General features: G+C 37.9%; 1 protein-coding gene across 3 annotated transcripts; it reads left to right on the top strand.

Moving 5' to 3' along the window:
- The first annotated feature begins 15,389 nt into the window (after positions 1 to 15,389).
- On the top strand, positions 15,390 to 31,424 carry ISL1 (ISL LIM homeobox 1). 3 transcript variants are annotated; one of them, XR_006365567.1, is made up of 7 exons: positions 15,390 to 15,694; positions 16,441 to 16,630; positions 19,539 to 19,798; positions 22,164 to 22,450; positions 28,264 to 28,431; positions 29,231 to 29,371; positions 30,276 to 30,364. XR_006365567.1 is itself a non-coding variant. In XM_044077645.1 (6 exons), exons 1-6 carry the CDS (start codon positions 15,667 to 15,669, stop codon positions 30,390 to 30,392), a joined length of 1,047 nt encoding a protein of 348 aa, XP_043933580.1. In that variant the 5' UTR covers positions 15,390 to 15,666; the 3' UTR covers positions 30,393 to 31,424. The 3 variants fall into 3 exon arrangements, 2 of the variants coding, with proteins under 2 accessions (XP_043933580.1, XP_043933573.1); XM_044077645.1 differs by lacking the exon at positions 29,231 to 29,371 and having other exon boundaries at positions 22,167 to 22,450; positions 30,276 to 31,424; XM_044077638.1 differs by lacking the exon at positions 29,231 to 29,371 and having other exon boundaries at positions 15,391 to 15,694; positions 30,276 to 31,424.
- Positions 31,425 to 52,500: the final 21,076 nt, after the last annotated feature.

Below are 52,500 nucleotides of genomic sequence, written 5' to 3'. Positions count from 1 at the left end.
ATAAACATGACAACTTTCTCTTTGCAGCCAGCTTGTGTACTTTTTTAAAATTAATTATGATAAAATACGTTATATAAATCAGCGTACCATGGTTAGAATCCTTAAGACTGTACTAATTATTGATATTTGAAATATAAATAATGGAACATGAATACTGAATGAATCTGGATGGAAGGTGCTTGAAGGAAGAACCATAATTAAAATATGCAATTAATCCTGATTCTTGCTCAAATACTGCAAAGCTAACAGATCAAGACAGGCAAAAATGAAAACAATTAAAATAATTTTTAAAAATGTCGCCATCCAGAGACTAAAAAACATACAGTCGCTTGATGGCCTTTGTTCCTAACAATGACGATCACACAAGGCATAATTAACTTCGGGAAACGTAATAGCTATTGTCACTTTGTACTAAGGAAAAAAAAATGCAGCCCTACTAAAAGATGTGAGTCCCTTGAAAAAACCTGCAATTAAACAATTGAAACAGCAATTGAATAATTATATTTTGTGGTTATATACGTTTAAATTGTAGCATTAATTACAACATGGATATAGGAGTCTTGTGCCAGACTTCGTAACAAATGAAAATATTAATGTGTGTGTGTGTGTGTGTGTGTGTGTGTGTGTGTGTGTGTGTGTGTGTGTGTGTAAAATGTTTTAAAAAGAAAGCGATAGAAAAAGGAATAGTAAAAGAAAAGACACTGTACCTATACTACGATATTATACACTAATGTACCTGACTATGTTTTGAGATGTGTTTACAAATCCACGCAGTTTCTTACACATGAGGATGATTATATGATGATAATGTCATTACAACATGAACTAGAGTCATACTCAGAAATTCTCCAGGATTTTTCCTATTGTCCCTCTTTATATTTGGCTTTGCAACTAGTTGAGAGCAATGCCGATCTAAGTCCATCATACTTTATTGTCGGGCATTTGCGTCTTTTTTCCTGCAAAATACAATATCTTATTTTTATCTATACAATATTTTCCTACCCGACTTTTGTTAGCTTATTATTATAGTTTGATCATAAGTTTTTTTTACATATGTCCCTTCTCAAACGACAAAAAAGTCTGCAGTATTAGAGGCGACAGCAACTTTAATATTGAACATTTCTTTCAATAGCCCTCTCAATGAATACTACAGGCCAAGTGAGGCGCACTAAAATTTTGCAAGTGGACAGATCACATTGTTTTGTCAAAAGGCACTGGGAATTTACAATGTATGAAGGCGAAGCAACAATACAGAAATACACAACTGAGGCTGTTATTCTTTCCTAAATGCATTTACAGTGGATTGCACACCACATCTCACAGGTGGCCCCAGATAATGCACCAAAAACACAATGCATAATTATACATTTCGTAGCAATGTGAAGGCAGGGCTAAATCTGCTGGACCTCTTCAGTAAGTTCACAAATATATGTATATAAAGGCGTTTGGGGCACAATGCACTCAGCAATCGATAGTTTATATTTTAATGTGTTTACTGTGCAAGTACACCAATCATAACAAACCATTTCCATGTACAGCACCGGTGAAGAAAAACTCACAAAAATAGAACTAATTCACAAACATGAAGTAATGTCAACAATTAAGCCATCCATCTAAAATATCCCCGCCATGCCTCTCAAGTGTGCCTCATTATAAGGAACGTGCCTCATTTAGGGTTTTGAAAAGTTCATGTTCCTCGAAGTTCCACATTGAAAGGGTCTGTCACACATTCAATTTAGGAAATATTTCTAACTGATATCCATGGAAATAGAAGTGAATCATATTAATTAATTAAAGCATCTTTGTATAAGTAAAAAACAGCATATTTTAACAATCCTATGAGCTTCCTATTTGAAGTTGTTAGTAAGCCGTTAGTGTGTGTTCCACATTTTGCCCATTTGTTCCACATTATGAGAGGTAGCGTTCCTCATTTTGGAGAGGAAAGGTTGAGAGTTATGATCCTAGCAAATGGAGTTCAAAATATCATCTAAATATAAATAAAATATGTATTAACGCGATTCAGAAATTAAATGCGCGCGCGTGTGCGTATTATGCTTTTCTAGACCGAATTAGTCGCACTAGGCCAAAGCCATATTTTCTCTGCGGACCCTAGGTAATATTCATATTGCTATAATATTAATTCTGATATAATTTGAAGCCATGCAATATAATAATATACTCTCTCTGGCGACTGCATTCAGATCTGCAGAACTTCCATGTTGCAGAGATTGACTAAATGAAACAGACTGTGTAATACTTTTTAAAGTTTGGGACTCCAAACTGTGGGTCACTATACCAAGCAAAAATAAAGCGATCCGTGAGAAATAGTAAAAAGAGAAACTGGTTGTTACCTTTTTTGTGGGGGGAGGGGGCAAGCATCCCCTCATGCACCGCATAAATGAGACGACACTCCCATACCCTACCCTACATACTATCCACGAGATGGCTGCACTGCACATCTGAATTAGTGTGGATTATTTCTCCCTGCTCCCACCCAATTGTTAGCAGTCCTTCAAAGGGCAACTACGGTTCTCGAACATATAACGAGAACCCCGTCAAAGGGTCACCAATTACGTTGTTTCTTCAGAAAAAAAATGCAACAAGGTATCATTGATGTCACCGCTTTGGAAAATACTAGCAATATCAGTATGCCTTCATATATATATGTCACGTATTCACATTTTAACTGGAAAGTGTTTCCAGGACATCGGAGGTTAGTTAAAATACTGAAATTAAGACCGATTGATTTCATTTAAAATTAACTACTCCGTCCGTGTAGATCTTTGATCAATATCAGTGACTATCTTTCCATCTCTGGTGGGATGTCTAAAGTTCCATTTTTTGTTGCGCATAGTGTATAATCCATTACTTTAGACAAAGGACGCAGCTAGGCTTGTTCACTGAACCCAAACGAGCATTTTTTTCTAAGCATCTCTTGGAAACATACATCTCAATCTATTAGACTAAAAAATCTGGACAAAGCCGTAAATGGTGGGGGGGGGGCAAAGGCCCAGAAATACAGACAATACTTAGAAAGTTAATAGACTAACAGGTTTTTCTTTAGTATTATTTTTTTAGAGTATGAAGTCTGAACATTAAATGTCTGAAATTATTTTTTTTACTTTAGTCCTCAATGATTTGCCAGAAAATCAAGATTTTATAGGAACAGACACAAAAATATGAGACACAAATCTGGATATTCTGCAAAAAATCTGGACATTTTAGAGCTATGCTTGGAAACGTTATGATTCAGACAGCATGGAACATTGAGAACTGCCTAAACTAACGTTTACAGTACAGTGCTGCACAGCTATGCCTTCCTAAAATTATTGCATCTCTAAACGTGATCATTTAATGGTTAAGTGTCAATAAATTAAAATAATATATGTGCTTCTTATGTATAAGATCAACGCTGTGAGGTCTGACTTCTGACTATTGTTAGTGACAAACCAGATAGTACATTGTTATTTGCTCTGCAAGGCAATACGGCCGTGGGTTCTATTCCCACTCTAGGTGACTGGGTCGCTAATACTGCAGCGTATTATAACAAGACATTAAGTCATGATCCCTTCTACTTCAGTTAGAAACGAAAAACCGAAGTCATCTCTTTTTGAGGCGACAGCATTTCCAGTCGATGTGAAAGATCCCACAGCAATTATCAAAAGGACTATGGGAAGTTCTGTAATGCCGTAGGCAAATTTCCCCTAGTAGTACAAATATCAACTCGGGTCTCCCATGAAAAGATGCCACTAGCCTAGGGAACTAATCTGATAATCAAGTGATAGAAAAAGCATTGGTGAAGAGCAACAACATTGGGTTTGAGTATATATATATATATATATATATATATATATATATATATATATATATATATATATATATATATATATTGGCCAAAACCCTGCTTTCATTCAAATTTACAGTATCACAATAGTTAATATTGTTGCCATTAAAAAGAACGTCGATTTAAATATTGCTTGGCTCCAGGTAGGCTTCCGTATTATACTTTAAGAATGACCCCTTCTGAGAAAACAAGACTTCATCTTCAAGGCGCGCGACCATTCTGGGGTGCGCGCATTTTTGTGAAAAGTCTCGGGCTTTTGTTTGGAACCTACGTTTCAAGGTATAGCAATTGGATAGTTACTGTCAGGTTTTGTCTTGCACTTCTTAGAATTACTACCGACTTTCCTTATAAATGCTATCTTTCAAAGGGTGTTTAGCATACCTCACATCTGTCCCTGATTTTTAGTTCAAAATGTTGCTCTGTCCCTTCTAATTTCTCCTAAAACTTAAGATTTTGGGAGAAAGAGTAGTGGATTGCACTTAATAATAACAATTATATAATAATGATAATAAATTATAAAAATGAGTGCTATGTATATGTTTTGTTTCAGAAAATGCATGTCAATTGATATACTTTATTCTGTTAAGTTAATCCATAGCTCTCAACCTTCCATCTCGAAAATGAGGAACACTTCTTCTCATAATGTGGAGCATAATGGAGCATGTCAGCATGATGGTTAAAATAAGTTACTTTAGACCCCTAAAATGTTCTTTGATAAATTAATACGAATCAGTATTATTTACCATGGATATCAATTAAGCAATTCTTAACAGTGAATGTGTAACAGACTCTGTCAATGTGGAACTGTGAAGAAGATGAGCTTTTAAGACTCAAAATTTGGAGGTATAAATAACAGTAATATTTTTAAGTCTCCCGATTGTGCCTGATTATTTCTGGATTTGTCCTTGACTGGCGTTTATGGTTGCACCGTGGGTCTCAACTTCTTTGATCAATAATCGGGAACAATGCCAGTGAGGGTACAAAGGCCCAAAAATTCTGGATATTTTTAGTCTTACTCAAATTCACTTATAAAGTTAATAGAACAAAGGGTTCTGCATCATCGTTTGTTTTCTGCAGAGTAAGACGGACGAAACTCTGGTGTCTGACTGTAATCATTAGTGACTTACCAGAAAAATCAGTATTTTTACAAAGGAACAACGAAAATAGGAGGCCAAATCAGGGAGAGTTGAGAGTTATGGCAGGCATGCGTTATAAAAACATAAACAAATAAAATAAAAACGTGCAAAGTTTTTTTTCTTAATCTGTGGCATATTATCTAAACAGTTTCTGTTCTGGAGAAATAATAACTTGATTCTCCTTCTGTCTTCTGCTGTAATTTTAAAATCCAGTACTATGATTTAAAGTTCAAAGATTGAGATGGATGGTCACTGTGCTACCATGATGACCTACAAAGTAACTCGGACTATATTTAAGGAAGTAATGCTACTTATACAGACAAACTACAGTATATGACCTCGTGCATTCTAGATGCTGTTTTAGGTTCCGGTCCTATTAGTGCCTTGGGTACCTGCTTTAAAATATTTATTTCTTGACTTTCAATATTTCTGTCAAAATTGCAGTTAATGTGCAGAATGTTCAGCCTCCGCACACACACGAGCTGATTTAGCATTGCTGACTGCATTTGGTTTACATGTTTGTTTCTTTGTGTATTTTTCTTTTGCAAGAACATTCGGCTGACAGTTATTCTACTTCATCGCAAGACTAACCGCATCCAAAAGATAACGAAACAATCGTTAGCTTAACAAGGGACTCAACATAAAATACCCACAGATATGCACGCACACACACACTATAGCTGTTGCGACCTTGTCACCTTCGTTTTTTTTTTTTTTTTACTCCTCAGATAAGGGAAACACTCTTGCTGTGTTGCTCATACCGCACCCCTCCCCCCAACACACACACTGGCACCGAAAGCTATGTGGAAATGCACAAATTGGATATGGAGATGAAGCTTGTTGGGATCGGCAAGGATGCAACTAGGCAGGTATCGTGCAAACCATGCTGTAGAAATTCGTTTTAACACCGGAGTATTTTGCTCAGTACAAGGCATGAAGTACCCAACCTCCAGAGGGACGGTACAAAAGAGAATGGCGGTCCAGAGTGATGTGAGCTTGGCATTTACTATACATTTGAAATAACTGCGGTCCAGGTCCACGCACGCTGAATCTTTGATCACACCTAGGAATATACAAGAAAAATGGCAATTACGCTAGGAAACCACAACAGAAGAGTTCGGTGTACAACCACGTGTGACGTTTCTGGATGCTGTCCGGATTGTCATCCTTAACAGAAAAGTAATGCAAACTAGTGCTAGAAATGCGCAGAGAAATGTGTTCTATGCTCTGCTAGATACAAATTTTCCACTGCTGCAGTTCCTTTTGCTAACGATAGTGGGTGACTTTGGTTTAAATTTGTAAACTGGGCGTGGTCAGACAGAAGGAGGGCAGGGAGAGGGGCACAATAAGTGACAGCTTAATCTGCCCACTGCACCAGTGGGCACAGCGTTACAGAATGTGTGCGGCCTAATTTGCAAGGAATCTGATAAGCATAGCTGACAAAAGGTTAATGTGATGAGCATATTTCTCGGTTGTCCTACTTTTATAAAAGTCTCAACTTTATTTCAGAAGTATGCTCTATGTTAAGCAAAATGCACGATTTTGCAGTAAACACCAAGGAAGAAGTTTAACGCAAAACACAAGACGATATACCTACTGGCAATTGTTCTTCAGAAAATGGTCAGAATACTGAACCTGTAATTTATATACCAACAGAACCGAAAAGGAGAAGATTTAGAGCTGGTACTTTTGTCCGTAATTCTGGTTGCTAGACTAGGGTTACCACCTGTCCCACTTTGCGAGGGACAGTCCTTCTTTGGGCAGTTGTGTCCTGCATAAAAAAATGAAAAAAATGGCAAATGTCCTGAGATATTAGGACAAACATATTTCCTATATGTAATGTAATAGTTGCATAAAACAGTTATTCTGTTTCTGAAACACTTAAACGTTATAAGAAAGAGACTAATGCTACAAGAATAAGCGTTTATTTAGACAAAAAAGTGAAGTTCTGTCCTTTGTACTGGCCGTGGGTATTATTTGTCTTGCAAAATCTGACATTTGTACAAAAAATGTCGCACTTTGGGCATTTGAAAAGGTTGCAACCCTATGCTAGACCAATGACTCTTGGTGTAAGAGGCTGATGGTTGTTGAGCTCTGATGACGAGACCTAATGCGCAGAAACAGGCTGACTCTGGTAATATACTAGTTTGGATGGGTAATTCAAGCATTACATTCTTAGTATAAAAAAACACAGGAAATTAGTTTTTTTTTTTTTTTGTATGTGTGTGTCTGAGTGTGTGCGTGTGTGTGTAAGACAGAGAGAGAGAGAGAGAGAGTGAACCAGAGAGTTTCGGCAGAAGGTCTGCATGACCAAGCAAGTACATGCTGGCATTTCTATATTCAGCCCAAGCTTGCATCTTTTGGATGTCGTTCATATTATCCTGCGGATTTATTGCCATGTGACTCCCTTTCATAAATGCTAAGCTGCATGCATCCTCTACTATTCATTATGACTGTCCAGTTATATAAATTACGTGGGAGTGTATAGATTAAACCCTGGGACGGTTTGTCTGTTGGTGTTAGTGATGTCTGACAATTATTTATTACGTTTATAGACCTACAGGAACAGAGTGTTGCATCTTTAAGCACGAATATGATTTAATAAACTGCCGTGTATATCATTAGCTTGCACACCTCTAAGGGCTTCATAGCTTTCGCTGATACATTTCCTTTGACTTTGATAGATTTAGTGCTTATGTCTTTCATTTATTCTACATGTTCAGCACAGCAATCAGATCGCAAATATTAACAATCAAGTCTCTGGAGAATTATAACGTAGATCTTAGCTTGTTAACATTGTTAACATTTGCTGAGCTTTCTGATTTTCGGATCTGTCCCTGCCTCTGTCTCTTTCCATATATATATATATATATATATATATATATATATATATATATATATATATACATACATACACACACACACACACACACACAGATGTGTGTGTGTGTGTGTGTGTGTGTGTGTGTGTGTGTGTGTGTGTGTGTGCAGGTTCATCACATATACACAAGACAGTTTATTTAATTTTTTTCTTGTGTGAAATTTCTCAAAATATGGTAAGCCAGTTACAAAGAATTTTGAAACCTGCAGAATGACGGTTACATTAACAAATTAATTGCATGGTATTATTACATCACTACCACCTACCAAGAAATTAAAAAGAGCATAAGATATAGAATGCTATCCAAAATCACCTTTGTTAAACAGTCATGTTTCAATTATAGACAAGAAAGTTTTTTTTTAGAAAACATTGTAGAATGTGATAACTCTGTGCCTGTAAGAAAGAAGAAGAATATTTAACTATAAGCTGATTAGGCGACTAATAAATAAGTAAAGGAACAACATATTTGACTGGTTTTGTTTGTCAGACTTAAAAGCAATTAGGTTAAAAAATGTACAAACATTAAGTTCTAAGGTCCTTACACAGTGTATGACATTGTTTTTCTCACTTGGTATTCAGTATTTTTTTTATTTTCTACTGCCGCAAAGACTACAAAAGGTTCTCAGATTTTTCCAATAATACTTCAATTTTTAACAAACAATAAAGAAATAGTTTGTTAAAAAAGTAACTTTATGAAACCTTGAAAATGTAATTAAACGGTAAAGAAATAGTTTAATTACATTTTCAAGGTTTCATAGGGTTACTTTTTCAGAATTTAGAAGTTTGAAGATATGAGGTGAAAATGAAGATATTGCAATAATACATCAAACAAACTAAAAGACGTGGTATTTCAGGTGACTCGGTCTGCACTAACAATGCAAACTGCAAGTTTGCTAGGCTGCTCATTAAACGATTCAGTAAATCACCTAATACACCAAAATCCCATCTATATTAACATTGTATATATTGTTAACTGAGATGTAAACAACTGTCAATTTGAGCATGCTGTTAATGAATTTGTAATCTACATGTTATTATTATTATTGTTATTATTATTATTGTTATTATTATTGTTATTATTATTATTACTGTTTTGTTATTATTATTATTATTATTATTATTATTATGTACCTTAAAAGCTTTGGTCCGTTCACTGTCCATTGGTGTACCCCAAATAAGAATCCTACTCAATTTAAAGATTTTCTTCTTCAGAAACCAAAAGCGAACAGATGCTCGGTCAGCAGCTGAGCGGTTCAAGGAAGGATCACGACCCTCCTTTCTCCTTTCCAATCTTAGATGGCTGGGGCGGAGACAGCTTGTTAAAGTCCAAGAGGAGCACATCATTTACCAGAGTTCAGCCTTTATGTGGAGATGCTTCAATTGTCCTCTACGCTGTTTAACAGTTCCTCAAATTATTCAGTGAATCAGCACCGTTTTTGTAACTGAAGAAATTAGAATAAGAAACGGCAGATAGTTGCACCTTGCCCGTTTTCTACCTTTAAATTAAAAACCTCCAATTTTAAGCAGTACAAAAGTCAGTCTGTAAACAGAAAGAAATAGTAACACAACACGTAGGAAAACTTGTTTGCTTGTTCTGTTTGTTTCTGCCTGATATCATTTTTAAGCCTGTGTTTCAGTGGTCTGTTAGGGAAAATGTATATTTTTCAAACCATAAACATAATGGTATCAAACTGAATATAAGAAGAAAAGGCTATGATTATTTAATAGTAGCAATAATAATATCCATTTCTTAACTAGGCAGGCCCACTGAGCCAACAACCCCTTTTCACTGGTGACCCGGGAGCGATGTCTACTTAAATAAGGTGCTCAAAAATAACAGAGCAAGCAAATGGAGGCTAGGGGAATCAAACCCCGAAGGGCACAAACTACAGCTTACTCCCGTAATCCTCTACAAATTAATAGCTTCCCCGTTAAAAGTTTACAGATTTAATAAGATTGTTATCTAAACAACATAAACAATTACATTGATTTTAATGACTTTATACAATATATGCAGTTTTCCTTATCTGGTGAACGCTGCATTTCAAAATGTGATTAACCGCGTTAAATGTGAAACAGTTTTCAACAACTTTAATTAGAATGCTCCCACCATGGCTCTCAACCGGTCGGAGACAGATCTTAACAGAATCAGGGACATTTTCTAAATGTTTGTGATATTAACCTGAAACATTTGCAGAATGTGGATTAATATAGGTTTTCTGACGTGAAACGTCTATAACTGACTTACTATCATTATTTATTAAGGGCAATTCAGTACATTTTCTTCAGCACTCACCAGTTTTCAGGGGCATTAAGAGGGACAGACCTAAAATCGGAGTCTATATCAGGGGCGTCTCTGAAGATCAGGGCAGTTGAGAGGTCTGACCCTTCCACTGTGGTTATGTGTTTTGTTTAGTTTGGCACTTACATTATTGCCTTTTGACAAAATAGTGTTATTCAGCATTAATTACCATGTTTTTTAGAAATCATAACAGTGAATGTGTGGCAAAGAAAAGTGCAGAAGCAATTTGTTATGAATAGAGAGGTAGATATAAAGTAGAACTGTGTACTGCTCCTCAAATCAGATACAGTTGAAAGTGTGGTTAGCTATTCGTGTGTGTGTTTATTAGGGGGGGGGGGGAGAAACAGCTTCACGCGCGCGCACACAAATACGCAAAAACGGGCAGGCAGTGCGGTGTGCATGGTACTCAAGGATGTAGTAAATCTACAGCCTACGGCTTGTTTCATTACAGACAGTTACCGCTAGAGGACGCCGTTACAATTAAGTAAGACAAGTTCCGCGTGCATATATTTGTATATTCCGTCCACAGAGTCGTCATTATTTCATGAAAGGATAACTCACACCTCGTTCGGAACACTAAAGGTAAAGCGGCAAAAATATGTGATGTGGATGCACCGTAGTTGAGCACATGAGATATTTTATTGGTGTTATATCTTCTTAAGTAAAATCAATACATTTGAGTAGGTATGGTGTGGATTTTGAATAGTGTTTGTTAATATTATGCCAGAACAGGTGTTTGTCTTTGTGTGAGTTTTTTGGGAGGAGTGGGGAGGCAATGCCACCACATACAGTCTGGGTGGGGTAATACCACCATATGCAGTCTGATGCAAGTAAACTAGTGTAGGCTGGGGTTGCCACCTTTTCAAATGCCCAAAGTGGGACATTTTTGGTACAAACTTCAGATTTTTTAGGCCGAAACATACCCACGCCCAGTACAAAGGACAGAACTTCACTTTTTTTGACTAAATATAAGCTATTCTTGTATAATTTTAGTTACTTATTCTGTTTCTTATAACATTTAGGTGTTACAGATACATAATAACTGTTTTATGCGACTATTACATAAAATATAGGAAATAATTTTGTTCTAAAATATCAGGACATTTGCCATTTTATCGCAAAGTGGGACAGGTGGCAACCCTAGGCAGAAATTTTCGTTTTGTAGTCACAACATCATAGCGTTGTCTTTACCCCCACTTCACATTAAGAATTGCATACGTCTCTCCACATACTCCCCTGTACTAACCCAAGGTATGCTGTAATGATTTTCAGAGATTTTTTCTGACCATCCGTTTGAAATATCAACACTCAAAAAGCACAGAGTGTTTAGAACTGTGTAAATGAATATTTGCAGAATATAGTTAATCAAATAATTCCTGTGCAAAGTACAGCTCTAAAACGTTTTATATGGGCATAAATGGTAGTTGAAAATAACGCGCATCTTCATATATATAACAGGTAGCATTTTGAGGGTTTAGTACGTTTTTAAAGTGGTAGTTGGATAGTGGGGACACATTAGGTTTGAGTAAAATGTAAATATCTAGCTACATCCCTGGGTTGTGTATCGTATTGATATATTTCATATACAAAATATCTGTTTATGACAGCATGGGGACAACTGGAAAATATCGCTTGTCTTTAAATCTCAGAGTATTTGCCATTTTTCATGTTTTTTCAAAGGACACAACTGCTCGGATAGGTACTGTCCTGCATAAAGAGAGCTAGGTAATAGTCATAGTCTTACTCTATAAGAGAGGAACGGAAAGATTATGACTGCTGCTGGCTGCATCACTAATTAACACTGAGACAATTGCGTGCCGCAGACTACAGGCAAAATTAATTTAGAGCACCAAATGGTGTTCTTTGTTTTAACGTGGAATACTGCCTGATGTATCGAATGAGTTTTAAGTCTTTAGTAGCTCACGACTGCTGATTTTTTTTTCTAAAAGAGCATATTCTGAGATAATGCATGACAACACTGTTAGCGGTATACAGGTATGTCTAATAAGAAAACTATTTTTATTTGCATGCAGCATGATAGCTTATCCTAATACCAGCATGCACACTTTTTAACGACTTGTACATCTCCACCTTTCTTTTTCTCTATCTATGTATGCACTCACTGCACCCAAAAGCGCCCCCACCCAGCCTTCTCGGTTCATTGCTATATATATATATATATATATATATATATATATATATATATATATATATACACACACACACACATATACATATATATATATATATATATATATATATATATATATATATATATATATATATATATATTAACGCTACAAACATTTTAAAAAGCATGTAGTACTACTTGAGAATAATAACAATGAATGTCTGTTAAGCTATTCTGTATTTGGTAGGCAACGTGTAAGGCAAGATAGGATTTTAAATTATGCTTTGAAAGTGTATCCCATTAAAGCTGAAATCAAAAGTAATAATTTATTAAAACCTCACAAAAGTCCAAGTGAAACCTGTCTCGAAAAGCTATAGTAATTTGCATAATTTACGAGCCAACATACTGAGTAGTAACAGATTTTACTCGGTTTCAACATGAAACGTAAATAATAAACAGCCAATACACACTACACACGGGAATATGGCTAGAATCTGAATCAGTGAAACGGCTTAACATAAAATTGCAGTTCAGCCAAATGATTTATTACATTTGTGATACATTAGTAACATTTCATATCCTGTTAGGTATTCTGCAAATTTCTGTACTAGAGAAGAAGAATAAAAAACTAAGAAAAGAAACGGCATATAATGAAGAGTGAAAGAAAAGAAATAAGAAGGAAAGAAATGAAGAAAAAAGACAGAAGGAAATAGCGACAGTCAGAAAGCAGGCAAGCAAGCATTCCTTGACCCTCGAAGGCATAAACCTGCTGATTTCCAGCATTAATAAATGGAAAAGTTAGAACTGGATCAGTCATTTTGTCCCAAACGATTATGAGCTAATAAGCTTCTCCTGCTCCTTACATATTTACGAGTTGCATCCAACTTCTTACTGGCACTCGGTATAGCACAAACAGATTCTGCACTGCTTTGACCTCAGCTGATTTGATTTCCTACCGTAACACGAAGCTGAGGTGCATGGCGAGATCCCCTCTCCCATCCTCACGACTCCGGCATTGAAAGAGGTACTGCTTTCAATGAGCACCATCCATCAGTAGTCCTCTAAACGAGCGCGCCTGCGCGCACACGTAGTTTAACCTCTCCCAAGCATTTGACAACTGTTAACAAGGACTCCCTCGTCTTCTTCAGCGGTAAATAACACAGTTAAAACATCGGAGTAAACAACTGGAAGAAGTTATTCTATAATCGGTGGTAGAAAGCCTCACGTACTGCACGACATGAACATTCAAAATTGGATTTTGCGGTGTGCAACACATGCATATTTTTCTGCTAAACAGCTATAGGGCTTGGTACAAAAATCCATTGCAAAGATACAAAAACGTCTCACATTATACACACTCATAGGTGAATCACTCGTTTCCTTTTTCTATTGAATTGCAATGCAGCTCATTGGTCATTTTATACCGTATCCTTTAAGTATATTCTTAATGACATTTTACATGCATTAGGTCTACATATAGTGTCTGACATATATTGTTAGTAGTTGGTTTAGAATCGAAAGACACCTTAAATACTGACTTCAATCAATTGAGTGAGTTTTAGGTGCTGGTTAACTGAGCGTCTCAGGTTCCATCGATTATGTATCCTTGTTTAATGAACCTTTCATGTGTATTTGTGTGTGGATGGTGTGGTTTATAACTTGCACATCAAATGACAACTGGGGGTTGATGTTAAGTATAGAAAACTGTTACGCTGCAAACAATGGACAAAGTACGGAGGAAAATATGACCTTGGATTGTTTGCTATCCTTTTTCAACACATCTGCCATGACAAATGGTTCACATGTGGGAATAAATATTTATTTACTGTATCATTTGAAGCTGAAAGCTTCCCAAAGGAAGTCTGTCCATTCAGTGAATAATGCTATCTGTAAAAGAACAGCACGCGTAAGGACATAACTCATCAATAACAAATAGTTCAAACATTTAGCAATAAGAATGAAGTAGCCTGCCAAACTTTCTTTTCTTGAACTAGTCTACCAAAGACTTAAGAATAATCCTGTTTAAAATTATAGGATGCAAAAAAGTACAAATCCGAAGTAATCTAAAAGAGCTATACTCTATCTCTGAGCAGTATGCCGACAACACGGTCTTTGAAAAGGAAACACTCGTAGCTATTAAAAATGAAAACTACATCTCCGTTTTATCTACTTCTTAGTACAATATCTTCAGTATGTATGGCCTTTTTATCAAATAGGTGAACTCGGTGTGTGAGTGTGTGTGAAGTAGTGATACAGTGCAATAAAGTACAAAAACTAACAGGCAAAATGCAAACATTTGACGCATCTTATGAGAATGCTTTATACTTAGCCGTTCGAGCCGATCATAATGGTTTTCGATATGCAGTTTACAAACTACAGCAGTGGACAAAGCCGGCTCTGGAGGAAATAAACGCGTGTTATCGACATCATCCTTGTGACAAGACCATGTTCTGAAATATGCTGTCCTGTAAGTAAACACGGATAAACGGAAGCAATTTTAGGGAGAGTCTGAAGGCTCGGGACAGGCAAGCATTTAGTCATGTTTTTCGCCACGTGCTTGTATTGCTTGCTAACAAGTCAAAAATTCACCCCATTGAGGAACCAAGCTTTTCCCCATATAGATTTGCAACAGAAAACTCAATTACTTAGGAACACGTCTTTTTTATTTAGTTCTTTGTACTGTGCATCAAGCATGGCTGCTTATATCACAAAAGCACATCAGAAACTAAAACTTAATTCCAATCGAAACATGAATGAATAAAAATACCCGATATTAAACATAAGTACGCAAGTGCATTGTTGCATAGCGAGTCCAGCAATTTTCTAAGAAGCGTTCACTACAGGTGAACTAAATAAAACGTGTTTTGATACAAATCAAAACGAAGCAAAATTAATAAATAAACAAGGAAATGTAAATAAACTGCAATGTAGTGCACAGTCAAAGTGATGAACAAGAAAGCAAGATCTACCGAGTCTGAAACATAATAATAATAACAGCTGCTCCCAAGACAATAGCCAATCACGGGGGTTCCTGCAGCATGACGTTCTCGGCGACCTTACGTCACGGCGATGGAGATAGGGCTGAGTTGGAGCAGCAGCAGAGAAGTTTGAGTGAGAGATAAGAAGACTGGTGCTTGCTCAACGCTGACTCCGGTTCTGCAGCGCTTTGGTCACTCGAAAGAATTAGCGGCCCCCGGCTCCTGAGCAATACTAGCTAGCTGGGTGAAAAAGGAGAGCGGCACGACGGCACAACCAGCGCCTCATCATTCATTACAGTGTGACGTCCTCAGAGCTGTTCACAGCTCACTAAACTCTGGGCCAAGCTGTTGTTCCCTGCCACATTCACAGTGGACAGTACACTCGTTTATTGTAATGGGAGACATGGGAGATCCTCCAAAAAGTAAGAGGTGCATTTTCAACTGCATTTGGAAGAAATACAGCACTGACACCCATGCAGCGATTTTTAACCGTGCTTTTGCACAAGAGTACGATTTGACTGCATGTTTAGGATATCCTTTCGGGACTTGGAAGTTGTAGATTTTTAAGTTCACTAAGGAAAGGAAAACTTGCTGCAATATGTTGGTATTTGTAGATTCATTTATCCATTTACGTGCCTGTCAATAAAGTGTCCACCAAGGTAACCGTTTTTTTACACGAAGTTCTCGAAAGGCACAGGTACACCTTAAACTTCTGAAAACATTAGTTGTGAACATTTTATGATGATGACTTAGATGTAATTGGCACGATAAGTGTGTGCATGTATGTATGCTACACTGAATCAAATACAAGCAGTCCGAAGTTTTAGCTACCACGGCAGCTCGTTTCCTTTACTTGCCGTTTTTCTCTCTCTTTTTTTTCGGTTTGGATTCACTTATGTTTTGGTTATGCAGCAGGGTCCCATATTATTTTGTAGTGCATGCATTATTTATATAAGACAGTAAAAAAACTAAATCTTAGATAAACTTTATTATGGCATTTTTAGTTTGTACCAGATATTTTTGTACCTGACTTTTTTTCTGCAAGAAAAATAATTTAGTATGCTTCCAAAAAGGGTATCGAGACGTGTCAAGGTGAATACTGTACTGTATGTACTACTCTGACGTTATATTGAACATTGTGTAAATATTATGTTCGTTTGAATTCCAGAGAAACGTCTGATTTCGCTTTGTGTAGGCTGTGGCAATCAAATTCACGATCAGTACATTCTGAGGGTATCTCCGGATTTAGAGTGGCATGCAGCTTGTCTCAAGTGCGCTGAGTGTAATCAGTATTTGGATGAAACATGTACCTGCTTCGTTAGGGATGGCAAAACCTACTGTAAAAGAGATTACATCAGGTATGTTAATAGTCAGTACTACAGGCTTTTGTTTCACCAAAGTGAAATGGAAACTTTATTTAAAAAGAGACACGCCAAGTTTTTTTACAAGATTTATTCCAGTTTTGTATACTTAGTGTTAAATGGGACATCCGTTTGTGAATTATTCATTCATGATTTTATAGTTGATGAAAGTATTTCCTTCTGTCGATATATGCGTACCTTATTCCAGGGCTTGAGATGTACTTAAATATGTCTTAATAGGCTAAACATAAATAAATAGTAGTAAAAATTAAACAAATTCTGGATCCAGCCTTCTGTAAGCACAACTATTTTAAAGCGTTTTACAACAAGTCCTTATATTGCTCTTTTTCAGTTCACGCGTATGATATTTTAAAACAATCTCGCCTACCATGATGCTTTGGTGTTTTAATCAATGAACGTGAGAAAAAAAAGCTGTAAGGTATATCACTTTTGCCCGAATAAACAGAGTGAGCTGTGTGCTGCGAAAACTAGCACATTTATGCAATGAGACTTTCATATTCCTCATATTAAAACGAGTTGTGGATACGCGTGAAAATTGCTAACTGTGCTGTTTACAGGGGTACCCAACCAAACTTTTTGGAGTTTACATTTCTTGATGGTATTGCCATCTTTTTAGCAAAAGGGTTGTGGAGCTTAACTGGGTTTTGTGTTGCCAATGTAAGAAAGCAGGAGTACTTAGCAGCATGTACACTAAAGCTATTGAAGTAATTTTAAGGTAGCATGTGGCCTCCATTTTCATAAAGTAATGGATCATTCAAACGTGTTTTCCTGCAGTAATGCACATAGACATTGTTTACTATGTAACAGGCATATTTGATCTAAATTGCATAGTGATGTAACCATTGTTTTTGCAAAAGAAGTAAAGGCAAAGATAATGTATTTGCTGTAGCTGGTTACTTTGTAATAACCAGCAAACCTGTAAGGGTTTAGTAGTGGCAAGATAAAACGTCATCTGGATGTAGTCATTTTGTAGTATGATTTAAAGTAAAGCTCGATCTTCATTTAGAAAGGCATGAATTAGTTTAGAAATTTCATTTTTACCAGTGGTTACATTTTTTTTAGATATGATAAAATGTTACATTTCATTTGGTTATGTTAAAATGAGAGTCGCGGCTCTACATACTGGACCCCTTTGTCATTGCATTTTCCCCATCAAGTCTTATTCCAGTTTTCAGATGGAGTTTCACCAAAAGATACAGCAGATGTTTAATAGTTACAGATACATAAACATCACATGCAAAACATTTATTTGGAATATACTTAAAATAGTCTATGTAGTCTCAATGCCAATTAATTGTATCATATCCCTCTGGTTTAACAAAGGCACACACATGCACTCAAATGTTTATTGTACATGCATGTGTTTGCGGACACGCATACACACATTTACCTTTCATTCACACACATATTAAGATAGATATATGTTTATGGATGATGTTATGTGTGTTGATATTTGTCTCACACATGTGTACATCTGCATGTATGGGTGAGGCATGACCATTGTGTTGTTGCTTGATACACCAAGCCTATGTATTATCCACTCCCTGCATTGTTACAATATTCAAGGTTGTTTTTGCCTGTGCTGTGACTTCCTGACTAATTTCCTTGAAGGCGAATCCCGTAATCTGGAACTTTCAAATCAGCGGCCATTCAACAATCTGTAAAACTGGAACAAATAATTTAATATTTGTGCGAAGGAAAGGCATTTTCAAACTGCCATTCTACTTCATGCACTTTCTTTATTACACAATATAGAGGGTTTTTTTTAATTATTTTTTGTCAAATGCAGGTACACACTTTCATTAGCTCAGTGAAACAATGCCATTATTTCACCCCTGCTTCTTGATCGAGAGACTTGTGCTTTGAGATTAGAACGTGAGATATAAATTTGGGAAAACATGAGCCCAGAAACTGTAATAGTGGCAAACGGCAGCGATTTTTATATCTGACGAATCACTGGACAGAGTAGATCTTGTAGTTAGCTAGTTACTTTTGCCATTGCTGTCATTGAATATTGAAACAAACTAAAAATATATTAAACTTCTTTTGCTACTGCCACTGTGTGTCTTTAGAAAATAATTGTATTCCCCCTTTCCTGAACTTGTGCTTCGATTTCAGTTTTAAATTAATTGTGTGTACGTTTTTTTTTTAAGTTTAGCAGCATAATCCTTTCATCTTTGTTACGAAGTATACATACGACGTATTTATTAGTATTATTATTAATTAATTACTTAAACAGCGATATACACTATTAAAAAGTAACTTACCGATGAGGTACTGCCCAATGAATGTACAGTAGTTTAAATAGTTACAACAGTTTAGTGCACCATGAGAACACAGTCATGTTTGTCAATTCTGCTGTTTCTCTTCTAATGTTGCATTGTGTTTCCAGTGCAGACTGCCAGTTCATCGGTTTTTATATGTTTATTTTTTGTTTTGCATACCTCTCACCTGCTCAGATTTTTGCCTCATATTTTTGGTCTGTTCCTCATAACAGTTGCTATTTTCTTGATTTTTGTGGCGAAATAAGTGAGGATTTAATTCATTATATAATAAAAGTCATTTGATTTTTATAGGTCATATACTTCAGAAAGTGCATGGCGACACGCGACTTCTTATTCTTGCAACTTTCTAAGTTTTATAACATCAGTTATTTAAAATGTGTCCCTATTCGGGGTGGGGGGCTTCTCCCATTATGTTTGGCCTTGACCACATTTTTTGTGTTAAGAGGTTGAGAGCTATGCTTTGAGGTAGGAAGTATGTTAGATATAGTCTCTTCTGGGCGAAAGGTGTGTACATCGTTAGTGTTGTAGATATGTTTCACATTTTCCATCAGGGTCTCAGCTTACCGATTTGACTGTACCTCTTGATATTTCCCTGTTAGGTTATACGGGATAAAGTGTGCCAAATGTAACATTGGATTCAGCAAGAACGACTTTGTGATGAGAGCTCGCTCCAAGGTGTACCACATCGAATGTTTTCGCTGTGTGGCCTGTAGCCGGCAGCTAATCCCCGGTGACGAGTTTGCTTTGCGGGAGGATGGACTCTTCTGCCGAGCCGACCACGACGTAGTGGAGCGGGCAAGCATAGGAGCAGGAGACCCGCTGAGCCCGTTGCATCCTTCCAGACCTCTTCAGATGGCAGGTATGACCATTTCCCTCTCATCTCCATCATTCGTTTTCTCAGTGTATCTTGGGTAATGTGCTGCAGCTTCTCCTGACTTGAACATATGAAGACGTCCTTTAAAATCACACTGATATTTTCGTTACTGTACTGCTGTGATTGATATGCAGTAGAGATTATTTGATTCACAATGCATTTGCACTTAATGCAGTGTGCATGTACAAAGTTGTGTAGTGTAGGGAAATTGCTTATTTAAAGTGTTTCATTTTGAAAGGTCTATGTTTGCAGTTATGTGTTTAGAAAAGGTCTTAAGATCTCTGTACGTCATGGAGGCCAAAGAGGGAACTAGTAGTTTCTGCTCATTGTACTGCACCAGTCTGCTTGGCCAGGTTTGTTTTGTAATGTTTTTTCCGCCTTTTGCAATAATATGTATTGTTGTTTCGCCTTTATCCTTGACAGTGCTAATTTTGATGTTATCGCCCTTTGGGTGGTGGAGGACTTTTAAATCTTTGCACTTATTTTAGACTCACTTCTTTCTTATTTTGAGTCTTAAAAAGTCCATGTTCCTCATTGTTCCAAAATGAAAGGGTCTGCCATATTCAGTGTAAAGAGCTGTTTTAGCTGATATTCATCGTTAATAATATTAAATCATAAAATTCATCAATAATGTTTTATGGTTATAAAAGCACACTTGAGCCGTCACACGAGTTTCGTAGCTGAAGTTGTTAGAAAGTCCATTTGTTACACTTTAGGAGAGGTACTGCTCTACCTTTTGGAGATGACAGGTTGAGAGCTATGTTCAGTTTACATCTGAAATATACAAATTGTAAGATTTCTCAAACTAGTTATAATTGTTTCATTTCATTTTTCACTTTTAAAGAAGTTTTTATGCTGCTTTCTGAAATAGGAGTAGAGTGTGTTCTATGATCCAAATTGTGCAATGTGTGTCTGTGTGCTTGCGCGCGCGCCCATGTAAAAAAAAAAAAGAGAGCAAGCATTCTAATACACCCAATCACACAGAGCACGGCTATTTTGAAAATGCAGATAAACTGCAAACTGTGCAGTTAAACTGTAATCTGTTAACCATATTTCTCAAATGTTGACAGAACAGCTACATTTGTTTTTCTTGTTTCTGGTCTGTCCCTCGTAGAATTTGTGGTTTTCTGGCAAGTCTTTGAGGGTCTGCAAGCACTAATGACATAAATTTGAATTTGAACTGCCATACTCTGCAACATATATTGGAAACTGCATGTCTCAGTCTAATGTGTATCTGTGAAAAGCTGATCACCTAGCCGTAACACAACAGTACATTTTTAAGGGTCAAATAGCCTTAGCAACATTAAATCGCTGTCTCTCTATCTGTCCCTCTCTTTCTCTCTCTCTCTCTCTCTCTCTCACACACACACACACACACACCCTACAAACTTAGTAGGCATGCCACTCGTGGTGGCATGCCTACTAAGTTTGTAGGGTGTGTGTGTTAACGTGAAAGTTGTTATCCTTCCAAATATGCACTTGAATTAAAATAATGTAAACTTCAATTACGGTAATTTCAGGAAGAGTCATATTGTATCAGGAATAATGTTTGGATCATGCAAGTAACATCTGTAAACTGACCACATGCAGACACATTTATTATTGTAACTTAACATTACTACGCTCTGGAAGGAGCCTGGTCTAACGCTGAAAAGGGTCTGTGGACCCGCCCACTAACCCAGCTAACAATTAAAAATAATAAAACAATAAAGAAAAAAAACAAAGTAACTCGTTTGCAATAAATCGGTTATGGATTACCCGATACAGAGTGCAGTGAAAGGAAAACAAGTGTTTTTTCTTAGATGCCTGATTAAACGTTTTATTTCATTCCAGACTCATTTACTTAATTAGAACGCCTTCTTATCTGGATCTACAGCTCATTCATTTTACAAAATATTGAGCGACTGTTTATAGAAAAGAAGTCTACAAATGGAAACACAAGCTCGAAACACTCTACTGAAAGGAATAGGTACAAATACAAATATATCATCATTTGTAACGCGTACTTCGGGCAAAATAGTACAGACCATTACTTTTCAAATCCCTTTTTGGACTTGAAGGTAACCCCAAACGGTAAAGCTTGTAGCTTTTTAAAAAATAATCATAACGATGCCGGACTCGTGTGTGTGTGTGTGTGTGTGTGTGTGTGTGTGTGTTTGCGCTGTGTTTGTGTGTGTGCGTGTGTTACGCTCCTATTTGCAGTTGTACAAATGCAAGCAAGGCCGACAAGTACACTAGTCAAAGTATATGTAGATAGGCTTATATCTTGATGTGTATATGTGTGTATATGTACATGCAATGGCAAGTTTGATGCAGGATTGTTTTATGTTTTGTTCCACCTCTTTTATAGCAGAACCTATTTCTGCAAGACAGCCGGCCCTTCGCCCTCACGTCCATAAGCAGCCAGAGAAAACTACCCGAGTACGAACTGTGTTGAACGAGAAACAGCTGCACACCTTACGGACGTGTTACGCAGCAAACCCTCGGCCTGATGCGCTAATGAAGGAGCAGCTGGTAGAGATGACTGGTCTCAGTCCACGGGTCATTCGGGTGTGGTTTCAGAATAAGCGTTGCAAAGACAAGAAGAGGAGTATTTTGATGAAACAGCTCCAGCAACAGCAGCCTAACGACAAAACCGTGAGTGGGGCACTTAAATACTATGCACACTAATCAAGTATTTTAAAATATGAGATAAGGTTGCCACCTTTTCAAATGCCCAAAGTGGGACATTTTTTGGTACAAACGTTAGCTTTTGCAAGACAAAACATACCCACGGACAGTACAAAGAACAGAACTTCACTTTTTTGCCTAAATAAAAGCTTATTATTGTAGCATATTAGTTGCTTATTTTATGTCTTATAGCATTTAGGTGTTTCAGATACAGGATAGTTTTATGCAACTATCACATAAAATATAGGAAATATTTTTGTCCTAAAATCTCAGGACATTTGCCATTTTTTCAATTTTTTTTTTTGCAGGACACAACTTCCCAAAGAGGGACTGTCCCTCGCAAAGTGGGACAGGTGGTAACCGTATGAGAACGATGTCTTCCACACTGTAGGGCAGATAAGAAGACCGCCAGAGTTGCCACTTTTTAAATACCCAAAGTGATTTTTTTTTAACACGAGATTTTGTAGGACAAACCAAGCCCACAGCTAGTACAAAGGACTGCTGCCAAAATAAAAGCTTGTTTTGCAGAATTTGAGTTCTTTATGCCGTTTTGTATAATATTCAAGTGTTTCAAATATAATATCAATGTAACAGTTAAATGAAACCTATCATTTTGTATTTCCTAAAATCATAGGACATCTGTCATTTTCTCGCAAAACACAACTGCCCAAATAATAACCGCTCTACATAAGGAGGGGTAGGTGGTAAACCTGCTGCAGTGGCGACGTTTATTTTTCTAATAGCTGCATCAGTAAGTTATAATCCATATTTGTTCAGAACTGGGGACCGGACAGAGACAAATGGGGGTGTGAGGCCATATTTTTACCTCAAGTTTGAGCTAGCTTAAACCGATTTGATTACCTGTGAAATGTTGACAGTATTTGTTTTTCAAACGACTGTTGCATTAAACTTGAAACATGTGCGGCTATGACATTGTACATCTTACTATGGCTCTGATTTTGTAGAACATTCCTAATTTTGCCCTGTCCCTACTAAATGTTTTGATTTTGAGATAAATCACCAAGGAATACAGTCAGTCGACATTGCCAGACATTTGAGTTTAATACTTTGTGTTCTGAGTATATCGATGAAAACATGTTGTTCTGGCAACTTTGTTAATGAGTTAGATTAGTACTTAACGTTGTTCCTAATTTTAGGCATTTGACTTCCGGACCCCTTAATTTTTGTCTTTGTCTCTGATTCTTGTGCAAAGACTTTGTGAGAGTTGTTAGCCATTGTCTTTTCGTGATATGTGGCAGTGGAAGTTATTTTCTGTGTTAGATACATATTGCGTTTTTGACGTTCATTGACAGTTTTGAGACAATATGAAATTTTTAGAATACAAATCCTAGCATACATTCAGGATTCTTTGCATAATTTGTTTCCAGTCCTGTATTTTGGTAACAACCCATGAACACTGTCTGCTTACATGACTTACTGTAAATTCACACAGAATGTAAATGGAGATTGAATAGATCAAAACAACTACGTATGTAGTTCGTATCTTCTGGTCTCGGTGCTGTGTTTCCAGGCAGTAATTATTGTCATACAAAGCGAACAAAAAATGAATTACTTGTAGAGAATAGCTGAATACCGGACTTGGATACATAACAGGTGTGTTGATTACAGACCTTCATTTAGTTTCAGTAGTTAGCTACAAAGTTACATTTTGTACCGTCAGGCTTATGTTATTGCCCATCTCAACTAAACAAGATTGCAAGAGTTCAAATCTGTCCACTTGCTACCCAGGACAACACAGTCCAGAAGTTCTGAAAACTGTTTTATTTTCGGTGTTTGCATTACATGAAGAAAAATTACTAATTTTCTCAAACTAATAATAAGATTATTTCTTAAATCGCCTGTTATACTAAAGGCAGACAGAACAATTTTCTTGCATCCTCCAAAACTGATAATATAGGGTACTTAAATAAATGACGCACAGAAAGGTCACATACCCCCCTCCCCCCATGTGGGAACACGCCCTCTCTCTCTCTCTCTGTATACATATATGTGTGTGTGTGTGTATATATATATATATATATATATATATATATATATATATATATATATATAAACCCCGAGATCGCACTAACTCAGGAAACAAAGGAAAGAGTGCAAAAGAACTGCAGACCTTACCTTTCCTTGAATAATTATATGACTGTGCAGCTTATGTGCACTAATATTTTGTGTGTACTCGTTTAGCGGTCATATACACGTTTATATGCATATTGTGACGTTTACAATCCATTCCATTGCTAACTATTAGCTTAATTATTTCCGTTGCTTGTTTTCACTTATACAGACCCACGCATTTGCTTCATAAAATTGAGTTATCTGGAGTTTAGAACAAAATGTAATTCTACGCATTCTTGAAGTAGAATTCTTTCGGGCAAGGTTAGAACATAAACATTTTGTACATTGCAAACTAACAATGCGCTATTTTTCCCATGAAGATTACAGAAACATTTTCGGATTTATTAAAAGTAAAAGAGGAAAATGGAATATGTCACTCATAGTAACTTACAGTGGGTTGTTTTTGGAAAACAGTCTGTGTAGATATTGATCGAGTTTGCACACCTTAACACTTCTTTTAGGTGTCTACTTCGTAGGCGACACTTTGACTTGATCATTACCTCATTGCTACTTCTTATTCCTTTTTTTGTTTGACGTCACGGTTCCTTGCTTGAGCCCTTTCAGGTACCGTGCATAGTTTGTGTGTGAGTATCTGTTGTGTGGGGTATGTGTATAATATCTATACCTATATCTATCTATCTATCTATCTATCTATCTATCTATCTATCTACGTACCTGTCAACAACTTTTAAAATGTAAGTACTATTAACTTGAGACACTGACAAAATAAGAGAATGGTATATACTTCCTGAAGTAAAATAAGTATGTAACTCTTATCATTATTACTGAGTGTATCCCCCCAAAAAGTGCCTCTCTTTTGGTCACATTTGGCCATTGCCGATCTTCTTTTTAGTAATTTTATAAATTTAGCTAAGTGCGTGTAGTAAAGAACTACAAACTATCCTTGTCAGAACATCTAAGACTATTATAATTCACAAACAGTTAACTTGACAAAAATTGCGCGTTTATTGGGCAAATATTATTCATTTATTATTTACTGAGTGCAAATCACTACCTTTTCTCCAAAAGTCATCCGTATTAAAAGGGTCAGAGCTAAAATTTGAGTTAAAATCGGGGGCAGTTTTCTGTGTGTGTGTGTGTGTGTGTGTGTGTGTGTGTGTGTGGTGGTGTGTAATAACTTTACAAACGCGCGCATGCTGATTCCCGTTGCATGTTAAGATGACCGTGACTGCTAATCTTTTGCACTGCTAGGATTTAAGGGCAATTGCAGGGGCATATAAATTCAGAAACTGTCGTGTTTTGGAATGTCCCTTCTCCGAGCTAACCAATTTCGACGTTTGTACGCCAAAGATATCCATTTGTATTGTGTGTTGGGGTGGGGGTGGTGGGTGCAGCCAGGCATACTCGTATGGACAGATGAATATGTAGTAGCTACCCCGCCCCTAGCAGTTACAGGCTTTTCAAAAATCGGGTCGCACTGAAAATAATGCCCATGATGCCATAGTGGATGAAAACATTAAAAAAAATTGTTAACTAAAATCAGTTTATACACTCCAGGTGCTAGGCAAGCAACAACTGGTGCTGCAAACAGAAATTTTATTTCAATCGTGTAGTCAGTGTGCAAAGCAACCAGCAGAATATTGTCTCGTGTAGTATATCATGTATGCAGTAATTTCATTTTGTTGACCAGGCACAATCATGCAGAGGCTGGGGCCTGTGTCATGGGAAACGGGGGGGGGGGGTCAGTTGGCCCAGAAAGAGCTATACACAGTAACAAATGCCATTTGCTCTACATTGGCTAGTGCAGTTGTTGTATATTGCTGCCTTTAAGGACTCACTACAAACAGGATAGGAAGTCCTATCTCTCAACTGTACAGATTTTTTCAGAATGTCCAGATTTCTGCCTCATATTTTTGGCCTGCTTCTCATAAAATTGTGTTTTTCTCACAAGTCATTGCCAAAGTTTTGAGAAGTGAGGTTAGAAAATAATGACAGACATTTGAGTTTCAGACTTCATACTCATTAGAAAACTCATGCTAATGCAAACTTGTTATTCTATCAACTTTCTAAGTTTGCAAGAGCAATATTGAAAAATGTTCCCTATATTTGGGCCTTTGTTCCCCATTATTTATGACTGTATCCAGATGCCTTACTCTAAGTGGTTGAGAGCTATGGCTACACTACAAACAAGACAGGCACAGAATTAGCAGTTGTACGCTGAAAGAGTGACTTGTAATAGTTTGTCAGAGAAAAATATTCTAAAAAACAAGTAGCAGGATGTGCATGGCACTGTAAAATGGGGTTGGTAGTGTTTCCCTTTCTTCTTTGTGTTTAGTTTTCAGATGAGCAGTAAATAAGTTTTAGTGTAGATGCAGAAAGCATGCTGTATCTAGATTTAGTGGATCAATATTGTGTTATACTACCATGGAGGGTAACACAGGTGCTTTTTAACTTTTTATTCATCAGACATATAATTTTCAGATTCCCAAAGAGGGAGAAAAAAGTATTTGTGTGTGTGTGTGAGAGAGAAAAGTGAGGGATGGAAAGCAAGATTGTGCATGCGTGTGGTTGGGTGGGGGCAGTGGTATATCAGGGGACTGTAGCTTTTCCCAGGATATGCAGTGCAGCTCAACAGTACAGAGATCAGAGTAAGGAGTCCTTGTTTTAGAAAATATTTGCTGTAGTTATCTTATATTCTTAGTGAAACGTTCAAGTCACAGGATTTCATGCAAGATTTGTTAAGGTTTGTAACCTGTACATCCCACCACCACATGTAGAGCATTTCCAGTTCTGTAGCTTCTCTGTGCAGGATGCAGACACCCAAACTCACCCCTGCTTCTTATAATAAGATTTGACTACATCAACCCTAAATCTCACAACACAACCTCATAAAATGCCTAAACAGAAGCCCAAACAGTTTCTTAAATGTATGATACAAAGGACAGAAAGGGGCACACAGAAATACATACCTCTTCTGTATATTGAGTAACTTTCCCCAAACACTTGTTGGTCAATGCATGTCACACATTCAGCGTTAGGAATTTTTTAACTGATACCCATGGTAGATTGTGCCGCATCATGCTAATTCAGTAGAAGTACTTTTTGTCAAGTATAAAGTAACACAACATAAACAACTTCAACATTCTGTGAGCTTTTTTGGCTGTCAAGAAGTTGTTACTAAGATTTCCACATATTGTCTATTTGTTTCACATTTTAAGAGGTTGCATAGCTCATTCTGGAGATAGATGATGACAAAAGCAAAAAAAAAAAAAAAACACGAGTGAACAGAGAACCTTTTGTTATCATACCTGTCAACTGTACAGATTTTCACAGAATGTCCAGATATTTTCAACATAGTTTTGGCCAGTTTACTCATAAAACTGTGGTTTTCCGGCAAATCATTGCCAAATCATTGAAGACTAAAGTCAGAAAATAATGGCAGACATTTAAGATTCAGTCTTTACACCCTTCAGAAAATTCATGCTAATACAAAGCCTGTTATGTTATCAACTTTCTAAGTTTGTAAGAGCAATATTTAAAAATTGTCCCTATTTTGAGCGTTTTCTCCCCATTATTTCTGGCTTTGTCTAGTTTCTTGCTCTAAGAGGTTGAGAGATATTGTTATTTGTAACTAAGTTGTTTTGTCAAGTTTAATGATGGTGCTTTTCCCTTTTCTTTGCTTGCAGAACATACAGGGAATGACAGGCACCCCAATGGTAGCTTCTAGTCCTGAGAGGCATGATGGAGGTTTACAGGCTAATCCAGTAGAGGTGCAAAGCTATCAACCACCCTGGAAAGTATTGAGTGACTTTGCACTACAGAGCGACATTGACCAACCTGCATTTCAGCAGCTGGTGAGTACGGTTTAGCTTCCTTGCTTTACTCATGCAATCACAGGTTAACTTGTAGCTGATAGCAAGTACAGGGAAGACTGGAGCCCAACCCCTGGATGTCTTTAAATGTATCTGGCAGTATGAGCACTGGATTTAGATGATTGTCACAGCTATTGTGATGACACCCCATCCTCATGTGCAAAAATGGGAAAAAAAGGGGTTATTTGTGGTTGAGTACAGCTTGGATACTTCCTCTGCAAAACAGTCTGCCTCACTGAGATAAATGTAGTGTTGTCTCTTAGCAGAACAGCAGAGTACTGTAGCAGGACCATATTTATGCACTGATGTCCTATGCCAGGTGCTCACTAATAAAATTAAAACCAGCTGTTCTTGATGGAAGAGGACTCTTGTTGTGTCTGGTTCCTCACTTTTCTTTTTGTAAGAGTGTTTGGTTTGTATTTCAGATATGGAATAGATCAGACTGTAATCATTTGTTAAAGTTGCTGCACATGCGCTGAACATGGGTGATGTGGTTTCCTTTTCTATCAGATCCAAACTGTTATTCTCATTCTTTGTTCTTTGTACTAACAACTATTTTTGCCACTGAATGTTGAAAATGAACTCAACCCAGCTTAAACAACAAGTCCTTCACTAACTAAGAAAATACGTCTGTTAGTAAAACGTTTGTTGTCTTCAGAAATCGCCGTCAAAGTCCCAGACATTATTTATACATTGCAGTAAAGTAATATTTCTGATTTGTCAGCACTGCATAGTTAATGAAGAATGCACACTGCCCCTATTAATTTTGTTTATCTTTTAGACTTACTTCATTGAAATCTACAATGAATATATAACCAGTGGACCCAGTTAAAAAAAATAAAGACTCCCGTTTCAGTTGTCACAGATCAATCTTTGCATTCTCCCACAGCTACGAAGACTATGATAAACATTGTAAAATAATGTAAGCTAGTTTCTGCCTATTTTCTTCTAAGTCTTAATTTTCAGACCACCTTTTACTTTGGCAACATATACTAACTACAAAGTATTTTTTTAATATGGAAAATTTTCTTGACAATGCTGTTGAGTTCAGTATAGTAAGCAAGAAATCTAAGAATGGATGTATGAAGGATTGTTCATAGTCTTATAGTAAGAATATTATTAATGTTTTACATTTCAAAGAAGGTAAGCTATTGCTTATATAAGCCATGTGTACATGTTTGAAATGTTTATGTATATACATATGTAAGTATTTGTTTAACTGGGTAGTTATTATTAACACACAATGCATTATTTTCTGTGAGAGAGCAGCAATAGGGCTTTAACCTTTCTCAGTGTTTTCACATATAATAACACCTCTCATAAAGTTTTCTTTTCTTGAGACCCACACCTCTTTGAGAAGAGGCCCAAATGCATCTAGAAATACTGTGCATCTAAATAAATTGGTATAGTTTTGTAAAATAAAGATAAGTAATGAACAGTAACAGTGAATGTGTACATTTGATTATAGCACAGTAGTAAATGAATATAAATAGTGTGTGTGTGTGTGTGTGTGTGTGTGTGTGTGTGTGTGTGTGTGTGTGTGTGTGTGTGTGCGCGCTCCTGCACATGTTTACTGGGTGATTTTTACTGTATGGAGCATCCAAAGCTATTTTTCTAATGCCCAAGGAAGGCTCAAAAAGTTTCCTGTAATGTCAGAGAGGTTCACTGTGAGTGAGTCAAGAACTTATGCAGAAAGCTGATAACCTACAAGTCATGATATAACTGTAGTGAAATGCATTAATTTCCTCACCCACTTCACATAGTTTATTGTTTATGTTTTAAAAGTGTCCTCTAAACATTTTTAATGAAGACCTTTTTTTTTGCAGGTAAATTTCTCAGAAGGAGGGCCTGGTTCAAACTCTACTGGAAGTGAAGTAGCTTCAATGTCATCTCAGTTGCCAGACACACCCAATAGCATGGTATCTAGTCCAATAGAGGCATGACACTATGAGGTCTATGTGTATGTATGTACATATGTACATACCTTTGTGTGTCACATGCACACATACACGCACCCTCTCTTTCTCCTTCTATGTATATCTGTTCCACAGATGGAAGTCAGACCCTGTGGCTTAGAACTCTGGAGGAAATCTAAGCCTTTGGACACATTCATGACTTTTGTTTTGCAAAGTGACCACTTCTTGATGAAAGGGAACCCTCCATCTAATTAATGCACGAAGTCTCTTTATTTCTTAACAACAATGAGGTTGTGTGGTAGCAACACTGTGAAGACAATCAATGGATCTGACTAGGATCTGAAAAACACAAAATAAGCAGAAAAAACTGGTAACCCAGAACTTCAGAAAATAATAGAAGGCACATTGGGATTTCCATACTTTGTGGAAGTAGAACTTGTATTGTTTGTATGTGGAGAGGACAGGTTAGAGAAGCCCTTCCTCCATGTGTGGTGCTGTCTACTGGACAACAATGGTAATTTTGCCTTGCCAAATAACTGCCTAAAGCTCTGTCTGATTTGTAAAAAAGAAACATTAAAATGGAAATAAACCCAAACAAATATAAGAAAAATCTGACCTGAAAACATGTAACCCATAGCTGCTGAACAGAACTGGATTTGCTGTCCATGGATTCAGATGCAAATTTCTGGGTACAGTCTTTTTTCTGACTGACACTTGGGTCAAATATACAAAATCTTGCTGCATGATTGCAGGCTAAGATACGGTTTCTAACTCGAGATCTGCCATCTGTAAGTATATGGAAGCCAGAAGGCAACTGAACCAGACCTTTTGGGATCATTGCAATTAGTATTAAAAGTCCTAAAGCATTACAACAAGGTATACCTCTATTTTACCACAAACATCAAAGGACTGTATGTGAATTTTTGTCCGTCCAATAACTTTATTTGCCCAAAGATGTGCATAGTCATTTATTTAAATGACTGTTTAGTAATGGAAAAGAAAGAAAAGAAATGTTCTGTTGCTCTTGTATGAAAATTATGATAAAAATAATTTATTATTTATTGTCTGAAAACTTGCCACTTTTCAAGTCAATTGACTTTTTTTCTTTACTTATCTAAAGAAAAAACAGGTTGTATCATGTCCTTTAGATTATTTGTCTAAGTCTATGTGATCCATATTTTGTTAGTTCTTTTATACAAGTGTAGGCATGTGTGTTCAAGTGTGTGTAGGTGGAAACAGAAATACATGCACACACACACGCACACACACACGCACTTGCACATGAACGCATACACAAGCACACACACATGCATACATTGCACGCACACACACATATACATCATATACATACAATGCAGACACATATATAAGCACACACACACACACACACACACACACACACACACACACACACACACACACACACACACACACATACACACACACACACGCGCACACACGTGCACACACAGATACACATCCACACACAAGTATTTCACAAATAAAATTTGTTACAAGTTAAACATAATTTGTCGTTTACTATGTTGTTATTCCACCATGTAAGGGCATGGTTTAAAGATGAAACAAGGTTCTGCAAATAGTATCCTCATTTGAAGCAAAGCTAACTTGGAACAATGGAGTGTTTGTATAGTTCTGTACATATCTGGGCATGCTTTTGAATAGCTATCAGTTATTATGGAGATAGAGCAAAATTTGGTGTTCCTGTCTTAATGTATCTACTCACCACGGAGAGCTGAATGCATGCTCGTGTGTAGCCATAGGCTCCCACAAAAACACATATGCATTTTGTTTTGTTTTAGCAATCTTTATTCAGCATCCCCCCTCCAAAAAAGCACACACACAGACACATACATCTGCACTACATTTAGGTTTCATTATTCTTGAATAAGAAACACATCTAATTTTGTTTCCATAATACACAGCCCCCTCCTCTTTTCCAGGGGAGATGGATATAACCCTGAAATGACATATCTGCCATAAATGTACCTTTACTGCATATTCACATGTACAGTTCAAGCTGTGCATATCTGTAGACATATTTTAGATTCGTTTGTTGTGTGTAGATTAGATTGCACTGTACAAGAAATAAAGCGAAACCCAGGAAAATGTGGAACAGCAATATAATAAACCAAAGGAAGATGGGTAACAGAAATAAAAGTGGCACATGTTACGCATCCCAGACGTAAAATATCTGGTTTTGCCTCAGAAGTTTACTCTGCCCCTTCATAAAGGGTGTCTCATGACAGGATAGAAATGTTTCAGTCAGTGCTGCTACTGTTCTTATTCTTTCTTTCAACTTTCTGAATGAGCACTGGCTATGCTTTGCATGTGTCTCATCAAGAAATATTGTGCATTATTGTTTGTGGGCTTTGTCCCTGATTCGTTAAGCAAGAGGAGATGAAATACAAGTGTGCGTGTGTGTGTGTGTGCGCGTGTGTGCGTGCGCGCGCGCGCGCTGCCAGCCGCAGACTGCGTTTTACATAGTGTACTTCTTCTGGCAATATGATGCCTGATCAGGGCTAGCCGCTTGGTGTTGAAAATACTGGTTCTGGGTGATGTAACCACATTGAGTAATGTTGATGTGACAGCGACACGCCGACCCATGTAGAATGGTAAAAAAGAAACTGATGACTACAACTGCCATACTTCTTAAATGTTGTGTTAAATATCCTAAATCGCACAGAGGTTCATTTTAACGTTAATGAAAACTCATTCGTGGTTCGAAATACCAGTCAGTAGTTCTTGTGTCTTTATATAAAATGGCACTCACGCTCAAGGCACAAGTTTGTTTTTTGTTTATGCTTAGCTGGAAAACAAAAAAGAAAAAAAAAGCATAATACGGTGATGGCAAATGAGAAACAAATGGAGAAAAATAAGACTAGCTGGGTGAGGCATTTTGCACTAATTTATCTATTTTTTTATATAAAGCTGTAATAGCATTGACTGACTATTCCCCCTTTTCATCCAAATTTATTATTATTCATAAAGTTTGTAACTGTTTGATCCTAAGTGGGCAAGGTAAGACAAAAGAAGTATCTGACAGGATTTTCCCCTATTAAAAATGCAAGTCCCAGGTTAAATATATATTGAACGTTTACCTTACAGTGCGGGAAATAAGGCTGTGAGCAAAACATTGACAAAAATGTAGGTATTCACTAACTCTGACTTCAGGATGTTGGTCTGGGGACGGAAGCCTACACACACATTCGTGTCCAATTAACCACTGCATGGGATTCTTATCTGTATTTACCTTAATTTGTTTGTCTTTCCGCATTTAACTTGTCAATCACAACCTCTGCTGGGTCCCATCAACTTGACATAGTGTCGGGGAGTTCACACGCTGCTGATTCCAAGGATATTGAAAGAAAGGATGGTAGTTTGAATCCCCCGGACAACTTAAGGATTTAAGATACTTTTTTAATAGGAAGAAAGTCAAAGTTGGGATGAAAGTCAAAAAGTAACGAAAATAAGACAAGTAGCAAAATGTAATTTATTATAAACCATTGTAGTGGTCCTGCGTGCATGAAAAAAACATTTACCAGTTGCAGTTGCCTGTAACCCATCTTGGATTGGGGACGTTCTTGTTCTTGAGCTTTCCAGTTTTTTCTTTTTCTTGTCAGTAGGCTTGGTCACTGAAATGGCAGTGCTTGAGTGCAGGCGCCACAAACATCAACACTGCGGCCAACAGTGTCCCTGCCTGTAATGAGGGATCTTTCTACACTTGTATTAGAGACTTGAAAAGCGGAGCCAGAGCAAGTCAACAGGAAGAGAAATGGGGTTGGGTGGGAGCGTTTACTGTACGAGGAGACTGAAATATAAGCCATGAGATGGTATTGTGTGTGTCCGTGCATACCTGTGTGTGTGTGTGGGGTGGTTACGGGTTACAGGTGTGTGCGTCTGTATGACTGTGCGTCTCTATGTCTGTGTCTATACATACCTGTGTGCATATTGTAGGTGTGTGCGTTTGTATGTACGTACGTCTGTGTGCACGCGCATATGGGGGGGGGGGCACTTGCAAACTGTAAAGTTGACCCTGTGTTGTTTATATATGCCACATGTCCATTTTATATCTACATTTGGCCTTTCTGATAACGGCACAGAACTTCATACACGAATTGCTCTTTGCAATGTCGTTTTGTGCTTCTATGATAATACTGCAATGTGGCAGCAAGATAGTATTCTGTTAAAATATATATTGTTCCAGAATAGAAACATTTCTTTGTGTACCGTTTCTATTGTGTTTGCTTCACTATTTCACAGTAAATATAAACACGCAGCAGCGAGGCTTATCTGGTTTCCAAATCCTCACCACATACATTCATTCCCCTTCTGAATGTGTACTCTGGTTTATAAACCAGCTAAGCTTGTCAGGTTTTGATTCACTGCTGCTTCTCGGTCTGTCGTCGCAGCGAACTCCTAACTCATCGGTATTGTAATTTTGCTGCACTAAGCACAGAAGCTTAAAATAAAATGATTGTGTAGCGTTAGCTCTGTGCCCTGGAAGACTTTATAGTGCAATTATACTTTGGATGCAATTTATTGAAGTACAATATTAGGTTTCTTCTCTGGAATTCGCAATTAAAAAAACCCTACCTTGTTAGACCACTGTGCAACTTTTAAAGAATCTAACAAACACCTCAGGTTTAAAATATGGGTGTTTTCCTTTTCCTAAGGAGGCAGATCAGCTCATTCGATCTTGATGGCTAATGTAAACAAGTCTGACTTGTGAGGTCTTGCGTCTAGACAGAGCTGGTGGCTCGGCGGCTTCTTATCTTTGTTTGGGATCAGTTTAAATAGCCTCTCTGAATGCCCAAAGCTAAAGATCTGCCAGGTCTGGGAAAATAGGACCAAAAGCCACCACACCTCTTCTACAAGTAAAGGAACTGTACTGTTCCCCCTAAGTATATAGACACATCGACACTGATTGATTACTCCTGCAAAGCATATTTACTATGGTTGCAACCAGCAGTTCCTGCGTAAGAAGGAGGTGTGTGTGTGTGTGTGTGTGTGTGTGTGTGTGTTTCGAGGATAGTACTATATGATCAGTAATAACCGAATCAATTTATTAATAAGCTTGCTTTTTGCGGTGCTTTGAAGCAACAGGACTTCCCAAGGGTGTAGACACAATGTTTTGCTTTTCCCTCATATTTCATATTTCTGACTTCTCCAACCTAAAATGAATACACAAACAAAAACATATTTAAAAATGTTACTCTCCATACTCTTTAAAATAAATATTAATCGTTTTCAGATGTTGCTCCATGTAGCCACGACAGAGCTGTTTTGAGATGCATTCCTGCTTTTAAACAAGTACTGTCAGATTAAAGGCATTAGGTTAGACGGTTCCTTTTTAGACATTTTAAATCTGAGCTGTTAGTATGTCATTACCCATCACCCCCCCCCCCACACACACACACACACACACGTCTGTCTCTGCTTCACCCCTTTAGTATTGTTCCATGTGTACAAAACCCGACGTGTGTACAATGCATCATGCTTTATCATTTTTTTTTCTGCCCGACACTCGTCTTTGAGTCTGCTGCAAGCAGCACATGCTGGTGATGCATTACGTAGTTACTGAATAAGTAAATGCATTGCAGAAAATGCATTTAAAATACCATGTTTTTTAGCAGGTTCTGGAATCCATCTATGTTAAGTGCTGGGACAGAGCAGAAATACATATTGTCGCTCTTCAAGAACTTTCTGTCTTCTTGCTAGTAATATGGCTGCATTTTTACTATGCGAAGAACAAATTGCCATAAATAACACGAATATTATTTGAAAGCATAATTGTGTCAGCGGTCCTATGTGAACGAGCGTGTCTTAGATAGGAATATACATTTAACAGGTGCGAGAACATAAAGTAGGAAATTACTGGGATTAAAAGCCCCCCCCACACACACACACACGCACATACATACACGCAAACACAAACACAGACGCACCAGTATGGAATGACTCACATAATGACGTTATGATTTTTGCGTTTAGATGTTTGCTATGTCCCTAGGTAGATTTCCTGATTTTATTCATAAGATTTAATCAATTCCGTATGCACATAATTAAGTAACTAGGATTAGTATTTGAACAGTTGCTCCAAATTAAAATATATCGGTGTGTGTGTGTGTGTGTGTGTGTGTGTGTGTGTGTGTGAGAGAGAGAGACCTAAAGAATACAATCAGCCTTTCTGAACAGTTTATTGTTATAAGTGCTGCCATATCCAAACTTGCGATTTGAGTGAGTGGAATGGACATTTCCCGTAGGTTAATCCCTCCTGGAATGACTGAGTACTTTAATTTAAAACCCTTCATACAGAAGGGCAATTAGTTGTTAATATCTTTATAGAGATTCCAAATCATGGCTTGTTTCTGTCTGTCTGTCTCTCTCTCTCTCTTAAAGCTGATAGAGTAAGATGACTTTGCATTAAAATGCGTTTTCTGAATAAAAAAATGAGTACCTGACATTAATAATTAATTATTTGTTGACTGCAATTCAACACTTTGTCCTGGAAAATCTCAGGATGGGGCAGGTAAAGAAATATACATACAAACACAAACACAGATGCACCATTATGGAATGACTCACATAATGACGTTATGATTTTTGCTTTTAGATGTTTGTTATGTCCCATCTAGGTAGATTTGCTGATTTTATTCATAAGATTTAATCGATTTCGTATGTACGCTCCAAATTAAAATACATATGTGTGTGTGTGTGTGTGAGAGAGAGAGAGAGAGAGAGAGAGAGAGATCTAAGGATACAATCAGCGTTTCTGAACAGTTTATTGTTATAAGCGCTGCCATATCCAAACTTGCGATCTGAGTGAATGGAATGGGCACGTAGGCTAGTCCCTCCTGGTGCTCTCATTTAAAGCCCTTCATACAGAAGGGCAATTCGTTGTTAATATCTTTATAGAAACTGCAAATCAAGGATTTTTTTCTCTCTTAAAGCTGATGGAATACGAGGACTTTGCATTAAAATCCGTTTTCTGAATTGAGTCCCTGACGTTAATAATTATTTGTTTACTCCAATCCAACATTTTGTCCTGGAAAATTTCAGGATGGGGCAGGTAAAGAAATATGAGCTTGATCAAGGCTATCCCTTAAATCAGTGACACACTTTCCAACGATCACTAATGTGAAAAAAAATCTGCTCTGCCCCCCCCCCCATTAGAAATATTTGTAAAAAAGGTGGTGGATTATACTTGCAGTCAATAAATACAGATAATCATTACAGCTAGAGACGTATTTTAAACTTACGAAAATACGTGCTAATTCTGCTAATAACGTTGTTATTTATTTATTTATTTACGTACTTACTTGGTAAGTACTTAGTATGCTTTGCTCCCGGTTCTTGTTGGCAAAAGGTTGAGAAAAATATGGGGCAGTTCAATGTTCAAAACTTGCAAGACACATTTTGGAAGGGGGTTGTCCTGGACCTCATGGCTCATTTTCCTGCTTGAATTAGTCCCATCGGGATATACATCCGTATCTCCCCCCCCTCTCTCTATATATGTATATAAATACACATACACACATTTCGATAAATTGGTTTGTTGGTCATCTAATGTCTTTTTTAAGATGAAGAGAAATCAGTCTTCTATGTTTGCAAATTGAAGCTTAGTACAATGTAACAGTATTAAACCCTCTGTCGGCGTTGACGTTGTATCAAAAAACGCAGTAATAATCTTATAACTACGCATTTTTCCCTTTTCTTGAGCCTGCAACGCGTATTTGCCTTCGTTTGGGTACAGGCGATAATATCCACCCTGTCGAGTGCCAGAAGTATTGTTTTTTTTTTGCAAAAAAATCGTAAAAGTCATAAATGGTGATATACTTTGAATAATTTGTTGAAAGGTGGAGGTATTGTATATGTACATAGGCATATTTCTCAACTGGCAGACATTGAAATAGGAACAGATACCCTTGAAATACAGAAATATCAGACTTAAAATTTGGACATCTAATTAGCGTAATATTTATACCAAATAGCGAAAAAGCACTTCCAAGAGGAACGTGTGCTACTACTAATAAACACGTTTAACAACAGAGAATAGCTGGCATGGTGGAAAATATGATATTTTTTATCAAACAGTTTAAAGTCTGTAAACTGTAACGAACTGCACTGCAAAAATTAAGCCAGACAAAATCATTCAGTTTTGCTTAAGAGAAAATGAGATGTAAGAAGTGTGCCCCCTTTCTTTAAATTATTGTTGCTACCAGAATGATGGTCATGTAGGGTTGTTTCCCGTGTACTAGACATCTTCAAAAATCACGTGATGAGGCAAATTCGGAAAATTGGGTGACGAGTCAATCAAACCTGGAAAGAGGGGCATGTCTCCAGAAATAGGAACATCCTAAATCAGCCTTGAAAATAGAAACATTCCTCCACAATAGAGACAGCCGAGATGTGCAGGGGGATTAAATTTGTTAGCTTTCACTATGGGCAGTAATCGTTTGTTTTGTCAAGTCAGACGGAATATTTGTCTGTGTGACATAGTTACTTGTTTGTGAACTGTGCTTATTTATTACATTTCAAAAACACATCCGCACATTCCAGTGACGTGCATGACTCCGAGTAAATCTGAAGTTAAGCCCATTAAAGCAACCGCCCTTATTCTCTCTCTCTCTCTCTCTCTCTCTCTCCTTTAGTTGGGGCAAACCCTCATCTTATTCATTTAATCTGCTTTATCAAAAGTAGCAATTGCCTCCGCTACAATCCCTGCAAGGTAGTCAAAAGACATTCAGTGTCAGAGTTGCGTTACCAAACGTTTTAAAATCTGATATAGCCTTAAGATTTTTTCTCAGGTTTCTCTGATTTGGACTCTGAAATGGATCTGCGTCCCTCCTAAAACAGGCAACCTTTTTTCAAGAAAGATGGTGGATTGTATTCAGCATTTAACTTATTACACATAACAGATCTCGTTTAGTTTCAAAAAATCATCGTGGATTCAAATTATTGTATTCTCTCTGTATCAATGCAAAAAAGAGGCTTTGATCTCATTCCCGTTATTCGCAAGTAAGAGGTTGATATGCAAAAATATTAGACCAGTATGCATTTATGCAAAATATAACCGAGTTAAACCATGTACTAAAACCAAAACAATATAAACTATTTTGAAACATAGCACAGTAGAGAGTGTAATAATTCAAGCTGCATTTTTTCCCCAAACTGAAGACAGTTTGCATTATGTGTTTGTCCCATGTGTTTGTCCCAGAACCTTAAATTATCTTTTTCTTTTCCTTTTTGTTCTCACAAAACCGCACCGACAAAGTGAAAATATGCTCGTATTTCCTAGCAGACTAACAGCATATGTTCATAAATAAATAACACATACAATTATAAATAATTAAAAAAAAGCTGCCGCATGGCCACTGAACCTGCGTCTTTGTAGTACGTTCCCTATACACCCACTCATACCACTCAAATGTTCCTGATTTTGCAGAACATCCCCGATGTTATCTCATATTTGTAGCCCTCCATAACGATTTTTCCCTGAAAAAAGTACTCCAGATTACTGTCCGTCAGTAATGACAGACATTATTGTTTCATAGGTATTGCTCAGAAAATGCATTTCGATGCAAACCTGTTGTACTATTATCCTTTTAAGTGGTCAGAGGAATGTTTAAAATTGTCCCTAACGTTGAGTCTTTTTCCTTACTTTCCGCTTTGTCCCCGATTTTTGTGCTAAAAAAATTGACACCATCACGAAACGAACCGCTTTACGAGGCAACAGAACAGATTAGTAATCGCGTTACTTCTTTAAAAAAGGGGTTGCCTCCTAGAGTCTTGTTTAACACTTGTGTACTGTTGAAGGTAACTGGCAGAGACCAAATCTGATTATGCATGGGCTAAGTTTGTATAGACTTTACTGTGGGTTTGAAGCACTTAGGGCAGTGGAAGTATGCATCACCATGGCGCACGTCCACATGGCATACAACGGGTTTATAGTACCACTTGTTTCATATGTAGTTTATAAGTGCTTCACCCCATTTTTATGTTTTGGAAAGGTAATGTCGATAGGGAACAATGCATGACAATGGCAAAATTAGGATCATGTAGGACTGTCTCTTATCTCACTTACACACACACGCACACACACACTCTCTCTGCCTCTCTCTCTCTCACACACACACACACACTCACACACACTCTCTCTGCCTCTCTCTCTCTCTCACACACACACACACACACACACACTCTCTGCCTCTCTCTCTCTCTCTCACACACACACACACACACACACTCTCTCTGCCTCTCTCTCTCTCTCACACACACACACACACACACACACACACACACACACACTGTTTCTCTCTCTCTCACACACGCGCGCGCGCACACACCCGCACTCTCTCTCTCTCTCTACCTTACACATACACATACACAAACACACGCACTGTTAACTTCTTTATGTATACTGCCAGTGTGTGGCTTAATTCTAGCTGGCTGTATTAATACATATCCCTGTTCCTATATAATGGTTACTAAAACATAGGATTTCCCTAATGTGACTTTGTGTAATAATTCAGAACCAAGTATTCATGGCATAAGATGTGGCTCAGACTTCTCTATAATAAAATTCCTGATAACATGGGGGGTTTAGGTTATGAGCTGCTTATGGGCTTTGAGGTTTAGCAGTGAGAGTAGTTTTCCCTCAGAAGCTACCCATAGACCCCCTAGACCCACCTGAAATACATTTTTGACTTGTAGGCTTAACTGAAAGAAAAATAAACAAATAAATAAACATTTTTTTACTATCATGATTAAATAATTATCTATAACTTTTTTTCTGCTCTTACAATGAAGCCCAGCAGTTATCTACTGCTCTTCTTCCTAACTGATGCTTTTGACTTGTACCATAATTTATATCCCTCACCTGCCCAGAATTTCACAGAATGTCCAGATTTTTGCCTCATATTTTGGTCTGTTCCTCATAAAATGTGTGGCTTTTTGGCAAGTTAGTGAGGATTGAAGTCCTTAAATAATACTAAGTGATGACATACGTTTGAGTTTCAGACTTCATATCCTTCAGACAATATATAATAATACAATACCTGTTATTTTAGCAACTTTCTAAGTTTATAGTAGCAATATTTAAAATCTGTCCCAGTTTTTGGGTATTTGTCCCCTCATTTTTTTTCTGGCTTTGCTTGGATTTCTTGCATCAAGAGCTTGAGATGTATGTACCATGTTAATACCTCCATATAATGGTATATTGATCCATTGCTTAAAGTTAGTGTGCAAGTCTTAGGTTCATAGGTTCATAGGTAGGTACTAGGCTATTGGGTCAAGGGCCTTAGTAAGCCTAGCCAACAAGGTTCCCTGGCTTACGCCACCCAAGAAAGTTATTTTCCTGTGCACCTGTCGAGCAGAGCCACAGAAGTGATCCCTGGGGTGAATTTCCTATTTCCCATCCACTCATCAAGATTTTTCATGAAGAGTGCTAATGAGAAACTTATAGATTCATAGATAGGTACTAGGCTATCGGCCCAAGGCCCTAAGTAAGCCTAGCCACTCTAACTTTTATTTCTTTAGATCCAGTAACTTATGGTACAGAGTTAAAGACTGTATTGCTGCACTTCTCAGTATCTTTGTTTTGCAGTTAATTTAATTTCTGGTTATACTTTTGATCATACCTCAAATGTTCTTGATTTCCCAGAGCTTCCCTGATTTTGCCTCATGCTTTGGTCCTGTCCCTTGCAAAATGTCTGATTTTCTGGTAAGCTAATGAGGATTCCAGGCCTTCAGTAATGCTAGATGTTAACAGTCTCATGCTTTTTATTGTTCAGAAAAGGGATGCTGATGCAAAACCTGTTTTTATTCACAGTTTAAGTGGATTTTACTAGTTAAAAATTATTCTTGATTTTGGACCTTTGTCCACCATTATTTTGGCTTCTTCCTGAATTCTTGGCCAAAGAAGATGAGATATGAATTTCTGATGCTATAGCCACAACGGGTTTTGGAAAAAAATATGTTTATGGTGAGATTTTGGGAGACAATATGATTATGACATGTTTTATTGTTTTAGTTTCACTGTCTACTAGGTTTTTTTTGATGGCCGCTCCCACAGAATGATGTTAGTGTAGGTATTCACTGAAATTTATATGGGTCAGCAAAGCATCCTGGGTTGTAAAACATTTCCTTAGAAGACTGAGTTCTTACTTTGTAGGTTCATTAATAGGTCTTCAAATATGTTACTTTTCAATGCAAAGTGTTCTGTTTGTGAGTCATATCTAACAATTTGTCTTACCAGTAGAAATGATTCTCCTGTTGCTCCAATTAACTAGGAAATATAGTCACTTATACACTAACATAAGCAATGAGGCATTGTGGATTCAACCTTTGGTGATGCTATAGTAGGAGTTTTCATCTTCAAGAAGACATTTAAGTGGTCATCCCATCAACACAATTAAATGCAAAAATAATGCATTTTGCATCAAAAAGTGTACAATTTGGTATTGTGCATGGAAAGCAGGTTACACCCATCTCTAAGGTTTTATTATTTACATTTTTCATAGAAATCATGTAAGGTCAACAAATCATTTTGAACATTCACAGTATTGAAAATCCAGAATATTGAATTTAATAAAGAATGGAAAAAGAAAATGATTTCCTTTTATGTTCTTTAAACCAAACCTCTGCTATAAAATTCAGACCACATTTGTCTGAATATTGCTAGTGTTACAGTAAGGCTTTTTTAAGGTAATGTGTAGGGTTAGGGAAAAAAATCACTTTAAGTGCTTTAAAGCCATCAAACAAGTAACTAGTATAATTCATACCTTGTTGTTTGTCGTGGGATATGTAACAATCTCATTCACAAGAAATAAGATTAGGGTACAGTAGGGTTATCAGGCCGGTGCTGTCAGGCAATGACGTTTTATGGAGAAGCTTCATAACCTAGTAGTGATTCCATGATCAGGACATTTTATTGAACTTTTAGCAATCGGGATATGTCATTTTTATTTATACTTAGTTTTAAGGTTAATCTAAGGAATCTAGAAGAGATGCACCACTGGTATGCATATTATCAAACATAGTTTCTTCAAAAGTCGCTGTATGAGAACTTCTCACCCAAAGAAAGGGAACCTTGACTTTCATTATACCAATAGAAAGTGACTGCAAAACAAAGGAATTAAAATAGTTTAAAACATTTACAAAATGCTGTCTTTAACTATAAGGTGATGTGTGCCATGATACACAGTTGTAGAATAAATGACAGTGTAATCAAAGTTGCATAAAATTAATTTAATCAAATTACACTTTGAATTTTATAGACACACATGCCTTTTCACTGAGGGATGATCTTGATGCACTGACTGATTAAGTCACTTCTTCAGAGTCGCACAGTTTACAAATGGAGGCTGAGAGAATCAAACCCGTGGAGTAAAAGATGATGTAAAAATAAACGAAATATGCATTTCTTTGTACTTTATTCTTAGCAAATCCTGCAGCTTCCATTTTGGATTACCACCTTAAGCAGATCAGGCACATTCCAGGTAAACTGTTTCCTACATAGTGTGTATTTCTAGATATTTTTCAACATGCCATTTTCTGTTAAAGTTTTGTAGTAAATATAGTATGAGGTAAGCATGGCTAAGGTTAGTGTATACCTCTCCCCCCACATGCACTCACTCAGTCTTCTTTTCCCTTTTTTACCTCCTCTGCAGGTTACATACCTTTATAACTTTAGAGGATGGAACCCTTTAGGACTGGCCTTTGGTCAACTGGTGCCCTAGGCAAAAGGTCTCCACAGCACCCCCCAACACCACCCTGTGCCCCCATCCTTGTCTACCTACACCATCCAGATTAATGAAAAAGCACCCTTGTTAGAGTGGCGCCCTAGGTGGCTGCCTAGTTGGCCATCTATGGAAACCTCAAAAGTGCTTTTGTACAAGATTATTTGTTTGCATAGACTCCTAAGTACTCACTTACTGGTCATTTTTTAACATGAAAGGCTTAACTAACTTGATTCTGTATACACTGCATTTTAAAAAAAGGCAAATGCAAGTAAGAGTTTAGTGCAATAACATGGTATGTCTACAGACAGCCAAAATGAAATTCCCCCACTGCCAGTTGCCTGAAGCAAAAGATAGAGAAACAGAAAATCAATTCTGTTTTTCAAAGGGAATCACTGCCAGTGAATTAAGTGTGAACTGGCAAGGATTCCTTTGTTTTGGGAGATTTCTCTGTTTTTAAGTTGCTTCAGCCATGGAAGTAGGTACATATAAGTTTGGTGTGTGTGTGTGTGTGTGTGTGTGTGTGTGTGTGTGTGTGTGTGTGTGTGTGTGTGTGTGTGTTCGGTGTTTACCTCCCCACATCATGGAATGCAAGGGGGCAAAAAATACTTGCAGTTTAATTTTTCACCCTTCTATGTTCAGACATTATTTTGAAGTCTGTTTTATTTTTTTAACATGGGATTCTGGCATTCAGTGTCTGAGAACAGATTAATTTATTAATTTGCACAGTGGCACTTTTTCAATACATTTTATTTGAATATTTAAATTCCTAAAACAAGGTAAATATTAAGCATACAATCAACCTAACCAGAAATGAAAATAATCAGTAAACCTGCATGAACTACATAAATAAACAATTTATTTATTTGCTTATCATGGAAGAAGTGGATGGTCTCACTTCAGGCTTTAAAATACAAATAAAAAAATTGCACCGTCTGTAAGGGTTGGATGGCTCCTTGTGAGGTTGTACTATTCTTTTAGCACACATTACATTTTATAAGCATGACAGTCTTACTTTTGGATCAAGCATGTTTTCTCTGCATTAAGAAATTACTGAACAGGTTATAGTAAATGCAAGTGTTCAGACTGACTCATGTTCCTCACGTAAGTAGTAACTCTGAGTTGGTAAGTCAGCACTAGGGAATACATCTTAACACAACAAGAAAAAAGGGCAACTGAACGGGTTATGGTAATAGAACAAGCATTTGCTTGCCATAGTCTAGCTCTCTCATTGGCTATATCACATAATATGCTTGCATTATGGTTGTAACTGCTGTAATGTTATATTCATTGCACTGTTTTAAATACAAGCACATTTAAAGATGAATTTTCAAACTGATTACATTTCAGTATCACCTTTTTAAATGTAGGATGTGGATCCTGTATTTATGTATGTACCCATCTATTTATCCACACACACACACACACACACACACACACACACACACACACACACACACACACACACACACAAGGTTGGGAAAGCAGCAAACAATATTGAACACCAAAAACATTGAAGTTAGTAAAAATTGCAAAAATAAAATAATATCCTTTTGTGATCTTTAAACCAAAACCCTACTACAAAATTCAGTGCAAATTTATCTGAATTGTGATAGTGGTAGTGAAAGGCTTTTTTTTTAAGGTAAGGTGTAGGGTTAGGGTAAGAACAGGAGCAGGGTTATGTCTAGGGTTAGTACACATTACTACAGTCAGCAGGGGATTTTGGGGTTTTGGAAATGTCAGGTGTTAGAATGGTGCAAATACTGGTACAACAATTTGAACTTGCATTTACCAAAGTTTGCCGGCATTTGCACATCCAAGATCATAGTACAGTGCAGACTGGGAATCTACAAATGTTCCACTGTAGTGCAAGAAGGAAGTTGGTATGTATAAGCTGCAGGAGGTGGGAGGTGCAGGGGGCACTTGTTCTACACAAAAAAGTTTTATTTTGTGTTCAACCTTTTGATAGTTCAACCACTTATAGGTTTACAGGTTTATAGGTAAGTACTAGGCCAGCTACCCTTGTGGGTCATTTTTAATCTATCCAGTTTCCATTTTTGGGCTAAAAATAGCCAAACCCATTTGGTTACAAATTAGCCTTATCCATCTTATGGTTAATAATTATATATTATCCATAACGAGAATAAAGGGGATCATACCATAGATAATTTGAGGGATAACTTGACATACAATTTCATATAACATGAGAAATTAAACCTGTAGAAATGGAATTACCTAGGTATTTTTATATGAGTGCACTGCAGAACCAAATTGCATTTTATAAATTCAGCAGCTCTCTAACCAGTATATACCAATAACACTATGAATTGCATTTTTTGTGACCTTCCTTGTTTCTTTCTATTACCAAAGTTAAAAAAATAATGTTTCTCAAAAATATTTCTCTACTGGTGTTAAGTTACCTATCCGTATTAAAATTGAAATATACCACAAGACGGATCATAGGATTATAGGGTCATAGGATCATATGAAGTTACTAAGCTATTGGCCTTGAAGCCCTTACAAGCCTAGTCAAGAATTTAGTCCATGTTCCAACGGGTGTGTTCCAACAAGTCAGCACCCGATTCCCCTGTCCAGCAGGGACACAGGTGGAATCCCAGGGGTGAATTTTCTGTTCCTCGTGCATTTATCCAGGTTGCACTTAAAAAGGGTTAATGAGGTTCTCTGCTTGATGTCGAGAAGGAGCCTATTCCACAGAAGGGGGAGTCTGTCCCGCCAACAAGTCCTATTGATGTCACAAACCAGGTTGAGGTTGCGCATGTGGGTTACTCGAGTGGAGATTGTGGATATGCAGCATTCCCATCAAGGCAGGGTCTCAGATTGCTTTGTATGCCAGACAGAGGTCATCTCTGAGGAGTTTGTATGAGACTGAGTAGAGGGACAGGGCTTTTAGCCTATCTGTGTAGGGTGTATGTTTGAGGCCCTGGATTCTTGTGGTGAGAGAAACTTCTGTGGTCTCTCCAGCTGCTGTTGCATGTGTTTTGTGAGCTACATGCTGAAAGGGGTGTTGTACTCAATAATGGGTCTTATAGCAGAAGAATACAGGGGATGTTATGGCATCCTTGTCCCTGGATGAGATACCCTTCCTAATAAGGTGGGCCATGTGGAAAGCTTTCCGTACAATGGAGGCAACACGGTAGTCAAAAGTCAGTTTGCTATCAACCTGGGTGCCCAAGTCCCTCACAACTGATTGTGTGCTTAGGACCTTGTAATTAATGTGATCATTTGTGTGGATGTCATTCTCCCCAAAGGGAAAGATGATGCATTTTTTTGGCATTCAGTTTGAGACCATGTTTCTGGCACCAGCCATTTGTTAGGATGACACCTTCTTGGAGAATGTCCACATCACTAGGGGAATTGATGACAGCACCCAGCTGCAGTCATTTGCAAATCTAGTGAACCATAGCCCATTGGTTTTGGCCTACACCTCAGAAAAGTATATTCCAAACAACAGAGGCCCTAAGACCGATCCCTTGGGTACACTGCTTGTTATGGGTCTACTACTTGAGGTGGCTTTCCCTATTTTGACTAGGGGAGTCCTATCAGTGAGCCAGTTTGCTACCCATCTGGTAACATATGGATTGATGCCTAGTTGAGAGTTTTATCTATTATACCCAAGTGGCGAATAGTATCAAAGGCTTTTGTCATGTCAGGGTACGCGGTGTGCACTGTCTTCCCCTCGTCCATGGCTTTGGTGACAGTCTCAAAGAAGTTGACCAAGTTTAACAGGCATGCTCTTCCTTTGATAAAACCAAACTGTATGGGGTCAAGTGTTTGGAGGTTGCTAATGTCCTTGTTAATGAGGTCTATGATAATCTGTTCCATGGCCTTGCAGATCAGGCTAGATCTATAATTTCCTGGATCGGTGGATGCTCCACCTTTGCGTATTGGCTGTTCTCCACTTGGCTGGGATGAAGCCGGTACTTAGGTTCATAGATAAGTTCATAGATTAGTGCTAAGCTAACTGCCCTTGCGAGCCATTTCAAGCCTAGCCAATTATCCCTTGTGAGACTCAAACCCTGCACCTTGTGTTTGTAAGGCAAACACCTTAACCATTAGGCCATCCTCCCAACCCTTAAATTTAATTTACGTACATAGATTAGTAGTAGGCTGACTGCCCTTGTCGGCCATTTTAAGCCTAGCTAATTACCCTATGTGAGAATCAAACCCTGCACCTTGTGTTTGTAAGGTAAACACCTTAACCATTATGCCAACCTCCCACCTATTATGCCAACCTCCCACTTGGGCTTTGGTTGAATAGGGTGCCTAATGATATTGCAAGTTCCTGCCTGAGTTCATGTTCAATGCAGCCTAGGATGTTATCAGGTCCCATGGAGGCTGTATTTATTGCCTTTCGGAGGGCAGTAATGACTTACTCCCTAGAGGTAAGGGGAGAGGGGCAGGTGCTGGGGATGTCCTGCTTTACTGACGGGGGGACATAGGGGGTGAAGTTTTCACTGAACTTGTCTGCTAGCAGGTTGGCTATATCTATGGCATTTGAGTATGTGGTGTCCTTGACCACCAGTTCTGAGCAGATCTGAGTGTTTCCTTTGAGATTGTGGATATATGTAAAGAAGGCATTATGACTGTCTTTTGTAGATCTGGCCAGTTTGGACTCAAAGTTTGCTTTGGAGGATTTCACTAGTGCTCTTATTTGCTTGTTCAGGCTAAGCAGAGGTCGCTTCCAGTTAGGCACTTGCTCCTTTTTCGTCCCGGACAGCAATTTTTTCCTTTTATTATAGAGTGTATTTATTACAGATGTCCACCAGACAGATTTGCTCTTCCTTGAGAAGGATTATTTTGTCCTGTTGAATATTCCTGATTCCACGCAGCTATATAAATGCTTCTATAGTACTTTGGTGTAGGTATGGACATTTGTTCCAGTTCCTAAGGAGGGGTAGGGGGTTGCAAAGCTGTTTATACCTTCCATCAGGAGGTTGTAGTCAGCTTTGGAGAAGCTTTTATGTTTGACCCTAGCAAGGTGGGGTCGGGGGAGATGGTGACTTTGAAAGTGTCCACTTTATGGTCATATCTTCCAGGGAGGATGACACTGTAGGAATGCTGCAGTGGTTACTCATGTTGGTTAATACCAAGTCCAAGATATTTTCACCTCTTGTGAGGGTGTCGACCAACTAGTCCAAGGCATTTGCACTGATGAAATCAAGGAATGTCTGGGCATTTGTGTTTTGGCATGAGTAGTTCTTACAATCTATGGTTGGATAGTTAATGTCATCCAGGATCGGGGTAAAGGGTTGAATCTTAATAGATTTGAAGAAGTCCAGATAGATGGAGTGGGCATCTTGAGTCAAAGTTGGGGGCCTGTAGCTAGCTATGATTTGAATGGGGAGTCTTACCAATGGTTAACTGCACCTGGAGTGGCAGTTGTGTGCCATACTGTTTGACCAGCCTGGAGGTGTAAATGTCTTTAATATATATTGAAACTCCTTTTGCTTTGCTGCCCATGGTTTGTGGTCTGAATGTATGATAGGATGAGTAAGCTGGTATGGCTGGGGTGCTCTCTGCAGCTTTGAACTAGGTTTCTGTAACTGCACAAATGTCAGCATCTTCCAAGGTTAAGAATGATTGCAATTACTGCAGTTTAATGTTTAGACTCCTAGCGTTTAGCAGCATGACCTTTAATTTGCATTTTGATGAAATTTTCATGTTGGTAGTTTTGAACTCATGGTATTGCCTAAAAAAGGCACTATGGTGGAGGCAAGAGCCTTTTCCCAAAGTCTGAAGCCCAAAGGAGACAGATGCAGGCCATCTCTGGCAAAGCATCGTGGTCTGTCGATCATGTCTTCCCAGGCTGTCAGGTACTGGATCCCCTTGGAATGACAACAGAAACTAAGCCAATTGTTAAATCAATCATTTTCTGTTTGTATTGAGGCATCAATCTGGGTGATGGTAGAATGCTGTTTAAGGCTAGGGCCATACCTACCTGGGACACATATTCAGTGAGGTCAATCATGTCTCTCTTCATATAGTCAAGGGAGGTATGTCTCAAGTCATTCACGCCAGCATGGACTGTGACAGAGTCATAACAGTACCTGTTGTTGAGAGACTTGATTACATGGGTGATATGGTGGATTCTGGCACCTGACAACCAACCAACCGTGACATTCTCCTTATCCAGCCTGGTGAGGGGGTACATTCTGTGTATATATTGGGTTTATGATTAGGTCTTAGTCACTGTGAGATACAGGTGTGTGGACTATATGTGGTGGTGTGCTGGGCTGTGGAGTTTGCATGCGTTTTTGCCTCTGAGGTCTCTTTTAGTTGGGTATGTTTTTGTTGAGGCCCTTCGCATATGTGCATGTGTGATGTGTAGGTGTGGGTGGTGTTTGAGGTGTGGTGTTTGTATTGCCAACCTTCTCAGTGCCAGATGTATTGGCTTGTAAGGGAGAGAGCATAGTCTCTAGGTTCTTAATCTAATTGCATCTTTCGCAAATTGTGTTCCTAGGTGGTGGTAGTAGAGGGTTGTCCGTGTACATGAGGCAGTTGCTACATGGTCTTAGGATGCCCATATCAACCAGACTGGCAGGAGAAACTGTAGGAAATTGTCCATCCATATTTGTCAGAATCTGAGTGAGAAAAGCCAGGGTGAGCTATAGGAGTAAAGAGTGGAAGGTCTAAGAGGAGTACTACTAGGTGATGAGACAAGTGATATTAAGGGAAAATGTGTAGCTGGAATACCTTTGCACCTCTTAAGGAAAGTTAAAGGAATTTGCTAATTGTCCACAGAAACACTTTTTACATCTTCTTCTTCTTTCGGCTTTTCTCGGTTAGGGGTTGCTACAGTGGATCACCTGTCCGCTCATAATTGGCAGTGGAATTTTACAGTGTCAAGTTGCCAGCCTGGCACCCAACCTTCCACAGAAGGCACACACATGCACACACTCACACCTAGGGCCAATTTAGAGTGTCCAATCCACCTACAGCATGTCCTTGGGATGTGGAAGGAAATCGGAGCACCCGCAGGATACAGAAACACTTTTTACATAAACTGAAAAAAATACATTTTCAAATTAGATTCATAGATTATTATGAATCACACTCAGCATACGTTAAAAAAGAAAAAAAAGAAATATATATATATATATATATATATATATATATATATATATATATATATATAAAAATTACATACACACACTCACAGTTGTATAGCTGCTAGCATTGTTGTCTCACAGCAAGAGGTTCTCCGGTTTGATTCTCGGCTGGGGTGCCTTCTTTGCAGAGTCTGCATGTTCTCCCAGCATTCATGTGGGTTTCCTATGGGTACTCCGGTTTCCTCCCACATTCCAAAGACATGCAGTAGGTAGATAGGACACCCTAAGTTTACCATAGAAGTGTGAGTTTGCATGTGAGTGTGTGGTATCGAAGAACAACAGTGGGAGGGCTAGCCACCAAGCAGTATGAATCTTGGCTATAAATGACTGTCACTGTTGAAGGGGCACCCCAGCCCCATGTGCAAAAATGGAAAAGAGGAGGTGTGGATATATATTTATATATATATATATATATATATATATATATATATATATATATATATATATATATATATATAGATATATATATATATATATATATATATATATATATATATATATATATATATATATATATATATGGGTCCCCTTCACTACACCGACATGCAACAAAGCCGACACCCAAAACACCGATACCAAAAGACCGACGAAGCAGATGATCAACAAGGTGAAATCCCGACAGCCGAAACACCGACATGAGCAATGTGTGAGTGCGACTCGGTAAGTGTGCGATAGTGAGGGATTTAGAGTTAGGGAGTGGACAGGTAAGTGTGCGATAGTGAGGGATTTAGGGTTAGGGTGCGGGAAAGGTGAGTGTGTGGTAGTTTCGGACTTAGGTTTAGGGTGCGGGTAAGGTAAGTGTGTGATAGTGACGGACTGTAGTTTTAGGGGCAGGTTAAGTGAGTTAGGGTTAGGGTGCGGGTAGGGTGAGTGTGTGATAGTGACGGACTTTATGTTTAATGGCGGGTTAAGTGAGTTAGGGTTAGGGTGCAGGTAGGGTAAATGTGCGATAGTGACGGACTTTAGGTTTAGCGGTGGGTTAAGTGAGTTAGGGTTAGGGTGCGGGTAGGGTAAGTGTGCGGTAGTGTCGGACCTTAGGGTTAGGGTTTGGGTTAAGGTTAGTGCATATATAGTTGTGTGTAATGTGTAGTTTACGTTTTGTGTGTTGGTGTTATGGTGTTCGGTTTTGTGAGTTGTTGGTATTGTGTGTTTTCGGTCTTTTGGTCTCGGTGTTTTGGGTGTTGGCTTTGTGGCGTGCAGGTGCAGTGAAGGGGACCCATATATGTGTGTGTGTGTGTGTGTGTG

Source organism: Protopterus annectens, chromosome 1.part1, assembly GCF_019279795.1.
Source record: "Protopterus annectens isolate FY-2018-M chromosome 1.part1, PAN1.0, whole genome shotgun sequence".
In the NCBI taxonomy this organism is placed as follows: domain Eukaryota; kingdom Metazoa; phylum Chordata; order Ceratodontiformes; family Protopteridae; genus Protopterus; species Protopterus annectens.
Note: the sequence above shows the minus strand (reverse complement) of the source record. Positions and strands in the feature narration are given on the sequence as shown.

Coding starts and splice junctions, on each gene's coding strand:
- ISL1 (XM_044077638.1), top strand. CDS start 15,667: ATGGGAGACATGGGAGATCCTCCAAAAA. Junction 16,631..19,538: donor TGTAAAAGAGATTACATCAG/GTATGTTAATAG, acceptor TTTCCCTGTTAG/GTTATACGGGATAAAGTGTG. Junction 19,799..22,163: donor CAGACCTCTTCAGATGGCAG/GTATGACCATTT, acceptor CCTCTTTTATAG/CAGAACCTATTTCTGCAAGA.